Source organism: Schistosoma haematobium, chromosome 3 (genome assembly GCF_000699445.3).
Source record: "Schistosoma haematobium chromosome 3, whole genome shotgun sequence".
Classification (NCBI taxonomy): Eukaryota; Metazoa; Platyhelminthes; class Trematoda; order Strigeidida; family Schistosomatidae; genus Schistosoma; species Schistosoma haematobium.
Window position 1 is genome coordinate 3,634,203 of NC_067198.1, and position 72,089 is coordinate 3,706,291.

General features: G+C 37.1%; 5 protein-coding genes across 6 annotated transcripts in view; 4 read left to right on the top strand and 1 right to left on the bottom strand.

Annotated features, from left to right (window-relative positions):
* Positions 1-2,554, bottom strand: part of METTL5_1 (Methyltransferase-like protein 5) — a 10,361-nt gene extending 7,807 nt beyond the window's left edge. Inside the window, exon 1 of one of the 2 annotated variants that reach the window (XM_051212799.1) lies at positions 2,466-2,554. In XM_051212799.1, coding sequence (XP_051068715.1) covers positions 2,466-2,490 — 25 coding nt within the window. In that variant the 5' untranslated portion in view covers positions 2,491-2,554. Of the gene's footprint in view, positions 1-2,259 lie in introns of both variants that reach the window. The other variant, XM_051212798.1, reaches the window with a different exon arrangement.
* Positions 2,555-11,030: 8,476 nt separating this feature from the next.
* LIN7C_3 (Protein lin-7 C) lies at positions 11,031-20,900 on the top strand (the record flags this gene model as incomplete). The annotated part of the gene is made up of 4 exons (XM_051212800.1): positions 11,031-11,058; positions 11,092-11,258; positions 16,861-17,149; positions 17,393-20,900. 4 exons carry the CDS (start codon positions 11,031-11,033, stop codon positions 17,488-17,490), a joined length of 582 nt encoding a protein of 193 aa, XP_051068716.1. The 3' UTR covers positions 17,491-20,900.
* An 11,398-nt stretch (positions 20,901-32,298) lies between these two features.
* MS3_00004832 (uncharacterized protein) lies at positions 32,299-40,732 on the top strand. The gene is made up of 9 exons (XM_051212801.1): positions 32,299-32,623; positions 32,664-32,733; positions 32,772-32,907; positions 34,530-34,660; positions 36,078-36,181; positions 36,223-36,318; positions 36,848-37,123; positions 38,670-38,858; positions 40,506-40,732. Exons 1-9 carry the CDS (start codon positions 32,609-32,611, stop codon positions 40,578-40,580), a joined length of 1,092 nt encoding a protein of 363 aa, XP_051068717.1. The 5' UTR covers positions 32,299-32,608; the 3' UTR covers positions 40,581-40,732.
* A 4,264-nt stretch (positions 40,733-44,996) lies between these two features.
* MS3_00010558 (uncharacterized protein) lies at positions 44,997-45,545 on the top strand (the record flags this gene model as incomplete). The annotated part of the gene is made up of 1 exon (XM_051218933.1): positions 44,997-45,545. The coding sequence occupies one exon, from the start codon at positions 44,997-44,999 to the stop codon at positions 45,543-45,545; it is 549 nt and encodes a 182-aa protein (XP_051068718.1).
* A 23,889-nt stretch (positions 45,546-69,434) lies between these two features.
* Positions 69,435-72,089, top strand: part of MS3_00010559 (uncharacterized protein) — a gene marked incomplete at both ends in the record, with an annotated part of 5,509 nt that continues 2,854 nt past the window's right edge. The window contains 6 exons of the mRNA XM_051218934.1: positions 69,435-69,439; positions 69,529-69,673; positions 69,710-69,799; positions 69,858-69,927; positions 70,731-70,823; positions 71,769-71,819. Coding sequence (XP_051068719.1) covers positions 69,435-69,439; positions 69,529-69,673; positions 69,710-69,799; positions 69,858-69,927; positions 70,731-70,823; positions 71,769-71,819 — 454 coding nt within the window. The remainder of the gene's footprint in view (positions 69,440-69,528; positions 69,674-69,709; positions 69,800-69,857; positions 69,928-70,730; positions 70,824-71,768; positions 71,820-72,089) is intronic.

A 72,089-nucleotide genomic window follows, 5' to 3' on the forward strand; every position in this document is an offset into this window, starting at 1 on the left:
TTCCTGCTCGAAGGAATTTTCTGACGATTCAGTTCGCAGATTTTCCCAGTCTACCATAGGTGCATTAAAGTCCCCTAGGATTAGACATCGACCACTTTGGGACCAAGTATTGAGACTGCTTAACAGAACCTCATTTACTACACAGCTTGGACTGCGATAGACCAAACCAACCAGCAGCTCTTGTCCGTTGCATTTCAAGCGGCAACTAACTAATTCACACGTCCCACTCTCATGGGATACACTGTCGATGACGGCAAATGGGATAGCATTCCTAATGAATAGAGCTACTCCCTCTCCCTTACGCTTTTGTATTGTCGGCCCTTACTAACGTAAAACCCTTGAAATCAAGTTCCATACTATCTATAGCCTGTGTCAGCCAGGTCTCTGTAACTGCGATTATGTCTGGCTTTGTAGAGTCAATCTGTACACCTAGTTCCGATCGCTTATTAAGTAAGCTTCGGGCATTGGTGTAACAGATCCGAAGCCTATTTAAATGACTTCCTGCTTCACCCAGAGTGGCTTCGGCATCATTCTCTGTCGAAGTCTTACAACCCGAAAATTTACAATTTTCAGGTCCTTTTCGCCAGCGTCTAACCTATGTTGTAGTTCTTTCTCGGCTTCCCGTCTTTTAACACGGTCTGCCAACGGTAGGTCCTTTCGGATAAAGACTCCTGAACCCTTTAATTTGTGTCCATTTTGTAAAATTAGGTCACGTTCGTTCGAAGAGCTGAATACTACGTTAAGCAGTCTGGAATGATTTGGTTTCAAGTCCGCTAGACTCCCTAGTCTGTACACCTTTAGCAAGGTAACCCCGGTGATATTTTGAGGCATGAGTTGACTAAGCAGCTGCCTAATCAGTAAAATGTCATGCTCAAAACGAGCTTTAGGTTCAGAGCTATCGCTCTCCTTAATTCTATGAAAAATAGCTGATCTGTCGCTATGATCAGCTTTCGATTTTACGACTAATTTCGCGGGGGTAGGATTGCCTTTTATATCCCTACTTTTCTTCCTTACAACCTGTACCCATTCGTCAACGATGTTGATAGAAGCAACAACAGTTGCGTCGAACCTAGTATTGGATTCTGGGGGGGGGGTTTTCGACGACCTGAGAGGTCGGGTTATGTTTACCACTTGAAACCGATCGAGCCTTGCGATTGCGGCTTCTAGGCGTTTCCTGTTGGATCCCATCTGGGAGACGGAGAACAGAAGAACCTACTTTTCTTGAGATTTTGTTTAAAGCAGGCCCCTTTGGAGACTGCTTTTCCTTCTTTGACCGGCGTGAGTCATCCATTATCGAACTAACCCTAGTTTCCTTCATATCGATTTGCGTGTCGACAGATCGAGTGCTGTTTGACGTGTTCCGACTATGCTTGCTAAAACACTTCTTTGCAGCATCAACCAGTGAGATGGCCTCGGTTAACAAGCTGTTTGCATCCGAACAGCACTGTTGACAAAGCCATACGCAACCCTTTTTACTGAACCGTTTGAAAGCCGCAGGCGTTAAGTTCGTGCAAGCTTCGTGGTACCAGCCTTTGCACTCGTCGCACTGCATGCCGCTTTCAACAGGATAACGACAACCCGGACGTTGACAACTGCTTTTTTTTACACTGTCCGGTCAAATGCTTAGAAACAAAAAAAAATAATCAAGGACCAAAAAGTGAAGAGCTGTAGATTGCTAGGACCAAAAGTACCAACAGGTACAGTTGAAAATGAGGTACTCGAGAGTACCAACGGCAAAACTAATTCAGAGAAGACTAAAAACGGTACTCTAGTCGAATACTTTAAATGAAATAAATTCAATTAAAGTGAAAACAGTAGTCTTGATACGTAATAAACGATCAAAACAATGAAATTTACTCAGCAAGGAAAAATACCAGTCCTTTCTATGGATTTTCTGGAAAAAAAATCGGACATGGAGGAATTCGGGGAGCTTGGCTCTGGTCAGTAGATGTACACTTTCAAGGTCAATTTACATCGCTCAAAGGTCGTTCGTAAAATATAGTCTTACTGAAAGCTTTAGTCGCATTTCTCTCAAATCGACAAACCTTTTTTTAAGGAAACATTTATTAAGGCTTGGTAAGGCTGTGGTCGGTCTAGAATTAAGCAGAAGAGCTTAATACTTAAATCTTATTCCCTGCTATGAACGCTGACGACTCATCAAGACAAAGTGAAATCAGTTCATTTCCAACATCCACCGTTAACAACAATGACACGGATGTCTTTTGTTTAGATTCGTGATTAAATCCATGTTTCGCTTACCCGAATGATCAAAAAAAGAGTTTGGCATTCGAAAGTACGTTCGTTCACGACAAAGAAAAAAAATGGACAATCCAAATGCATTTTCCAAGAAATAACCCCATTTTAACTGCATTACGCAAAACAATGACATTGTAATTCAATAAATCGAAAGAGAGACTCATGACTATATCTAATTTGTTTACAGTTCTTCAGTCCAGACTACCTACAAAGTAACGCTGCTTTCGTATTCATGCGGCCTGACAGAACAGTGTTTCGTTTATCAATAATCACTTGTTTATTTTATTCTCTCGTTTTGTTGCTTACGCCTGCATTTTAGCTTCTTTTAACGCTAAAATAACTGAATTCGACAGTTAATTAGAGGTTAATAAGCCTTTTTTATTAGTGAACGTGTTTGGATGATTTGACCATTTCTCAGTGTCTCCTCACGAATCCTGAAAATTAATCTCATTAGTTCTTCAGGAGGTGATATTCTCTTATTTCTTCTGTACCCGAACAATTATTACTATTTTTCAGACTGCAAACAACTTATTTCCTGCCTAATAACGTGATGGCTACTGCCTCGAGAAACCTTATTCTCATAAGCGCGCTCTGTCAGTTTGAAATAAAGTAAAATCAGAGGGTTTTGTCTTACTTCTTTTTTTCAAAATTTAATGTCTCTGAAGCAATACTGTTTTCGTTTTCCCTACTTGTGTCCATCAATCGCTCTTTATCGTTAACAGGGACTGGAGTATATATGGAGCATTCATTAATTTCGTCGTATACTCTTGAACCATTCCAAGTAGAAATGGAATAGGAGGTAACGGAGTACCGAGCTGCCCGCATTGCTGACAGATATTTGATAGAATCGTTACAAAAGCGATAATTATGTTGCACGCTCTTCGCAAACTAAAACCAGTGACTCAGCATTTCAGTGTGATTTCTGGAGTAACCATTTCCACCAGTACACCGAATTCGTCCAACACAAGTTCATCCAAACACGTAAATGAGGGAGTCTCAGCTTGAGCTCATACGCCATCGAGAAACGACTGTTCCTAGCATTTTAATGACGTCAGACAAAACCCCCCGATTTCATCTGACGTCCCAGTGTTGGAGTGTAGCACATTAGTAAGCAAGGTGGTATTTGATAAAGAACAGTAGGACAATTACTGTAAAATTCTGGGAAATGGTTGGATCTGAAGATCATAGTCATCCCTGAAACATGACAGTTGCCCGTCATCACTGGCACATGGCACTGTTCCCAAAAGATGGAGTACACAAAGTAGAAGGTTGGGTGGCAATATACGTTAACAACCACCTCAGTTCCGTAACACCCCACAGAACTGTAGTCATCAAAACTATAGAATCACTCTAATGTTGCTCCAATGAAACTAACACCAAGTTTCTAATTGAAGGAATATACTGACAAGACATTTTCAGAATACTAAATGATAAGATAATATAAGCGACACTGAAGTTACCACATCTCGATTTTGACCAAATACGTCCAGATAGAGAATTCAGTATTCCATCTTTTGACTTCAGAAAGCAGGACTCAACCTCTATACGAAGGTATCAAATGCAGCTTACGACAGAGAAGAAAAGTTTAGGACTAACTAAACATGTAGGTGACACCACTTAACGAAACAGGGATCAAAAGCGCAAAACTTAGATAACATACTGATTTACTATCAGCTTCTAGTGCATGAGTTCCATGTCCGTGCAACGATGGTATTCAGTGTTCATGGTACAGTGTTCTTTGACTTGATCACAAACGATATAGTTCGGCGGGAGAACACTGCTCCTCACATTAACTACGCTAGAAGAGACAACACGGCCATGAGAGCATCTTGAACACCCTCTATTGGCGCCATATTTGTGGAAGCTAACAATGGATTAGCACGAAAGGCTAATGAGTGATATCCCTCAAAACGATATCCAACACAATTAACCTCATGGAAAACATAAATCTGGATAGCAAAGTTCGCGGGCAAAGCGATAGGCGAAACGCTTGTCTATGAAAAAACGCATAGTCTGAGATAAGCGACAGATTGCGTGGATGACATCTGATGGAGTCGCCCCTCTCAAACCGATTTGAGACATAGCAACAATACCACGGTCCGCAGCAACAGGAAATGTTTTCAGGCCAGGTTGGTGGTAAAACCAAAGTAAACGAAAATATCTCTAAAGATTCATGACCAAGCGGAGGCATACAAACCAGAGGATCTGCACTTACAAACAGCCAAATGGCGTGGGTCTCAGTAGATTAGAGATGGCGGAGATCTTTATTGCCGAATTCATAGACCAACTAAATCAAGAGCTTGCAACTGCAGAACACCTCTCAATTCTGGTGACAGTTGACGCTGCGGGGGCCATCTAACCAACTGCCGGGTTGGTATTAATGAGACTAGAGCCCCTGCACTCTGGAAAGTAACTAGGGTATGACATCATGTATCCTATAATCCTGAAATAATTAGTGGAATCCATCAGCACACCTATATACACCTTCTTCAGGCGTTCACCACACATATGAACTTCAAAGAGAATAGAAACAGGTCACTCTCCCTCAAACCTTCAAAGTGGGAGGTGGAGAAGCCCATCTGGCTACTGTTGAATGTAATGTAAGGATTGGTTAATGGATAAACTAAGGATTAAAAGCGACATTCTCCATGAAACCCAACACAGGCTCAGGAAAGGCAGGTCATATACATACAGTCTTCCCATAGCATGGGAAAGCTGAACAACCTGCTGTGACCATAAGACACTGGTTCATGTGGTGTTCCCCAACTTGGCAAAAGCCTTTGACACAATGTAACATGTACGTCTCATGGAGAAGGTTTTAAAGATGGGTTCCACTGGCCCATTTTTATCCTGGCGCACGAAACACCCATAACAGTATTTTTCGTATCATCTTAAATAGAATGCACACTAGTTGATAGGTCTGAACATCTAGATTTTCACAAGAAATAATTTTAGGTCCACTCTTGTTTCTAATCTTTATAAACAATCTGTTAGAGAAAATTAGTACTGGTCCAAGCAAACGACGTAATGACCTAGAGATCCATGAAAGCGAGACGAGTTCACTTGAGCATGAAATCGATCCTACAACATCCGAGGAATGGAGAGTTGACGAGTTCAAATTCAACCTGTCATGTCATCAACGTTCTGCCTCATTTGAGACAAAGCACTAAAACCATCAATAGAAATTCACCGTCAATTATTGCCACACGGCGTGATCTCTGTCTTGTAACCACCGATAAACTAGACAATAGTTCAAAATAAGCACGAGTCGTTTTACTTATGAAGATTTTGTGCCTATTTAATGTGGTGTTATACCCTGTTCCTGTATACGTTCAGAAAGCCTCCAGAAAAGAATATCAACATCAATTGTTACTGACACAATTTTTCTCTGATATGTTACATAATAATATGTCAGTTCAGTACAAAACAATGCTACCTATAATGGATACAACTTTTTACGGCTAAATACAAACAAGTTATATAATGTTCATGATTAGGTTTACGCTTAATTGCCTCTACTTACATTTTATAAACAACTACGGACATCTATGCTCAACGTCACCATAATCAAGGAGGTGAACCATATGTAATGGCTTTTACGGCTTATTTTCATGAAAAGCCAATCTGTGATCTATTTTTTGGCTAGAAAAATGGAGAATTTTATTTGTTTGACTTTGTATCGTTACAAATAACCATATTACGCTAACTACAGATTTACTTAAGTGGTGAGCAAGAAATAAGTCAAACTGCTAATAAATTAGAACAAAAACTATACTGCAAGCACAGGTATTACGAAAATTCACGTGTGATGGAAAAAAGGCTATTAACAGCTGATAAATAACGACACAAAAAATCCACGACAATATGTTACATGTGCGCGAAAACCCGTGACTTAACGGGCATACTGTGCCTTCAAATTACATGGACGATGTAGCCATTGAAATACAATTCTTTACTTCACGCGTTTACAACTTAACGAAGTCACTTCGGGGTTCCTCCTAGCAATTTTTAAAACATACTCACGGTCCCACCTTGAAATACATAATACCTTTGCTTTCCATTGCTCTCTTGCACAAGGAAAAGAGACAGGGAACCGGGAGGGTTATATTGCTAGGAGATAAATCTCACGAGGACAGACTCCAGTACCTGGGATAAGTTTTTATGAGCTACAGGAAAATAAGAGGTGATCTGATAATGGCATACATGTTGAGAATGTCAAGTCACCCCAACACGAAGATCCTACCAGAACATCAACATCACGCTCATCAAGGCAACCGTCGAAAAGTTGCATGTCAAAAAGCTAACAAACAGATACGCTCTCATGTCCTCTCACTTATAGTCTTCTAAATTTGAAATGCTCTTCCAGCCGAAGCCACAACAGCTTTTTAATGTGGTTTTCTTCAAGAGGACACTTGACAAACGCGTGCTCACGCATGGAAAACCATACTTTACTGGACCAGCTGTGTCAGGTTCACGTTTCATGAATTACCAAAGTTGCCATTGTTGCATAACCGATGAATACTTCCTATGTCTCTTACTGTCCCATTTGTTCCCCTATTGAATTAACAAGTTAAACCAGAAGTCATACCAATATTAACATTTCTACAATATTGATCCCTTTTATTTTATGCTTGTGTGGTTCGGGTCCAATGCTACTACAGAATTAAAATGGATAACTGTAAGTATACATATATCTAGATGCCTGCTAATTTCCTCTTGTAAGAAAACTAGTCAGTTAAAACAGACTCATTATCATTCATGTGACTCATAAGTCTTTCACAAAAGGAAACGGAGTCTGAACATACAAACGAAGCTTTACGCATCATTAGTTGACCGGGTAAGGTTAGATTAGCCCCATAAACGAGTTGTGCAGTTGCGCATTGAAAGTCTTCTTTCATTTTAGGACGTATGCCCAATAAAATGAAAGATAAGAATTTACTCCGTCTGAGCTGTGCCATCAGCGAGCTTTTCAGTTGTTTATGAGGTCACTCCACTAGTCTATTTCCTGCTGAGTGGTTCGCTGTTGTAGTGGTGTAATGAATGCCCAAAGAATGCCACTGGAATGTCGCACAAGATCACTCTTAGAAAACACTTGCTCAAATTTGGCTGTACATCACCAACGTAGATAATCTACGTCGAATAATTGGTGGCCTACTGGAGTTACACGGGAACGGTGTGATTAAAAGCTAACTTGAGAGTCAGATCTCACGATCAGCACCTAACGTGAACTACCCCGTTCGTCGTACAAGGGTATTATGGCTGCTTTGAAGACTATCTAACACAAAGAATGTTATTGCGGAAATGTCTTGGTAGAAGTAGGTGCAAGGGAGAAGTTTCGACCACCACCACATGAGCCGGTCTGTGGCGAATGATTAGTTGCTACGAATTCGTTGTCCTTGAGCTCGACAAGGATCTGTGAACTGTTCGACATTCAGTGACCCAACTGCCAAATGATTTGGCCAGGGCTCAGTAAAATTTCACTGGCCCTACAATAATCACACATTGGATTCGACGGTCATTTGGATCGGTGCCAACACATTTTAGGATTAGTCGTGCACCAGAGGTTGCCGAATGATTAATATGAATCCTCCGGGTATTGCCAAGTTGTAAGGCAAATTGACAGGAGGCGAAAGAAACTGATCGAGAGATGGCGAACAATAATATGTTAATAAAGCGTTGGTTGAATGTACGGCGATTAACCATAGAAAAAATGAAAAAAGGAACACGACCTTTTTAAATTTCTGTCAAGTGGCGTTGGAATAGATAGCTCTGAGAATTGATCGAGTTCCTCAGATAAGAAACACATAGTTCACCGCAAGAGCAACGACACTACAGTGGCAGTACGATAGCGTATTATCAGTCGATGCCAATGCTTGTACTGCCGTTAGCTTAAAATAGAATTTCAGACGGTGTCGTTGACAATAATTCACAAAATACAGTACGATGTAATAGTCGGGTAGTCACAGTGGTTTGAATGTGTCATAATGTCATAGAAAAAAACACTGAACTTTTATACTCCAGGAGCTACGCTGAACGTTCGCTTGTATATTACTGGTATTTTAGGGGCACAGCTAGTAACAACACTAATACTACTGTCTAGTCAACGCGTTTCCCGACAAGGAAAATGACGCAAAACACTTATAGGATGTAACACACTTTCTGTGGTATCAACATATGTGGTCGTTATATTTGCTTGTTCTTATGGTGTGCCGATTCTTACACATCCGTGAATTAGATCAGGACCCTTGAGATAAAAGATGGGAGATTAATAATTGTAATGCATCTAGCTTGCTTATAACGCTAGCAACCGTGCGTGTATGATATGTACGTTGGTGGCTTTATTAGGCTGTTAACGATGCCAAGGTGAGGGTTTGCATACTACTCAGAGTGTGATGTAATCTGTACATAAGGTATCATACCACATGTTATCTCTAAAATCTTATCAGCCATGCGTGGTAGGTTCTCCAAACCCAAAGGTTGGCCGGAAGCGCAAAGAATTCGCCTTACTACATTTGGTAAGCATTGTAGCCAAATTTCGTCCAGAGAAGCATCATCAACTGTATAATGTTCATTCAACTTATTCATCTGGCATGATAATTGAAACCGTGACTTGTCATATAACTCACATTCTTATAACAATTGTTGAATCCATTTTCACCTGATACCGTGGTACGCTGAATAAAGGCCTGGTTTAACTAATCATAGGCTTCCAACAGAGGAACATCATTTATAAAATCCGATACCTTAAATACTATTTTGGTCGGCAGGATTCTATGCACGAAAGGGAATTTCGAAGCCCGTGAACATGCATTGCGACGATGAAACTGGACATCTACCTGTGAAAACCATGTACACGGGTCTCACCTACTGAATGGTGGCACATTTATGAGGTTTAGAGCGTGTAAGCCTGTTGAATTGCTACTTTGGTTGATATCTTCGGATTCGAATGAGTACATGATAAATAGGCAAAAAACAATCATTAACAAGAGGAAAAGAAAAGCCGAAATGTTTGTAAGGAAATGCAAGTGCTCATCAGATTAGTGATGTATCTCAGTAAAAGAACGCATTCCAAAAATAATAATGAACATAGTTCCAATGGTATACCGAAAAAGATCAACACTACAAACTGAAGTGTCTGTCTATGAGTAAAGTAAAACTGTAACAAATGGCGCTTAAAACAAGATGGCACATTAAGTGGCAAAATGATAATAATTGATATGAGATGAATGTTACTCGCAAGTTCTTTTTAAGAAAGCAACAATCAATAAGTTCATATGATTAACGAAGTTTCCTCTGCAAGTGGTGATACCAACGGTGGGATAGGTTAAATCCGATAGTACGATTCAATAATAAACTACAAAGTAGTTTATAGTACCAAAAAAGATGTTAAAACACTGTTATAATCTTCGATACCAGGCTCTGGGCCAATAAAGTAGAAGAACAGACGACAGACAGAGCCTTTATTTTCTTTAGTAAAAGTCATAGTGCATTAGTGTAACCAAAACTTTTTTAAAATCGGTGCGGAGAAACTATTGATATTGAATATATGTTTGATTACACATCCACTGTCAAAAATAAATAGAAATGTGGTGTTTATGTTATTGTTACAAAAATCATTGAATATAAATTTAATTATACTTTCAACTACTTATCCACTAGAGTTTTTGGTGAATCCCAAAAAGAAGAGCTTATAAACGGTATGTCGATACACTAGTTTAATAATAAAATACCAAGAAAATTAATAGTAAAAACTCTAAGTGTCTGTCTGTTAATAAAACCAAGGTAACAAAATATAGTTAGAAATACAAAGGGTATATTAAACAAACAAATAACAATTATTATGGACTGAATGTTACTTGAAAGCTGCCTCGTGAGAATAACAACCACAAATAAGTTCACTCGATTAACGAAGGTTCCTCTGCGAGTAATTGCACCAACGGCGTATTGAGAAAGATTGAGTCCAATAGTATTATAATATAATAATCCGTGCTAGAATTCCAACGTGGTGTCGGAAGGGCTAAAGAGATGTTATAACACCATTACAGTCTTCAATCAAAATCCGTGGTCAATAAAGCAGAAGAGCAAACGGTGTAGATAGCGGTTTATATTTTCAAATCACGCGGTAGTAAAATCGTATATTATTCATCGAAACAATTATCATCGTTATTAACAAGTAATACAGAAAAACAACAGATACTGAATAAAAATGTGGTTACATATAAAGTGTGACAAACTAGAGGGAAAATACGGTTTTTATTTTTTCTTTACAAAAACCATTGAATATACGTCACCATAAGTTTGTGGAGCTAGGCGTTCAGAATATCCGGAACGCCTGAAGCCATATATGTCTTCATCATCGAGTGAACTTTAAGGTGAAAAGTAGACAATTAAACGTATATGTAGGTGCGAATTAAACAATTCGGCGAATATTCAGGCAAAAAGTAGAAAATTCGGCCGATATTTAGGCGAAAATTCGAGAATTCAGCGGATACTTAGGCGAAAACTGGGCAATTCAGCGGATATTTGGGCGAAAACTCGATAATTTATCGACAAAGCGGCAAAAAGGGGGAAATTTGCATTATTTACCCCCGGACAGGCGACATTCTGTCGCGTTTTCCCCTTTCTCTTCCAACGCATTTTCCCACTTATTTCCTTTTTTCGCCTTTATTTCCCCTATATTGGTTGCTTGGGTATTGTAACATATAAAGCGTGCCTAAAAATCACTCGGTTTTTGTGCTTGTGCATTAAGAAGATATTGGACACTGGCAATTTTAATGGCGGAATCATTAAGTTTGCAGAGAGGTATAATGTGGATTGATTATATTCAGATTCTAGATATTAATAGAGTGTTGGAGTTGTTGGAAATACTTCAGAGATGCCCTGAAATACAGCCATCAAAGTTGGCAGCCTTACAGCGCATACTACAGTCAGACTTTTGTGACATGATTCGTGAAGTTTATGAGCATATATATACAACTGTTGATATTAATGGGTCAGAAGAAGTTAGTATTGTTTTGTTGTATTATGGGTTTCGCTCAAACATAATGTTCTAAGCCTCAATTATAACTCAATTTTGTTCTTTATGCCACTGAGTAATCCATTCATGTAAACTACTAGCAGAAACTGGTGACGTTTTTACTTGATTCATTCAATAAGGGATAGATGCTTTTGAAGGCCTACTAGGCACCCGCCGTTAAATGTTCCTGGCCTTCTGTTCTCAAGGCCCAAGTTAAAGTCCACAGAGATTAAGAAATGAGTTTGAAATAATCAAGGTGAAATAGTATATACACCCAGTGTACCCTTAAATCATGGGATTAAAATTGCTTCGTATCTTTCTTTCTACTAAATAATTTTTCCTGTAATGCGTGCAATCTTTTTATCTATAATAATATCATTGAAGTTTTGCTTCTATGAATTTGGTGTTCATCTTGTGCTTATGAGGTATGGCAACCTGGACCAATACATAAATGTGCCTGGTCACTGGGCGGCTGACTGCTATTTAACTGTGGTTTAATGAATTTCGCGTCGAATTCCAGGACTTGTGGTACAGTTTGCGTCTTTCTACTTTGCGGACGTGAAACATGCCCGTTAGAAATAGAGTTTCAGTTTGGGAAGGACAGGAGGCTCGATGGCCTATGTTAGTCCTGGCAATGGTGGTCTCTCAGTTGATCCAACTTTCTTTTGAAAGAGTCGACGGATGGGGCCTCAACCACGTGCTGAGGTAATGAATTCCACTCGTTGATGATTCGATGGGAAAGTCGATAGTCAGCTGACAAGTAATTTGTTCTCGGCTTGTGAACTTTATTCGAGTGTCCTCGTAAATTCTCTGTTTTGGAAGACAAGAAAAATGAGGGCATGTTAGGTGCAAATTTATCACTAAGCAATTTGTAGACTGTGATCAAGTCGCCTCTAGTTCTGCGATATGACAACGGGAAAAGGTTCAGCTTGGCCAGTCGAGATTCATACGGAAGCTTCGCTATTGCGGGAACCAGCTTAGTCGCTGTTCTCTGAACCTTTTCCAGAAGCTCACTGTCTTTTTTAAAGCAGGGGCTAGCCGCCTGTATGCAGTACTCAAGTTTAGGACGAACGAACACTGTATACAAAGTCAAAAACGTCTTAGTGTCGACATGACTAAAAGCCCTACGTATTGACCATAACGTTCTAAAACTTTTGGCGGCTATTGCACGGCAGTGTGCAGTAGTCTTTAAGTCTTGACTAACGATAACTCCTAAGTCATTATATGTCTGGACGACAGGTAGCTCAGTGTTATTCATCGTGTATGTATCTGTGCCTTGATGACCCATATGCATCACAACACACTTGGAAGTATTTATCGGCAACTGCCATGTTTGAGACCATTCAGATAACTTCTTCAGGTCATTTTGAAGTTCTAAGCTATCTCTTACATCGTATCGTTCTCCATATCTTGACATCGTCAGCATATAGCAAGACCGATGATGATAGGAGACAAGGAAGGTCATTTACATACAAGAGGAATAGCACTGGCCCCAAAACTGTACCCTGGGGCACTCCGCTAAGCACAGTTTCCCAGCTAGATAACTTTGAGTTCACCCTTACTCTTTGTTGACGCCCAACTAAGAAGTCTTTTATCCACATCAATAAATTGCCTCCAATTCCGAAATCCCTTAACTTATATAACAGCCGGTTGTGCGGAACTTTGTCAAAAGCTTTACTGAAATCAATGAAGGCTACGTCTACAGGTAACTTTTGGTCCTTAAGAGCACACCAGCTTTCACGAGCCACTAATAAGTTAGTGAGACAAGAATAACCTATTCTGAAGCCGTGTTGCTTCTCCGAGAGGATCCGGTTTTTATCGAGATACTTATCAGCTCCTTCCGAATAATCTTTTCTGAGATTTTAACAACCAGACTAGTTAGGCTAACGGGGCGGTAGTTCTCAGGTTTGTGTTTCGTGCCTGTTTTGAAGTCAGGACTTACTATGGCGTTTTTCCAATCTTTCGGTAAGCGACCCTGCGTAACGGATAGGTTAAAGCATGTACTTAAAGGGTTCGCAACGAAGTTAGATAATTCCTTCAGTAGCCTAGGATGTAATTCATCGGGCCCCGTGGATTTACCTATGTCAAGCTTATTTAGCAGACCAAAGACATCGAGTTCTTTAATGGTCACGCTATCCAGTGTATGTATGGGGGATCTGTATACGCTGACGAGAAGGGTGCTTCTATGGTATACACGTTGCTAAAGTAGTTCGAGAACGCTTGAGCCTTACCAAAGTCGTCCTCCACTGATGATGAAGCAGTTCTGTCTCCCCATAGAGCAGGAATATTTCCTTTCCTCCTTGTCCTTTGGTTTATATAGGAATACAAGCGTTTAGGACATTCTATGGATTCCTTAACAAGTTTTTCTTCGTACAATTTTCTAGACTTACGGAGGGTCGAGGCACAAGTGTTCCGAGCCTTTCGATACTGAGATTTTGACTCATCAGTCCCCAGTAACCTAAATCTATCCCACGTTTTCCTTTTCTTACGGAGAAGGATACGGACCTCCCTACTGAACCATGGTGGTGAGTTTTTCGGCCCCTTTGGTATAGTCCAAGGGATGTGAGGTGTGGTAACTTTTAAGTATGATTTTCGAAATGCGTCCCAGGCCGTTTCAATTGAGGACTCTGGGTCTATTGTCCAATCTATTAACGATGCTGAGTGCATGATATCTGGTATGTTTGCTTTCCAGACGTTGGGTCTGGACTGGACTGACGCGTCCTCATGACTGGCAGTTATATGGAAGTCGAGAGTTAAAACTGCGTGGTCACTTTTACCTAAGGGTGGCATATGGTGGAGGTTCGCAACATCATCCTCATAGTGAGTCAGTATAAGATCTAATAAGGATGATTCAGTGTCCGGGTCGTACCTAGTCGCTTCTTTCACATGTTGCACTAGGGCACATGTGATAACCGCATCAACTAGTTCCTGCTCGAAGGAATTTTCTGACGATTCAGTTCGCAGATTTTCCCAGTCTACCATAGGTGCATTAAAGTCCCCTAGGATTAGACATCGACCACTTTGGGACCAAGTATTGAGACTGCTTAACAGAACCTCATTTACTACACAGCTTGGACTGCGATAGACCAAACCAACCAGCAGCTCTTGTCCGTTGCATTTCAAGCGGCAACTAACTAATTCACACGTCCCACTCTCATGGGATACACTGTCGATGACGGCAAATGGGATAGCATTCCTAATGAATAGAGCTACTCCCTCTCCCTTACGCTTTTGTATTGTCGGCCCTTACTAACGTAAAACCCTTGAAATCAAGTTCCATACTATCTATAGCCTGTGTCAGCCAGGTCTCTGTAACTGCGATTATGTCTGGCTTTGTAGAGTCAATCTGTACACCTAGTTCCGATCGCTTATTAAGTAAGCTTCGGGCATTGGTGTAACAGATCCGAAGCCTATTTAAATGACTTCCTGCTTCACCCAGAGTGGCTTCGGCATCATTCTCTGTCGAAGTCTTACAACCCGAAAATTTACAATTTTCAGGTCCTTTTCGCCAGCGTCTAACCTATGTTGTAGTTCTTTCTCGGCTTCCCGTCTTTTAACACGGTCTGCCAACGGTAGGTCCTTTCGGATAAAGACTCCTGAACCCTTTAATTTGTGTCCATTTTGTAAAATTAGGTCACGTTCGTTCGAAGAGCTGAATACTACGTTAAGCAGTCTGGAATGATTTGGTTTCAAGTCCGCTAGACTCCCTAGTCTGTACACCTTTAGCAAGGTAACCCCGGTGATATTTTGAGGCATGAGTTGACTAAGCAGCTGCCTAATCAGTAAAATGTCATGCTCAAAACGAGCTTTAGGTTCAGAGCTATCGCTCTCCTTAATTCTATGAAAAATAGCTGATCTGTCGCTATGATCAGCTTTCGATTTTTCAACCACTTTTACGGGGGCAGGTTTCTTTTTTATATCAATACTTTTCTTCCTTACAACCTTTACCCATTCGTCAACGCTGCTGGTAGAAGCAATAGCAGTTGCGTCAAACCTAGTGTTGGTTTTTGGGGGGTTGTCGACGACCTGAGGGGTCGTGTTATGTTTACCATTTGAAACCGATCGAGCCTTGCGGTTGCGGCTCCTAGGTGTTTCCTGTTGGATCCCATCTGGGAGACGGGGAACAGAAGACCCTACTTTTCTTGAGCTTTTTTTAAGGCAGGCCCCTTTGGAGACTGCTTTTCCTTCTTTGACCGGCGTGAGTCATCTATCACCGGACTCACCTTAGTTTCCTTCACATTGATTTGCGTGTCGACAGATCGAGTGCTGTTTGACGCGTTCCGACTATGCTTGTTGAAACACTTCTTTGCAGCATCAACCAGTGAGATGGCCTCGGTTAACAAGTTTGCATCCGAGCAGCACTGTTGACAAAGCCACACACAAACCTTCTTACTGAACCGTTTGAAAGCAGCAGGCGTTAAGTTCGTGCAAACTTCGTGGTACCAGCCTTTGCACTCGTCGCACTGCATGCCGCTTTCAACAGGATAACGACAACCCGGACGTTGACAACTGCTTTTTTTACACTGTCTGGTCATTTAGGAGGGGTTTTTTCAATATGCGATGATACCCAGAAACAAAAAAATTATCAATGACCAAAAAAGTGAAGAGCTGTAGATTGCTAGGACCAAAAGTACTAACAGATACAGTTGAAAAAGAGGTTCTAAAGAGTACCAACGACAAAAACAGTAAAAACGATACTTTAGTCAAATACTTTAACTGAAATAAATTCAATTAAAGTGAAAAACAGTAGTCTTGATACGTAATAAACGATCAAAACAATGAAATTTACTCAGCGAGGAAAAATACCACTGTCCTTTTTAAATAGCGCGCAAGGATATTTGTTGGTTACTAGTATTCGATTGTAGGTGTCTTCAGAACATTGCTCGCGTGTTTTAAAGACCACAGAGTAGGCAATGTCAAGGTTAGTAATAGGGTACTAGGTAAAGATGGGAAATTGATTAGAGGTAATAACTCTTCAACTGAGGTAGTTGGGACGTGTGTTGGGTTCGCCAACCCAGCACTTTCCTCAACAGTATTTTATGGTATAGGGCTAGACTAGAAGAAAGCTATGTGCCAAATGCCCTGGTGCGACCAAATATGGTGAGAGTCCGCTCTCTCTCTCGAACTCCTCTCACAGGGTTATGGGTATATAGCCACTGACAGGAAAGTCCTACTCACTGCCTTCTCGTGGCGGGGATGTTGTTCACGAAATTTTGGAAGAGAAGCGAATGTTTGGCGCTTTAACCGTGTTGGTGGATGCGGAGGGTACACCCATGGGAGTTGCTAAACCCTGGCTTCACACTAATAGCGCAGGCAAATCCCTTTTTTATTTCCCCCAAGTTATTATTTTCTGAATTCTTCCTAGATTTTTGTTTCATTAATTTGTATTCTCAAATGATATCTTCGATGCTTAGTCTTTCGGATTATCAGTGATACTGTTACTACCTCTACTATTCTATGATATGACCTTACAGCTTCATGTTGGTGTGCTAATGAGATATGGCAATGTGAACCGATTTACATACATACTAGGTTACACATAGTAACTGACCGACTTGCATTCTTCATTTTACTTAAACTCTTACTAGGTGAAAGCAAGTGCAACAGCCAAAGCTACTGTTGCAGCTTTTGCTGCAAGTGAAGGACACGCTCATCCACGTGTCATAGAACTACCAAAGACTAATGAAGGTCTAGGTTTCAATGTTATGGGTGGTAAAGAACAAAATTCACCTATTTACATAAGTCGAATTATTCCTGGTGGTGTTGCAGATCGTCATGGTGGTTTAAAACGTGGTGATCAATTGCTATCAGTAAATGGGATTTCTGTGGAGAGTGAACATCATGAAAGAGCTGTTGAACTTTTGAAATTAGCACAAGGTGATGTACCGTAGAATTTAAGATGTTTTTCTCTCTATCAATACATGTGATATTTCATTATTACAGAGTTTCATGTTAATATCCTTATTATCACGTTCTCACAATGCTAGAATACTCGTCTATATATGCTTGTTTTAATCCACATTATGCGTAGTTTTAGTATATTCATAATTACTTGTTATACATTGTTTTTCCAGTTTAAATCATATCAAACAAGTTATAATAATCTCCTTTCCATTATAGGTACTGTGAAACTTGTGGTAAGATATACACCACGTATTCTTGAAGAGATGGAAGCACGTTTTGACAAGCAGAAAGCTCGACGTCGGCAACTTAATTAATACAAATTTGGAGGTGTGTATGCATAATGCTGTGCTGTATCACTCACTAGATTATTTAGACGAACACTGCAGGTTGAGTTGTCTAACAACTTTCTTCAAATAGTTTGTTTTTTTCAACTCTGTCTTTCTATTCTAACTTGTTACATTCTCATTAGGATCTGTATATAATTTGTTGTTTATATTAGTTTTTGATCATTTTGTTGATTTTCAATTTTTCATTATACTCTGTTTTAACATGCTGTAGTCATTTAGACAAAATATTTAATTCTTACGTAACAATGATTTCGATGACTTTAAAATAGAATATTTGTCAAACTATAATTCAGTCATTAATCATTTATTTATTTGTGAAATTACAACTTGATTTATTGAAGTAGGCTTGTAAGCATGATCACTTGGTTTTTGATGACTTATGTTGACTGGTTATTGCTTCTAAATGTCTCTTATTAAAATGTAATTATGCGAATTTCATGGGTTATGCTGAGACATGTACATGTATGATATATGGTCACTTCAGCTGTGAGGAAATAACAATGGTAGAAATTCCACTGAATATATGTTTGTAGTCTAACGACTATTGTCTGTGGAAGTAAGTACTAGATTTGAGACAATGGAGGTAATGAGATACGAATGATCCAGTAGACGTTAAAGTGGGAGTGTACGTAGTTGAGTATTGTTCTAGGTAAGGACACGTTATATAAGCGTACAAAGAGAGGAAATTAACAAAATAAGACTACATTCGAGGCGAAGGAAATGAGATCAAATGACACCTAACTCTAAATTTAAATTAAGGTAGAGAATAAATGCAACTATAAATTTATAGCATTTGAGCTCTTGGTGGTCTTGGAAAATGAAAAGGTGCCTTGGAGTCTAGATAGGCCTCCGGAAAATCAGAATTGCTCATTATTGGCTATCAATTCGCAAATTAGTTAAACATTTAAAGTATATGATTTCGTTGAATGGGCTTTTCCTTGGGCAGAGAAAGTAAGTGGTGAAATGTTAACTAATATTGAGTTTTAAGGCATCGAATGTTTGAATTTACTTATTGTAAATGATCTTTGATTTAGATGTTTACAATACATACGACCGATAAGCCCCCTAAACAAAACTGACGTCACGCCACATTATCTGTGCATTGCAACACCCATTCACAAGTAAAAGTGCTTTTTCTCGATACACCCAAACTATTCGGCTTTAAATCCGATCTTTATATTTTCCCTGGAGTCTATGACAAGGTACGCTCCCGACTCTTTATGAACGACCATATTTCCGTAGTTTTAATGACGTAACTTCTGAGTAATTCATTCCATTTGTATTTTTAATAGGAGTAACCCATTTAATAGAACTGTGCTTACTAATTCAGACACACCTTCATGTCAAATGACAACATAGATATTAAATTTTGTGAGAATCTTTGAACTATTGAGTAGTATAACCTCGAAAGAGTGAAGGACTTTCTTGCATACTTAAAAGAGTCTTTCTATTTTGAAAGTGTCAATCAAATTAACTGACTTTTAAGTTATGCTCAAAATATATTTTTTCTTTAGGTGTAGTTAGCGAGATTATAGCAATATATACAGAAAGAGATCCATACGGTATATGTAATTTTATAATTTTCATTTATTTCAAATACTCAAAAGGGAAGAATTGAATAAACCGGGGTTAGACATTCGTTAAAATCTTAAAGGATAGAATCAAATTATCCTAGTGAAGGATAATTTGTGATATCCGTCTTATAATTTGATTGTGACTGATCCATGGTTTCTTACAATTCTGAATTACTGAAAAATTCCCATTGTAAGTAGAACACAATTATATAAACAAAGAATATTCCATAGTGTCATTGAATAAGTAAAAGAGAATTCAACGATGAAATTTTTTTCCCGACGAAATAATGTTATGTAGTCCGCATAAAGCGATCACTTTCCAAATGCATTTGAGAACACTATCCGGCTTGGCTTTTAAATGGTGAATGTAAAACAATTACTGGTTCTATACAGGAACATTTAATCAACTGTGGATACATCACTCCAAAGAATTCTTCTTTTAAAGTAATCTACAGAGTCATAGGAATTGGATCGAGGGGATATCGAATCAATAATTTATGCACTGCTGAAACATTAGCAATCTACGAACTCAAGCCCAAACTTTGCGTGTAGAGACGATTCATTCAACCTCTCATCCTTCCTTGCCCCTAATTCCCTTAATGGTTATGTTTCGGGTTTTTTTTCCAGCATGTTTTTCTGCCTTTTTATTTGATTATCATTGAATCATCAGAAGGGGTTTTGTAGAGATTTTTGAAATTTTGCTGGTTGAAATTATGAGTCAATCGAAGCTAGACGATCATGGAAAACCTGGAAGCACTAGGCGGCCGTTTCGTCCTAGTATGGGATTCCTCAGCAGTGCACATCCAACATCCCGTTCGCAGGGCCTTGATCTACTGGACCACTGAGGAGTCCTACAATAGGACGAAACGGCCGTCCAGTGCTTCCAGGTTTTCAATGGTGATCTGACATCAATCAGTTCATGATCTCAATCAAAAACTTAATAATCTCCACAACCGTTATGCTGATAATAATTTTCTTCCTTATCCTTTGATTAGTACGTACCCTCATTTAATATTTAGTCTGGAATCCATTTTATGACACAATATTTTTTATTTTCCTATAGATATATATATACTTTCCATATAACTAAATATAAATCTGAATGTATAGTTTAAGTAAGTGATTTCGTCGAAAACAAAAAGAAATTACTTCACTGAATTCATTTCTGATTCGAAGAAATATTCATTTCAATAAACTTCTCATCAGGTTCTACAATTATCTCAGATCCAAATTAATAATCTATAAAATTGGTCAGATTTAAGGCAGAATAGATCATCTTAAAATTGTAATATGTGAATCAAGGATTTTGTTAATGTTAGAGTTGACTAATATGACTTCAGAAACAAATACAATCAAGTGACCCAATAGGAGCAGAGGATAAACATCCATCATCCTCTATTGCTAAACATATAATTGAAACAGGTCACAAGATTGATCTAAATTCAGCTTTTGTAGTGCTGTATAAAAGTGTAAAAGGGCGTATACTAAGGTTTATTGAAGCCTTAGCCATACGAAAATTCAAACTCCCTTTGTGTGTTCAAAAACAGTTTATCTTACCTTAAACCTACCCTGGTAATATTGACTTATTATCCAGAGTGATTAGGTTTCGGTTTGTGTTCATATTATTATTATTATTATTATTATTATTATTATTATTATTATTATTATTATTATTATTATTATTATTACTCTTATCATTATCCTTATTTCCTCTTACCCCTTTTCCTGTCTAGTTGACCTTTTATTTTTATATATCAATACTCTTAACAAGTATATGTGTGGTCAGATTGTTCGAAAAGTATTGCGCTAATATATCACATAGTTCTGATAATCTTCGTCTTCTAATATCATTATCGAAGTTTCAGTAGTTGAAATCGTAAGTCATTTGAAGCTAGACCACCTCCACTGCTGAGGAGTCCCACAGCAGGTTTTTCATGGTGGTCTAGCTCCAATTGACTCATAATCTTAACTAAGGTCAACATGGGGTGAGTGAAAGAATAATGTAATTACCAATGGAAAATTACATAATATGTAGAAAAATATGAATTAGGTAAAGTATAGTAGATAGGGGTGGGTGCTGAATAAATATCTCGAAACGGTTATCAAGTGGTATAATAATAACAATGATAATAATACTAATGACAATGGTAAGATGTGTGGATATAACAATGAAAACTAATCAAATTACGTCACCATATTGTTAAATTGATAATTGACTATTTGGGCCCGAAATTAGTCAGGGTAAAAGGAGAGGCTGAACATATTTCTTTTGAATACAAAGCTCTGGCTTTTCGATCTGAATAGCAATCGCTCCAGCTGTCTGATGGAATTAGGTAGACTGTTGTTAACACGGTATATTATTGTGAAAGATTTCTCAATGTTAGCTGTATGTCCCGTTTGAATGAAATGAGCTAAAATGGAGCTGTCGACATTGTTAACTACACCTTTGCTTAACCATACTGAGAGGTGCCCACGAGCCAGTATATACAAATTCCTAGAACATTTACCAATATAACTTGCTCCACAGGAGCAGTTGAATTGATAGATAAAGAAAGAAGTGGCTAGTCTAGGCAATGTATCTTCCAACCTCGAAGTGATCATTAGACGTGTGGAAAACATTGATTTTAGTCTACCTGCATTAGAAGTTCTTTGGATCAATCTGCGTAACTAGTCTTGGTATTTCACTAGATACATCGCCTCTGAATTGTATGCGTATATACAGAGGCTTTTTGCTCACGGTTAGGCATTCCTTATACTCTCTTTCATTGGTTATATGTTTATTTATAAATTTCTCCGGATATCCGTTTTCTTTCAGGGTCGTGTGCAATGCCCTTGTTCTGTCTTCCACTGCATCTAGAGAGTATATAGTCTTGATCCTGTGTTGAAGTGTTTTAATCAGGTTCCTTTAGTATTGTAGAGGAACAAAACTAAAAAAATTGTGTACTGGCCCGTCCTCGAGTTTTCTTGTTTATGTTTCCTCTTAATGACTCGTCTTTTCTCTTTGTAAGTAGGACGTTTAGAAATTCTATTTTACCTCCATTTTCTCATTCACATGTGAATTTAATGGACAGATGAATTCCATTGAATCGCTCGAGTGTTTTTATCAAGCCAGTATGGTCGTTACAAAGGATAAACGTATAGTCCATATATCGACAGTAAAATGAAAACTTATCAATCTGTTGTGTCAGTGGACTGTTTTCTAGTTTAACGAGAAAAATGTCGGCCAATATGGGACCTAGGTATGAAACCATCGCGACAACATCTATTTGTCGATACATCTGACCACTGAATTTGAAATGTACGTTCATAGTAAATTTTAGTAATAATTCCTTGATGATCTCCATAGGGATTGTTGTATCTACTTCTTGTTTTCCAAATTGTTCACAGATATATTTTTCAGTCTCTCTGAGTAGGACACTTGTGAGCAATTTTGTTACGTCAAAGGACATCATCGTTTGACCTTTAGTACGTACGTTTTTGAACTTGTCGACGGACTGAAATATATCCCTAATACTATGTTTCACTGGGTGTTTGTAGAGTGATTATAAAATGGTTACTAACCACTTTGCTACAGTATGATAAGGGGAATCGTACATGTGTAAAATTATCCTCAATGGGATTACCGAAAGTACACATACCAGATATCCCATTGAGACCAATTTCGGACATGTGCGAATCCTCCCATCATACCTAAACAAAGTATTTAGTAACCATTTTAAAACCACTCTACAAACACCAAGTGAAGCATAGTGTTAAGGATGTACTCCAGTCCGTTGACAAGGTCAAAAACATACACACTAAAGGTCAAATGATGATGTCTTTTGACGTAATGTCATTGTTAAATGTGGTAAAATTGGACACATAAAGGCAGGGTGTAATACTACTGTTCATTTCGCCGCAAGTAATGCTAAACTTTGTCATTCCGACACTATTAAGTTGAGTGATTTAAATGATCATTTACCTTTGTCCACGATTCCGAAAAGCAGTATCGAGTCTTGTAGCATTCCAGAATTAAATGGCATTCATAATCATTGTGAGATAAAGTATTCTAGTCAATCAACTTAACAAATTTCTGATGTAGTTGTACGAGATATCGTTTATCCTAATGAGTCACATACTTCCGATGAAATTCGTTATACGTCTGAGGGAAATATGTTGAATGAATCAAATAGTGATCGGAAATCTGATGCAGTTTTGAAGGATGTTGATTTTTTTAATGATCCGTTATTCTCCAATAATAATCTTACGTATGGCACTGGGATGACTGTTTAGGCTTTGGTGTTTGTGCAAATTAATAGTTTTTTTACTTGGTCACTCACTTATAACGAATTCTTAATATAACACGTCCAGTTGTACACCTCTGGTTCTACGTGCCTCAAATCACAATTTTTCGAGAATTCTTACCGAATGCACTAGTTCTTTAGTTCTTTAGGTACATAGTGTATCCGACAGACTGTGTATTGGATGTAAGCACTGTATCATCTGGAATGTACTCATTAGTATGATAGCTTTTATGGGATCTTTTTCGTGACAGAATGTTTAGCATTTCTATGTTGCAGTAGAAATGTATCTACTCCCTTCTCCAGTTCAATAAATGTTGAAGTAGATATAGATTCAATAGCAGTTTTTAATATTGTGACAGAATTTTCTGCCTGACCATTAGAACAAAGGTGTTTGGATGCAGTGAATAGATTTCTACACTTTATACTGTTCAACCAGGTAGTAAATGCATCTGCAGCAAAATGAGGACCGTTATCAGTCACAAGTACCATGGTGACCTTTTCTTAACGGAAAACGTTTCTTGGTGCTTGAATTTCAAAGTCAGAATATGGTGACGTTGTGAAAAAGCTTCAGGTTACTTAGAAAGAGAATCAATGACTACAGGTGCATAGTATTGTCAAGAAATGGATCACAATGTTCTACATAAAGTATCTGTTAGGTCTCAGATGATACTGGCCATTGAGTCAACTTCAAAGGATGATTTTCTCAATTATAACATTCCTCACTATTATTTTCTGTATGACATATATCTGCATTTACCTCCGATCAACAGTCAAATATGGAATATGAATATCTTCAAGGAAAGGACTGCGTATTCAAGGAAGGATAACAACATGATCGTTTAAACACAAAATACCTCGACGAGCAGTGGTTAACTCAGGAGATTTACATTTCAGTTTAGCATTCCATCATTTTCGTATGGCAATGAATATACATTCCAAGTATCAACGAGTTGTTTTATATAGATCTATAAGACACACCGGTAGACGTTGTACTGGTAAACAATCTGCAGTTTTGACAGGCTTTTTGAGGGTTTTTGAGATATACGATTGACATGTTGGATTTGTTTGACACTTTGGTGGATTGCATGATCATAATCAATCAGAATAATACTTCATCGTTAATCTGTAGTAGCTTGAAAACATGCTCAGAATTTTTTGGGATGATAAGTGAACTTCAAGGTTGGATAATCTGTAACAGTGAAGGATTTGATTATATATAAATATTTACGTAGGTGTTCAACAACCCGAATTGCAGCTTATGCTGCCCGTTCGGTTTCTAGATAACCTTTTTGATCAGTAGTAACTTAGTGTTTAACAGACTTCTTGCTTACCTTGTTTCTCCTGAGGTTCACAAATACCCATATGTGATGCATCTGTAATAAGTATAGAAATTGCAGTAAGAGAGTAAGTTTGAAGAACAGCGACACTTCAAAGAAACGTTAGTCAACTTCGTAGACATGACGCATGTTCACCACCCCATTTCTATGAATCGGATGTCAAAATGTGAAATGAACGACAAGCAAAAACTAGAAATAAAACAGCAAAGACATTAAAGAGCACCTACTCGTTAACTTAGTTCTATAAGACTTCTTGGAGAATGTATTTGTCAGTGAAGCTAATTGTTTCATATCTGGTTTAGAACCGTTAATGTCACTAAGCGTACCAAGACATTCGAAACTTGACACACAAAGTGAACACCTACTTGTACTTCCTGTAATCTTTTTCTGTGATCGCTAGTGCAGTAAAGCAATAAGTCTCTGGTGATGCGCTGGTATATCAGAACTATGAATGATATGATCATTCTGATAAATCTCAATTTTACGTTCACTGGCTACATTAGTCATGACTTCCTGAAATATAGCTGGAGAATAAGTTGAACCAAATGGAAGAAGGTTGTATTTAATAGACCAAAGTGGTGTTAATTGCTGTGAAAACAGATGAAGATTAATGTTGGGGAATCTACTGCGACATTTAGATTCAGTGATTCTGTAAAGACAACAATTTCTCCATTTGTCACACTTCATTTATATCCACATTTATAATTTATATCTAATGTTTCTCTGCATCAACGGTAAAGAAACCGATGAAATTGTTTGCTTATATACACATACATTACCGCGATTATTGAAAAATAAAATTGTAACAGTAGGAAAACTCATTACATGTGACGTTACTAACACGAGTCTGTTTTCCTTATTGCAGGACAACAAAGAGTAAGCGCACTGGAAGGAGAGGATCAAGCCCTACGGAAGCTGAACCTGCAGAACGATAGATAAAACTATGTTGTAATAAGTTTTCTCTTTTTGTAATATGACCGCGTCTTTCAATTTTAAAATATATCTCTGTTGTGCCAGTACGCCGTGTTCTCACTTCAGAGGCAGTTACCAGTTCTGACTGTTGTGTTGTTGTTTCAGATCGTTCCTGCTTCCGAATAAACACTAGTACAACGTGCTGCACTATAAATATACTGCTAGAACTGTAAACGCAATAATGGCAATCACAGACCCAATGTGGAACTCTAGTAAGAACAAGGGCAGCTTGGCTTTAAACTTTATCTGTTTCAGAACGTTAAAACAACTAGATTAGCACAATCAAAAAAGGAATTACGGTTTTTAAGTGAAATGCACAAACATACCAACCAGTATTGCGAATCCTATAGAAACGAATAAAGATTGCAAATCACACTAATATAACAGGATCATTTCGTCCTACACTTGTCAGGTTATTTGCAACAGGGATAGTCTACAGTCATATTAGTGCACATTGACGTGGCGGGCGCTTAGACAACGACCCAAATGGAACCATTTGAAATTCATATAGACCATTGGGTACTATAAATGCGGTTGTATTCCTATCTTGAGGTCGAACTTCCACATGCCAATAACCTGACGCTAAGTTTAGAGTCAAAAACTAACAAGCGCCTTTCATGGCATCTAATGTAGCGTCCATCAGCGGAAGTGGAAAAGTCACGTTCAGTTATAGCATTAAGACGTCTGTAATCTACGCACAGTTGTAGTAAGGAATGTTTCTTTTTCACTAAAACAATAGGCGATGCCAAGGGGGTTGATGAGAGAACTATAATATTTTTGCCTAGCATATCTTTTATCGTCGCATCTAGTTGTGGTCGATAGTGTGCCGGTACCCCGCGAGGCGGCTGCCGAAGGAGCATATGATCCCCTGTGAAAATGGAGTGTTGAACAATTGTCGTCCGGTTTCCGGATATACTCTCCTCGAACACAGCACTAAACTGTTGAAGCACAGCAATGGTTACTCGACAGTCGTTTTCGCTTATTATTTGAGTATCTTGTACCTGACGTACAATTTCAGAAATTCCCACATGGGCTACGGGTTCAGTTGGCATTTCATGGTGTTGTAGGTGCAGTGCAACCCCATCAATTTTCGCTCCTGACCTATCCATGTGTATATAAACCTGGTATTTTACCATGAAATCAACCCCGAGTATCATTTCCCAAGTCAGTGTGGGGCAAACCAATAATTCACGTTGAAAAGGATTCTTGCCTATCGTTAACTCTAACCCTATCTTAGAACACGCTATCAAGGGGTCTCCGCTTGTCGTGATTATAGCAGAAGAGCATTATTTCCTCTGAGTCTTGTAGTTGGGTTTCTGCAAGAAGTCTTCCTTGATAAGGCATACTGAACCTCCCGTATCTAATAGTATATCAATCTCAGTATTTTGCACTCCACCTTTAATAGTAACGGGGCATACATGATTAACATAACAAGAAGATAGACGATAACGATATGGCTTGCCTCTGTTCTACACGCGATTATGACCGCATTTCTTGGCATTTTTGCCAAACTGTATGCAGTAGAAGCATTCTGTTTGACGATGCCGATAGTTGTTCTCTGATGACCATCTGTTCCATATGGAAGTCGGCTGCCCCCGTCTGACATCCTGGCCAGGGGACTCTAATAGCCGCTGGACCTTGAAAACTATCCTGTCGACTAGATTCGGTAGCTTCCTCCACAGTCATCACTGTTGGTCGATAGGTCCCCGATGGAACTGACAGTTTTTCTGCAGTCAAAAACCGGAGCGCTGTTCGTTCCAAATAGGCTGTGTCAACCGGTGGCACTCGTAAAAGATGTTCCCTCAATGCGCCAGGCAGCAGTCCTTCGATAAAACGAGAGCGTATAATTTCTTCTGGCCCCGAGATGTCCAGACTAGGGAATGTTTGAGTTGCTATCTGCTGTAAAGAGTGGAGATAATCAATGGGGCCTTCATTCAGCTTCTGATGACGCGACAAAAACTGGAAGGCCATCTGCTGAGTGTCTACCGTCAAACAAAAACATTCGTCTAAACTTTTCCAGTTTTGGGAGGATGAACTGCATGCAGTAAAACCGTTGGCCGTCACTGGTTTCGCTGCTTCATCATCTAAGTAAGACAAGAGGTATTCTAAGTGTTCCGTCGTCGGGACTTTAAGTAGACATGTCAATACTCTGATTTTCCAGATGTCAAAATCTGATGAGACTCCTAACAGTGGCGGTTGACGGGGCGTTGTGCTGTCTGCTACCATTCCTCGGATGACCGGCGGTTCATAGTAGTTTTCGTCACGTTTTCCCATGGACACCTCCATCATTACTTGTAGCACGTTATATTAATGTTTATTCGGAAGCAGGAACGATCTGAAACAACAACACAACAGTCAGAACTGGTAACTGCCTCTGAAGTGAGAACACGGCGTACTGGCACAACAGAGATATATTTTAAAATTGAAAGACGCGGTCATATTACAAAAAGAGAAAACTTATTACAACATAGTTTTATCTATCGTTCTGCAGGTTCAGCTTCCGTAGGGCTTGATCCTCTCCTTCCAGTGCGCTTACTCTTTGTTGTCCTGCAATAAGAGAAATAGACCCGTGTTAGTAACATCACATGTAATGAGTTTTCCTACTGTTAAGAGAAGACAAATTAAATCCTTCCTAGAAAACGGATGTGGCTAATAGATCCGAATTTATTATGGATAAACAAATACTATTCTACGGGATCAACGAATTCTTTTGCTGTGTTTGATAATCAATGTTGCAATCCATCGTTATCAAAAAGCCGATTTAAGACCCGTGGTTGAAATTTTAGACTTTGCATTATGCGAAATGATTTCATGAGTCTATACATCAACATAAATTTTTGTGGAGTGCCTTCGAGGCTTCACGTGTGAAATATATTCACACAATCAATCGTAAGGCCAATAATACAATTGTACCTCAGCTTCATATAGAAACTGTTTAACCTATCAACATTGGGGAATCAATGTTTTCCACCAATTATTCCTGCTATTATGGGTAGACTGTTAGTTATTTAGTGTAAGATTGGTGTTGAAGCTTGCTATGAACCAAATATAACCGATTTCCGGGCGTAGGTTTCTTTAGAGCGATCCGTTATTAGACCCCACTATAATCTATGCTATCACCATACGCGATGAAATTTGTGTATTAGGTACTCTCACAAAATTCGACTGACTGCACACGTTCAATGATGGTACTAAATAGTCGAATACGTAGTGCAACGGGAAGATATAGTTTTATGCAGTTGATAACAGAAAGACAAATGTGAATCCGAATGATGATTATTTGTACCAGATCGTTTATTTAAGTGGCCATCAGCTTATAAGTAATGTAGACAATGAATGGGACACAGATAAGTGGGCAGGCATATGCAGGAAAGCCGAAAATTAAGGACGTATAAGTTTAAAGTGCTACAGTTATTAGTAGTGTAGAGTTATTGAGTAAATTAAAATGAGTCCGTTGTCACACATCATGAGATTAACAATGTCTGCACGATAGTAAACATAAGTTTTCGTAAGTGTATAAGGGAATTCTACTGTTCCTCTGTACATAGGAACGAACATAACTGCTTTCTATTCGGGAGCTTGTTTTTCCTCAGTAAATGAACACTCGAAGAAAATTTATAGCTTTCGGGATAAACTATATATTTTCTTAGAGGTTTTTCGTCTTACATATACTACTACATGACGCTTAGCCCTAACTCCATTTCTTCACAATCGATAAAAACCACGAGGAGCTAAGCGTTTTACCATTTCATTATGAGGTTGTGGGGATTGTCGAAATTTATTTACTCCATGAATCATTTGAATTTTGACGATCACTGAAAATTTTGAAGTACTAGACAGCTGTTCCTTAATAGTATGCGGCTTATCGGCTGAGCGAATTCAAGAATTTGGACCCAGTAATCAAATCCAAGGCTTGCAACCTTGGGATCGAACACAACCAGTTGACCACTTAGACGCATTGTTGAATAATCAATAATCTTGTGACGAAATATGACAGTGGTACTAAAACTTTAACAGTTTAACAGCTTAGTTGCTTAAATGTTGATGTCGATCCTCTGGATTTACCTAAGAATTCCGCCTTTATCAACAATAGAAACATGAGTCTGCCCAGCCTATGCTAACAGTCTACACGCTCTGGTGACCACAATTCATTCATTCTTTGTTTTGAAGAATGGTTCGATGATTCTGTTCCCATTAGACTCCCATCCTATAAGTGTTTTTCCCGACTCCTTGAACAGCAACGAATCAACTCACTGTGTGTGGAGCATTTTCATTTTCGGAACAGGGGTGCAGCAGCAGCTCTCTTGAATCCATTCTTTTCTGTCCAGCTGGTGTCTAATTGGTTTCTCTGATTACGAAAACCGCGAAGTTTTATCTACTCACTTCCATGTGATTTAATCGAATAAATTTTGGTTCGTCACTCCTAGGTTCAGAAAGAATATTGGCATTTTGGTAGTTACAACTGTTCTTCAATTCACTAGACGGAGTTTGGACGATCGAGTTTATTTACTGCGGTTAGCGCTAGTTTGGCAAAACCGTATTCTATGGGATGGGGATGCCGACACTTTGCACAACGCTCCATCTTTGCACGGGTTTTAGTCAGACAATAACAACAGAAGAGCTACAGGAGGAATTTAACTGGTGCCATACTTATGTTATTTCTGTGCGAATTGTATTTTGCCATGCACAACTTACTAACTCTTATAGACTTTCAGTATCCTTCAATTAAGTTACGTCAGTGAATCATTTCTCGATATATGTCGTTCGCAATAGCCAGAATTTTCAACTTTGCTGTGATGACCTTAAATGTTTTATCGTACTCAATTCTGTAATTTAAGAAACCATAATTTCTCAGACTCAAGTGGACGTTGCATTCAAGGGTTCGAAGATTCAAGTGTTGAAGCAGTAATAACTTTCTTTCTACAGTGAGAAGTTAGGACTCCTTGTCACCCAGTGACTTCATTGCGACCCCACAGAATGTCGTCTGGAAGTACTTCGGTATCACAAAATGTGGATAATGGCGAAAATCATTTGTTAATGCTGGTTTTATTTCGCGCTTCCATTTTCACATGTTGTACATGGTTTTATTTCCAGAGTTATCAATTACCTGCAAATCTGATAAAAAGTGGTACTTCTCCCACTTACAACTATTGAACTAATATTCTACATTGAACGGGATATTCATAGAGTCCTCGCGAGCTGGAATGTCTTAACATCAACAAATACATAGGGAACCATTCAAATTCCAACCCTCTCATTGGTTCGCACAAATAACGTCCTAGCCGGATTGAGCTCACTGACCCTCGATGCCGGAAGGTAAAGTTTCATAAGAAGCGAAAATGACTCACTTAGGTCTTAAAAAAAACATCAAATCAATGAGGAAACGATCAGTAGACGATGTATTACAACATCTGCCAGAATTTCGTCAACTCATTTGAAAATAAACAATCTACGTTATCTTTGAAAATTCGATCCAAAATATTTCCTCGGAGCGTCTTTTAGGACTAGCACTCACAGAGGCCTAGTAAACTGATTTAAACTAGATTGGGGATACAGCCAAATTAGATATACCTCTTCACTTCATGCGAAAACAACTTGGCACAGTCACATCCAAACTTGTTCTTATAATATTCAAGACGTATTGACAGTCTCACCTCGATCTCGCAAACGTTGATGAACCCAGTCTATACAAAAGAGATATCAGTCTCTTATATTCAGAACAAATATGAGTGACTAAGTGAATGTTGGAGTCAAGAAATCAAACCTACGGGGACAGATGTAGATATTTGGTGTTATTTTCGCCAAGCTGCAAGAGAATTAACGATTATCTAATAATGACGCACACAAGCCATATACTTCAAGTCATCAACGTTTTAATAGACCATCAACACAACAACGCTTAAGCTAAGACCCAAAAGAGTTTACATCAAAGGGCGAAAATCGAGGTATTCTCACACTTATTTCTCATTTGCAGTCCCTCCCATTCAGGATGCTCTCCCAGTCGAGATTATTACAGCTTCCTCAATGGATTCCCTTAAGAAGCGAATTGATAAACGCATAGTGTTTAGTCGTTTACCTTTAACCGCTTGGAATGGCTGTGCTTGATACATTTCTCGTAACTTACACAGTACAATAGTTAACACAAGTCAGTAACTCATTCCCATTTATCTTATTTTCACATTTCTTTGAATTATCTCTCACAATTCGGCTTGCTCACGCGGCCTGGATCACAATAAAGTAACTAATTTATTTAGTCAACCACAGTAATAACCGTCAGCTCTTAGTAAGTGTATTTTATTTTACAGTGTCACTAACTCACTTCGCGCCCGATAATTTAATGTTTGCTGGTTCCAGAAACCACAATGCTTTGATAAAAACGTGTTATCTCAGATTTCAAAATAAAAAAACCCACAAATAATCACGAAAATGGGTAGAATTAATGCAGTTGAGTGGTTAAACTACCCTCTACTGCACTTTGGTAAAGACATGAAGCGCTCTGATTCAACAAGAAGCAACTTCGAAGAAATCAATTAGTCGATAGCAGACAGACTTTTAAGTTATTTTATAGCGGATGTGTTTTAATTTACAATTTTCTAACAAGCACCATATAAACAGAGTGATGAAGATTCAAATTTCATGTCGAAATCCACAAGTCGAAACAAGCCAGAAAAGGGAAAGAACATCAATGCATCTTTCATCGTTCAAGACGTGATCCCTGGAAAAGCTTCAGAATCAGAATGGTCAGCATGAAATTATTCGTTATCTGTTCAGGAATGAGTTGATTGAAGATGATTTTGCTGAAAAGACATGTTTTGATATCACCAAAGATATAGTTGATGAAACACTCAGTGCTATATTCCAGATATATTTAAAGGACCAATTAATACCTTTTACAGTTCATCAAGCATCTCTGTGCCTCATGCAATACATTGACGTAAATAGCGCCATACAATTTTGTATATTAAAATGCGTAGTTGGAATTCATGTCCTGCGATCAAGGAGAGCCTTATATTAATCTTAATCCAGAGTGGTTCGAAGATGAACGTACGTGCTGGTTTTTATAAACGGACTATGTTTGTTAGTTGCTGAATCAAGTAGAATAGATTCATGGGCTCAAGGAGCGATTTCCAAGACTTCTTATGCAAAGATTTCAGACAATCTACAACCCCAAAATAATCATCAGGTTTTACAAAGGCTTCAAAATAGTCTTATCCTCAGGTGGGTGCTTCCGTGTTTCATTTGACGAACGTATTTTTTGTCATGAACATAATGCTACTTTAGTAGTTTTGAATACGCATAGTATGATAGTTGAACTCGTGAGTCATTTAAAGCTAGACCACCATGGTAAACCTGGATGCACTGCACGGCCGTTTCGTCCTGACACGGGACTCCCCAGCAGTGCGCACCCACGGTCATGCCCGTGAGATTTTAACTCAAGACCTATCACTATCGCACGCGAACGCTTAACCTCTAGACCACTGAGCTGGGATCCAATGGTACAGTTGTTGATCGGAAAGGGAGGCAAAACGAAATGATGCACAATGGAGTAGGCGAGTATGCCAATTCGATTTTACCAGTATTTATAGTCAGATAAAAATAAGCTACAGACATGTGATGAGTGAGCTAAGAAATGCACACACGCATGGTCATAATATGACTTAAGAAAGATAGATAAAGTAGCTTTTTCTAGAGCTTTATGGGCTTAACATGGCGACCGACACTAAATAGCTCCTTGTAGAAAACAGCACATCGTTTAAATTAAATGTTTGATTTCAAAATAACACTGAAATGATGTATGGTTAACGTTATCAATACTCAGCGGAAAAGTACTATATCCGATAAAGTATAGTGTCCCGTAAGGGGTGAGTATATTATATGAAAGTGTTATGCTTATATAAAAAGGTACGTGCGTATCGTAAAGATGCGAATAAAATGAAAGTGTTAGCATGTTATTATGAGTCAGTTAGTAGGCGTACAAAAACGTAACATGCATTTATGCCTTCTGAAATACTACAAGTACTCTCGAGTTTTGCACGTAAAATAGGCTTGGATTAAAGCTTCTCGCTACACCACACTTCTTCTATCATGTTGAAGTTGTCGTGTAGGTTTTGCCTAAAGTTATTAGAAGAGCTTAGAAAGCTGATTCAGGCGTTCAGTTAGAAGACTTATCAGATCGTCCTTAAAGAAGAAAACACTAATATTCTTGTCAATTTGAGGTTGACGCTAATGATGTTACCCACGACAGTAGTGCAGTCTTACAGTTAAACTATACAGTTGTGGAAACGTACGTACTTACAAAGTTCTACGTTGTCGCTAGCTGACTGACTGATCCTATTATTAATCATGTCTAATTTTTCTTTAACAAATCAGTCGATTAGATAGAATGATAAAGTGAATGGATAACTGAATTAATCATAAACTTTTAGGTCTAAACTGAAAGTTCGAAACGATTAGATTTCAGAAGAGAGAGTCATGTGAGAATATATATAAACATGCCTTATGTAATCAAAACATTGGCAGATTTTTCGGCTAAAGTAGCACGACTTTAAGTTATCTATCTCTGGATGACGAGCAAGGTCAAAGAGTAGCCAGTGATCCCTCACTTTCATTTGTTGCAAAATATTAGTGATTTCAAGGATATTGTTGAGGCCCGAAACCAGACAAATACCTTGTTACTACATAGAACTCCTTAATACACTGTTGAATTTGTGATGTCATATGGAAATGATCCCAGGTTCGTTAGATCTTTTAATGTTCAAAAAGAATCATTTGTATAATTTAAACAAGCAAATTCAAGGTTTAAAACGTTCCAATTTATATATTTTATTTTATTATTTCAGAAATGAAGATGTCAGTGACAATAAAGCTATTCGTAAGGAGCATATTGTTGATATGTCCCATAGTGAAAATCTCCACCAAATATCTATTCGACAGAAGAAGCCTAAAAAGCTGAAAAACGATTTTAAAGACGGTAAACAAATTCCTTAAACATCTAATACTATTCATGCAAAAAATAATCACTGAAAATCGGAGATCACTGGTGTTACAAATAAATACTTCGTCCTATCTGTTGCATCACTTCGTCTGAGCTTCCGAAATTCATTTCACACTTATTCAGTATTTATTGGACGGTTTACACACCACTGAATCCCTAGTTATTAAGGTTACTTAACTTTGAAAATATTCATTGGAAAACAAGGTGAACTGATAAACATCTTTTTCACATGGTATCAAAATGAATCAAATTTACCTGCTACCAGGTCACTTGTTATTTAAGTCCATCCTAAACGAAAATGTGTGGGTCAGTATTGCTTGTTTCAATGAAAACTGTACACTAGTACTAAAAGCTGGAAGATGCTGATAATTAAAAGTTCTACTTTCTTACTTGGAATACTCATTATATGTTCTTAAAACAATGACATTCTTTGAAAGTTCTAAATTTACAGTTCCCCTTGTTCATTTTTATGACAAGATGTGATATACTTTTGTTTATTTGTGTCAGATAGTATTGATAAAGTCTTTAGTTTCAATATGCACACATTGTTATGGAGGAAACGTTATTGCGAAGAGCATCAACGTTTTTGGGATGATTGTTGTTAATAAGTGAATTGAGAACCGTTGAGAATCAAGACGTATTATCCGAACTTGAGGATATGAGCACCAATGACCATGCAGAAGATTGCATTCAGTACTATTACACCTCAAAACTACCATGATAGCTTAAGGGCATTCAGTTAAACTCCAGTGTTTCTCACCTTGACTTCTGTTGATCTGTAACATAACACAGTTTTCATTCAATGATTTATATAAGCTCATTCTTAATGTTTTTATTTGCAATAGCATCATCTACCATCGTAAAATAAGCCACTTGCCAGTATGATTTCCCGTCTCCACTACTCAGATCGCCAATCGACCAGCTTATGTTGGCACATTTGCATCTTGACTAGATAGTCATTATACCTGGCATACAGATAGAGGTGAAATCAAGGATTCACATATCGTACTTATCAATGAGTCATATCAAGGCAATCTAATTAGGGTGCACACATGGGATCCGGGACAGATCAATCCCAGTCCTGAATATCAACAACCAGGAATTACAAACCTTGTTTAATGACTTCATACCTTTTAAAGAAGTTACCGGCTATATGCCCTTGGTAGCTTAATGGATAATGACTTTGTATTTATAACGAGGTTCTAGTCTCACTGTAAATATCAAAAATGTGATGCAGGCATATCTAATTGACAAGTTTCAAATAAGATGAAACTCATGTCCGTAACATCGCTCCTAGCCATATACTAAATGTAATAAAACAATAAGATAAATCATATGGTTATTTCGCTTTTAGATGATATTGGCATCTAATAAACTTTCTTTCCAATTATAGATCACACCCGTATGCCTACCGATCGAGGAGATTCCATCCCTCAACTAACTAAACAGTTGAAAGATTCTACATGGAAAACATCTATAGAAAATGTTTCAATGGAAGTGAGATAATTTACTAATTCTTTTTTCAATTTCTTCAAAAGAATATCTCAGTTAAAAACGACAATACCAGTAAAGAATATAGTCTAACTAGAAAGAAACCAATGAAACCACTCATCAAACCACTGCCTGAAACTATGGTAATTATGGTCATTTTTGAGAGTATATACTAAAATATTCTGTCAGTTTTGTTTATTGTTAGATGTGTGATGGCAAACAACAGAAAGGTTTGTTTGATTTCTGACTGGACACCATTTTATGGGTCGTAGATAACCGTTGATGATAAGGCTCACACTAAAGCGAACCGATTACCTAGTGATTCCAGGTTCTCAATGGCTGTCTAACTTTGGTCGGTCTTGTCTTTTTTGCTACGTACATTAAAATTTGAACACTTAATTTCACCGTTTCGAACATTGTATTGATCATCTCTCAATATCATTCGTTCTGTCTCGTAGTACCAGCAAATTTTGGATATGTTACATCAGATTACACGATAAAGAAAACTAACTTTGATATTTCAGTTCAGTCCAGTTGTAAAAGACAAAGAATGCGATCATTCATAATTTTTAGATAAAAGCGCAAACTACTTTTTTATTTGATAGTAGTTAAACAGAACTAGTAAAATACTGTCTCAGGCTGAATTGGAGCATTTTCTAAAATTATATTTAGCTACAAAACAAACGAATCAATGGATCTGGAAAACTAGTTTTCGACGATGAAGGAAATCTACTCAGTGTACCTAAATTATATCCAGTCAATAAGAGGCAAGATGAATCATTCACGACTGATTCACATTCAAATGAAAGTGATAATAATATTTTGGGAAATAAAATTCCAATTCAATGGCGTTTTGTATCAGAGTCATACTGTAACAGTGCAAATAACAATCAGTTTGGCATAAAAATGAATAGTAAATTAAGAACAGCCAGATCGTCCATATTGAATGTAAGTTTTGTCTTTTCTGTATGTATTTTCTTTCTATCCGATATTGTGTTCTAATAGAATTAATGTTGGTGGTGATCGACTTGACCTCAGAGGCTTGATGCTAACTGGGACTTGTCAATAACACCAGCCTGTACTCTTGAGAAAGACAGTCCTGACAGTTGGACATGAATACATATCAACTAGATATGTAAACGTAAAACTCACCGAGAAACAATTGATATCCTGAAGGATGAAGAAATGTTTGGATTCTGTATCCCTTCCTCTTCTTTCACAAAAAGATGGCTTATGAAGGTGATATATCAGTTTCAGTTGAGAGCGTTTGATAGCAGACTACTCTGTAACAATACTTTGATGTGGTAGAAATATCATGTGAGAAATCATAGGATTCACAGTCAGCTTCTGTGTAGGAATAGTTACAAGGTTGGTGAAACTATAGACCTCTGGTAATTGAGATGTCTGAGTTATGTTTTACTCAAATCTAGATAATAGTAGGATTGATGAAGCCGGGAAACCATGATAATTTATGACTTTGATGATTGTTGCTTCTAGTAAGATGATATTTTGTTATAAATATTGAGCGATCTGACTTCAGACGATCGATAATGGAGCAGTCGTGATTATTTCTAAGGTTTCATCTGAATCACAAGTCGGGTTTTATCTTATAATTCTCGATCTTTGATCTCATTAATTTCTGTCAAAAGTGCCATTCATTTAGAGTTTCCTCTGAACGGTGACATTAACATTATTCCACCTCGTCTTCTCTTTAGTTCATTTTAATTCGAACATGGAAATAGAAAACAATGTTATCAGTAAGGTGAATATGAACTGGTGAAACTTGATTCTCCAAATGTGACTTGTATCCACATTGACTAATATCACAATTAAGGAAATTATTATTGATCTGTTTGAACCGCAATCGGCTTAATATTCGACTGAAATCTTTCCACTATTCAATCATGTTCTCCTGCATTTCTAACGACTCACTAATTGTGGAAAGAACTAAACTTACGTTTAACTAATACAAATTTAGTTTAGATTGATTGTCCGTATTTAATCTACACATACTCCATGTCCTTGTTCAGTCAATCAGTGATGATCAAAATAGGATCCGACACAAATATGTTTGTTTTGTCACACCTCAATGATAAACGCACTAAGAGTAAACTGACAAGATATAAATGAAAGTAGTTGAAATAACATTAATAACGGCATGTTAACTGGTTGGAGGTAGTCGGTAGTTAATCGTCGGAGTAGAACTTCATGTAGGCTATCACTTGTTAGTATGAATAGAGAGGGTAGTTTCATTCTTCGTGGAACTAGTACCTCGTGTAGGATCCAAACTTGTATCAATCAGTTTCAAGATCTAAGATGCTACCAGTAAGCTATTCGGGTCACCGTTCTACTTCATTGGCCATAATTCAGGAACCATATTTTTAAATAAGAAATGCAGAGTGTGTGAATGCCTGAAGGTTTCTCATTTTGTCGTTAGTGTTTAACTTACTTAATTGGTTACATTAACTTATTCATGGATTCTTTCTAAATATAGTTTTCAAATAAAGTGAGAACAAGAAATCGTAGTTTAGATTTAACTGGTGCCACAGTTACACCTGATGTAATACGTCTACAAAAAATTAAGAATGCGTGTATCAATTTGCCAAATACCATTGATCTGGTTGATTTAGTGGCTGGAGTGACAATATCTGATGGGGAACATTTAAAAATTGGTCAGTTAACGGTAAGTCGTTTTTACTGATTTATGTACGTTTTCTTGTATCTTGATTGAACTGACGCTTAGTGTAAATAGTTCTCACAAATGAACACAGTGTTGCACAAAGCTGACTACATAAATATCTACTTAGTAAATGAGTGTTACATCCACACTTGTTTAGTATTCCTTTAACCATTGCATTTCACTAGACTTGAACTAATACAGAATGAGGACAGGAAAAGGCGTAGATGACATTCCAAACGAATGAAATTACAAAAGGTACGGTAGCAAAAAGACAACACTATTGCCTCGAAAAGGCAGTGAGTAGGAGTTCCCTGACAGTGGTTGTAAACACGTGTCCACAAAAGAACATTTCGTGCGGGAGAGAGGACATTCCTTACCACCGGTCGAATCACAGCATTTCTCCTGTTAAATAAATCAGTTACACATATTCTCCATGTGAACGTTTTTCAAACGTCTATCATGATACCTAATCGTCAATTCAAATACTTTTATGAAATCAATTTCTTCAAAGTTTTCCGATACTTTCTCTAATCATAACGGATTTGATTAGTGAAGGATTTCAACAACGATCAGTGATCACAATGATTAACATGATCTTAGTTATTGTCAAGATGATAATCGATTTTAGTTTTCAGGAGGAAATAGATTGTACGTATCGATTTCTAATAAATCAAATTTTCAAATGAATCGATATTAAATCTAAAATAATTGTGTTGCATAAATATTTACGATTGGAGAAGTCACACCTTGAAACTATTGAATTAAGAGAAATACTACAACATAACTAGTTGTGGATAGCAGCAGTACACTAACGACCTCATATGGAACATTCAATTACACGACAGACTTACTTGATCAACCATGTTGAAGTCATAGTGTAACCTGTGGGTCCAGGATTCGATCCCACCATAAATGTGTATCAGTTCATGCTATAACATTTCAGGTCATCACAACTATAGGGAATCAAATGATCCAACTACAGTAATTTGTTGGACAAAGTGAACATTGTTATTTCATTTGACGAGCCAGTTGGACTGAATTGGTTAGGGTGATCGATATTCAAAACTCTACTTTTTCTGATGATGGAACATAATAAAACCAAAGTCAACAAAAAGAAATCGTTCCAGTTGATTACCTTTCATCATTTAAACATTTTATTTATGAATTTTAAAGCTGATTAATATTATTTTACATAATTAATATTTTAATACTTGAATGCATGATGTTGCGCACTAGTGACTAACTTCAATATGGATTTCATGGAGTTCTAGTAAAAAGCCAAGACCATTGGAGTTCGATTCGTGTCAGGTGGAGACAGTTGTCCACCTCAGACTATGGAGGAAGAGTTGTGCAATATCATGAATTGACGAAAGTTATACATGGACACCGTTGTAGGCCGGCTCAATGATCTAGAGGTCAAGCTCGATAAGGAAGGTTCTGCGTTGAAGTCTCCCATTAGGTAGGGATCGTTGATTCGCACTGCTGAGGAATCTAATACTAGAACAAAAGGGACATCCAATGCTTCAATGGTGGTTTCGTTTAGATCGATTCATGAATTCAACTATTAAAATTACTACACTCTCCACAAATTCTCATTCTGATAATAATTAATATTCTTATACCTTTATATTTCTATATTTCTAATCGTAGAATGAACAGTTCATGTCTATTCTGAATACAAACTGGAATAATCTCGACGAAATTCCACCAGTTAAAGCGAATTAATCTAATCAAACACAATGATTTATAATCTCAAAGTGTTTGTTCACATGGATCATTTACATTTAAGACAAAAATCGTCTCTTTTCTTTTTACATGAAACTGTGTTTTAAAACAAAAAAAATAATCACCATTACACATTGATATATTCAATTGAATTGGTCTTTTTGTTTTGTTTGAATTGTGGTGATGGGGATTGATGATCGGTGTAGGAGAAGGTTGAAAAGAAGGACAAAGTGATCAGACTGGAATGTATTTTGTCGACAGATCCCGATTATTGGTCTAGAGGTTAAGGATATTTGTATGGAACCGAAGATCTTAAGTTCGAGTCCCACGTGAGAGATCGTGCATGCACATTGGTAAAAAGTCTTATAATAGGATGAAATGAGCATCCACAACTCCCAGATTTTCAGTGGTTGTTCAACATCCATTGTTTCGTGATCTCATTCTAAAAACTCAACGACTTCCACAATCTTATACTGATGATTGTAAAGCGTTTGAAATATGAGACAACGAATATTCATTAGTATGATTATTTGATCGTTGGATAGATATTGTCATTTGATCAATATAATTCTATCAACATCATTAAGGTCTAGAGCAATATGATATCAGATACTACTTAGTGAATAATCAGCATACATTAAACTCTTATATGAAAGTGTGATACGTTCAGTCTTTATTACTTAGAATACAGATATATGAATTAAGTATATGCTTTTCAATAAATGCTATTCGCTTTCTATAATCATCTTATCCAAATGAATCATCCATGGAGGATTGTACGAGCATTAATCGAATTGGGTCACCGTATCACACACCTAATGATCATTCACCAATCAACCCAGAATTTGGTCAAACGAGCGGTTGAACATACTTCTTCTTCTTCTTCTTCTAAAGTATTCCTAGTCTGATGGATATAGACAGATTGCTGATAACACGTTGCATTACTGTAAAGTCAACACATCATATTAGTCATCCTCGCAACAAAGTTTCCATTTTATTTTCTATCACAAACAATCCTCAATTCACATACTGTCATTTATAAACGATGCATTCTGTCTTAAATCTGACCACATTTTGGATGATCCATTTGACAAAGATGGTTGTAGACACTGAAGAGAATTTATTGAAAAGTATATTCTTCATTCATTTATATTAAAAATCCCTTAGTGATTAAAATGTCTTGATTATATCCCAGTGATATCGTAACGAGCAAAGAAGTGAAATGAGGAAGACCGATTGATTGTTTAATGCAAAATAAATCATTTGCACATCTTCTTTGAATCGTCTCTTACAAGCTTCATTTTTCCTTCACTCGTGTTGTTATCTTGATTACTTTCGATTTTCTTCTGTCTTCTCTTCACTTTAATCCTCTCAACCTTCGGTTCGTAAACATTCCACTTCCGACTAGTGTTACATACTACTTATATGGACCTGCGTAAGTAGCATACAACACATCTCCGAATATTATGCATCAAAATCGAATACAGAATGTTCATAGAAGTCGGTAACTTTCTGAATTTGGAAGTAGTTTATAAAGTGATTATGTGAATATTGTTGTTTAAAAGAAAAACACTGTCATATACAGACAACAGAAACTTTATGTATGATCTTCATTGTTACTTCGATAAACTTAAGTTGAGTCAAATGAACCTTGATGAAAATCCAACTTACATTTTGTTTCTAACATTTATGTAATTACTCTGAATAGTTAATTACTTTAGATGAATTCCTCATTTGTTCTCTCGATTAATATTCTGTATTACATAACTGATTTCACAGTTTATTCTTCTATTCTACTAGATGTTTAACGTTAGTTTTCCCTCATTCACGGCCACTTCTGGCTAATTATTGTACAAATGTTATTTTCTATTTTATTGGTACGTTGTGGTCGAGTTGGTTGGTATATAAACAGATTATGTCTGAAATACAATGATTCATATCTCAGAGGCTGAAACTTGCGTTCTGGACTCAACTGGCTGGGCTAGACAGGAAATCAGGGCCAACCAAAACTCTAGGCCGTTCTTACGGGTTTTACGCGTTTCTGATCCGATCGATAAGACACTGATCTCTAATCTTTCAGTCAAAGACACAACAATTGGCACGGGTTAAAAATCGATCCAAGTTCAAGTCTCAACAGCATGTACCTCCATTCTAGTGTTGATTCCCACCCTGGAATTCAAAGCTATTAGTATTAGCTTCAAACGCCCTGGAGATAATGGACTAAGCTCTTGAAACAAAAATTATTAAATTCGATTTTGATGGAGTTTTGTTCTCTGAGCTGGATGGTTTGGTCATAGAGCTTTCATCGTTCTTCTGAACAACGTCATCAGCACAAACTTCAGATAGAAGTGAAGCGTTTGAATCTCTCCATATGTGGTTCACAGCTAGTCCTCTACACCTCGATGTTGATTGCATTTTGTTGACCTTATATTTGAACATTGTTTACTTCGTTGTTTTCGTTGTATGATCCATCGGTTTGATTTTCGTTCTCATATTTGTGCATAATTTTCCTGATTGGTTGATTATTTAGGTCGATTTCAATGTGCTTGTTGATTGCTGATTGATCTGACTGCCAAGCTCATAAAAATTCTCTGATGTTTTTGAAATTTCTTCTATCCAAGATTTCCACACTTTTCCAGTGAAATAAGTGTCAGCACTTGTCCACATGTATTGATATAAGTGAGGACATTTCCTCACAAACATAGGAACAAAAATCAAACCAATGGGAGACACAACCAAAACAAGGAAGTAAACAATGACGAATTTAAGGTCAATAAGAACCAATCAACATCGAGGTGTACAGGATAAGCTTTGAACTGCATATGGAGAGATTCGAACGCTTCACTTCTATCTGAAGTTTGTGCTGATGATGTCGTTCAGAAGAACGATGAAAGCTCTATGACCAAACCATCCAGCTCAGAGAACAAAACTCCATCAACATCATCCACCTGAGCTACAAATCCTCTCCACCATCCTAATAAATTCCAGTCCCGACGTGAACACCAACACCAGGATAGAGGTAGATCCAACTGACGAATCCCAAAGTGTATTAAACTCGCATCTTGGATTCCGCTCCTAACTATTATCCATCTTTACTTAACCACTGATCTGTGTATCGGAAAATAGTGTTTTTTTGTTTCAAAATGACAATTACAAACAACCGAAAATTAAGAAGCATTGTACAGTAGTTTCGTCCAAGTTTAGTGCTATTCAAAATTGCATCACAGTGATAGAACATTGGATCGAACCCAATATCTTTATTTTACGTAGTGGTCACATTGTTCATGATTCACACCGATAATTTTCGGTCAGTGTGATAGACAGAACAACCATCGTTCACCTTCATAAGAAGTAATTTGTTTCACTTCCGACAACTCGCTAAAATATCTCTAAGATTTTTGTGGGAATTAGTCAGCAGTGAATACGCGTCTGTTGGTATGAGGGAACGTTTATGATTGCGTATAATGTAGGTAGTAGAATACGACCCAGTGATTCGGAGATATTGTAATTCCCAGGTATCCGGATATCTCAGGTTCCTTAGCTGTAATGTATCTTGAGCGCCTATTGCTAAAGGATCTCATACTTGGATGAAACAACCAGTTTTTGGTAACTGAGTTTGTTGGACTATGAACATTTAAAAAATGAACTACTCTGAACTTGATTAGATAATGATGAAAGTGATGGAGCGACAAGTAACATATGCAAATGTAAATTCAACTGTCGAATAGATCCTCCTGAGTTCTGTCTAAAAATATTTACCATTACAAACTTTCTTCAGCTAAACACCATACGAACGAGTGAGTACTGTTGAGCTATTTCATATCTAACACGCTATTACTCAGTGACGCGTACACACGACCTTTCTGGGGGTCAAATCCACCATTGTGAAGTTATTAAACTCCACTGATCTATTATTCATTTACCCCGCTTATACAACGCCGTTTCTTTACCTATAAATTTCGATCAATATATTTGAGTGACTCTAATCCGCAATAGATCTATCTAGGCTTAAATAATTACTTGACAGTTTCCCTAAGGTTATGACATTGGATAATCTCGGTCGGAATACCTCAAACAATACTAATTTCACTTTATCATTGCAGCTGTGCCTTGCAGAAGTACTTCGCACGGTCACTCGTTAGTATCAGAGTAGTTGTCATAAGTGATTTGTGCTAATGAATAATGTTAGTTACAGTGATTTATTGGCCAATCTCATAAAGAAATCAATTCTCTTGCAAATTGTTGTTAATCTACTTTGTCAAAATCAGTGATTATATTCATTTGGCATGTGCATAACTCTTCTTTTTCTTCTGATAGATGAATGAAATCTCTACAGCATCCATTGAGGAGACACAGATTATCCAAAAAACAATCAATAACATGATAAATACTAGAAACCAACAGCACCAAATCACCATGATGGATGAACAGTCACTGAATTGTCTTCTGATTGGTATGAATCCGTCACAAGAAATCCTTAAACTGATCCTGGCTTTATACACTCTGAAACTACCAATTCATTCACTACCCAAAGAGAATAAAGCTACTCAAACTGAAGATCCAACAAATACGTCACTTATCTCAGGTTATACAGGACTGTCATCACGATGTGTGAGTATTTCACAAGTGGCTTCCAGTATATTCAGTTCAAACAGAGAAAATTCAATGAACGACAGTCAAGAAAAGAATTCATGTCCATTTATTCGAGTTGTAACGCATAAAAATGGTATACTCGTTCATTTGGGCCAACTGGTCAGTTTATCTGAGGATCAGAAATCATTTATCATGCGCAATGTGATTAGTTTCGACCCGTTAAGAGTACATGAACGAACAATTTCAACATTAGAACCAGCGGAAATTCTTGCACTCACTGAATCCAAACTTCAAAGTCAACATGGTAAAAGGGGAAATTTATTGTCTGATTATTTACAAAATCAAATGATGTTCAATGCTTCAGAGAAGTAAGCTTGCTTTTCAAGTATGTTTAATTCTGTCTTGATGTCTGATAATTTGGTAAATTTTTGTTTCATTTATATTAACTTTCACTCACTGCATCTGTGTGAATTGACTGTATAACCAACTCCATTCGATGTAACCCGAAACAGACTAAATCCGTGTTCTCATTCTCACTTGATGTCACTGTTAAACAAAACTCATATCAAAAACACAGACCAATGAGTTCTGACCCATCAATATACCAACTATGTATTTCTTCACACAGTTGGTAGGCCGTCCAAATTCCCACGAGTGAAAGATATCAGGTCTTTCGCCAAACGCTTATCTTTTACATTGTTGAATCGTCATCCGATAATCCCCACTCCTAGTCTTAGTCTATTCGACATTAAGCTAGGCGACTACACAAAGTGCTGACTGTTGAGAAATTCCATACCATGGCAACATGACTACCTAGTGCCTTCTAGTTTACACTGGTACTGCAACCAACATCCATCCATAATGAAAATCAACCCACATAAAACAATTCGAATTGTTAGTTAGTGTATTTGCGTCTAAACCGAATGCCTGGTTCTGTACTTTGTAACTTTCTTTTATGACAATAGTTTTGTTCTTTTAATACGCGGTGCCTTAATTTGTCTAAGTTTATGGAAACTTAAGTTGTGGATGCGGTTTATTCAAACACTTCTAATTGTCGACAAATTTCCCCAAATACATGACGTAAGGGGGAAAAAGCGACATTTCCCCTTTATTTACGCTGTCGTCCGCTTTATTTCCCCTTTATTCGCCTTTATTTTCCCTGTATTGGTTGCTTGGGTCTGTCATACTTGATGAGTAAGATTGAACAGTGTCACATAAAGTTCAAAACGTAGTCTGGTGTCAACTTTAAAACTAATGTCAGCCCGAGAATATTGATCGTTTGTGTGATGTTAGCTTGAAACTCCTTGGAATTATTTACCGTGGACCGACAGCATGAAACTAAAGTTTAATTTCGAATAATATTGTATAATACTGATGAATAAATCTGGTTGAGACGTTCTAGTTAGGTATCTTTACGATATCATTGATTATCATTAGAGTTGTATACAGCATCCAGACAAGGATATGACTGCAAGTATATGTTATACATAGGGTTGGGAAGAAGCAATGTATTACGCTATCATAGAGTACAAATTATAAATACTGAATGCATAATGCCCCCTAATCATAATGCCAATACCCATCAGAGTTATTTCACATTGAATTCATTAATAAATTAAACTACCATGTGTCAGTTTGATGATGGACACACGTATGCTACAAAACGATTTAATCGTTTTCATATGTACATCATTTGGTTCATTCACTGTCAAAAGTCCATTTAAACATAGTGAAAGTCTTGTGAAAGTGTTTTAAAATGCATTTGAAGCTGTGTGAAGAATGTGGAAGTCAAACAGGCCATGCCATCACGTGAACACGTATTTCTGTTGATTTACCTAACTAATTGAAAATGTGATTATTATCCTTTGATAAACTAATCAATACTGACGTTCAAATCTTTGTCCTCTTTATTGAACAAGATTCGTTGTCACAAATCAATACCACTTGAAGTATACTTGAAATGGTGTTAGTTTTTACATTCTGGACCCTACAATGTAACTGATACTATTGTGTAATATTTGAATTTACAAAGAATTTGAACTTCTTCAGTAGCCTCCAGGTGATTATAACGATCTTTAATGAGGGATATTTGACATGCGTAACCGGTATCCTGTTAGTTTGTTGGAATTTCAGTATTCAGAATGATAAAATACTTTCTTTCCACTTCATCTAACACAGTGAGGAATGGTCAGGTTAGATGCAGGCCACTAGATAAAAACTGAAAATTCATTGATGAATTTATGTTATCTCACCTACTTAGGCTTCTATGGTATACGTTCAAAGTACAAGATTCACCACATACCTTGATATTAATTCCTGAGTGGCGTGGAAATCAGTCGGAAGCGAGCTAGAGGCGATTAAACAAAGTTACTGACTGCTGATCTGAGTCATGTTGGTTGATGCTGGAGTTCAAGCAACAACCGTGATCAGTAGTCGAAAACATGCAGCTGGCAAGTCCCAAAAAGATTGGGCATGACTCCTGGATTCCACTGCTAGCAACATCACATGTATTCTATTAAACAGGTTGACGATGTTAGGTGTCATAGGTATCAGTGCTGTCTTATCATTAGTACGTCACTTTCTAGGTTATGAGTCTCGGTATTATCTCATACTTATTCTACAAACCCATTACGTTTCTCGAAGCTAGTTCTCCGTTTTATTGTGATTATTTACTACAATCATTCCGATTCGTTTGCTATTCATTATTTCTAATTTCATCTTTGATATACCAACGTGATACGATATAATAATCTGTGCCCAACCACGTTTCTGTTACGCGACACACCAACCGTGACTGATTCATTGACCGATCCACTTTGTCCTGAGGACTTACCTGGCACAAATAACCGTCAGGTGACAATTAGTTTCCTTCACGATAAAACAAAGTCATATTTAGCGTTATCAGTGCCAAAGACGAGGTTTTCGCTAGCATAAACTATAAACATTTCTTATAGATAGATTTTTACTGATTGCTTGTCTATAATGTTGACAAATTATAGGGTGGCGGTAAAACGCAAGCCAAATCTGTCAATATCTCTAGTTCATCATTCCCAAAATGCCCAACATCTACACCACATTTGACAAATGGTCGATATTATCAAATAAGTTTCATCTATCTGATTTTCAACAATACAAGAGTCCGATTTTACTGTTTCTCATTCATGCTGTAGATTCAGTCAAGCTTATTAATGAAAATAAATATGCACTCATCTTTCTTATCATATCATAGTCTGAAAATTTCAGTCGATCAACATAAAACTGTATTTGATGTTAGGTGGCTGTAACTAGTCGTTTCGATGCTCACATTGGCCCAGACTTTCATGTCACTTGGCTTTCATTAATGAAATGTGCACATGATCCTGAATCAAGTGTTAATTCAACCCAGTAAGCTTCAACCTGGCTTTCCTAAATATCTACTGACATTAAGGGGTTCTAGGCGCCAGTTTAGAGAAATTTTGAATTATAAGAAAACAGTTAAGCGAAAAATATAGTTCCGACTAACAGACAAGATTTAAGTTGGAGTGCCATGGAGTTCTGAGCAAATCTCAAGCAGAAGTGTTGTACAGCTTATTTCATACGAAAAGCTAAGTAAAAAAGAGCTAGAACCTACCATTACTTAGTCAGTAAGACGTTTTAAGTTAATTAATTAACTTGAACGATTCTTAAAATAACAATGAGAAAGTGAATAATTTGCGATGTAAAAGGGAACACAAACAAATACATTTAAGGTTTTCACAAACCAGGAATATAGTAGGTGAATTTGTGAGGACAACTTAAAGGTTTCTAGTATGTGAAATCATGCAGAAGCTGTACATGTATTTATCATCATGGCTACCAAGTATTATTCCGTACTCGATTCCTAAATATCGCTACTAACTTCATAACTTAACCTTCACTCCTAATCCGACCCCTTCTCGAGTTGTCTAAAGAATAGTGCTTTCACTCTCATGGTCATTTGAAAACCACGGTCAAACACAGCTCTGTCAACAATTATTCTGCAAACTAATATCATTATTAAAATGATTCGCAACCTCGGTGAATAGCTTAATGTAATTGGGTCTTCATCTGAATGAAGTAGTCTATCAACATCGTTGTATGAAAAACACGGAAAAACAACGACAAGTTCGCTTTCAAAATATCCGTCTGTAATCAAACGTTCACTGTTATTTGGTTTTTATTTGGATTAAAGTGTCTACATCCATAGAGATAGAAACAACAGAAATAGTAAGATATTACGAAATAGAAAGACGAAATGAGAATACCCCCGTTATTCATATAAAAGCATAATTAAATAAATTTACTTGTGAGCGCTTGTCCATGTACACAAAAATGAAATGAAGAAATAAAATTGAAACACCAAAGTTTAAGAATCAAATCAATTTATTTAAACATTGAACTAGTTTCCCCATGTTCTTCAGGAAATACAAATGTTCGTTAAATACGCAGAGAAGTAAGGAGCATAAGGATAATTGAACATTGAGTCTAAATTGTTTGTTTTATCATCCATTTAACAAGTTGCCTAAATCACCACGCATCCGCCTTTTTCTTGCAATGGATTATCTTTCTTACTCGCAAATCCTGAAACAAGACAATCTTTTTCTCGATTCTGCTCCATATACACAATCATTTCTTGCACACATTCAGAAACAGGACGACGATTTAAATTTGCTTCTTGACGTAGTTGTTCAACTAGTTTACGTTATTGGCTCAAAGTTGAGATGGTTTGTATTTTGACTGGACTGTTACTTTTGTCTGATGAGAATCCTGGAAGACGAAGGAGCAAAACAGATCAACATGTAGGATAGATGAATATTGTAGTGTTTTGAACATAAACATTTAAAGGTTATGACTTTCATTTCGGATAGACAGAAGTCAGTGAATGGATCACTAGAATGAACACTGTTCTGCGTACCTGATCGGACCAGTGTAGCAGTATCATCCGATGGCTGTCAACTGTTTATTGTGAATATTTATCCGTACTTGGAGGAGAGTGTATTTATCAATAACTGTCAACACTAGCTTAACTGTACTTGGTGAAATCGGTAACATAAATCAATCTGAGGAGCTTCATTGAAGCACTCTGTGGCACTTAATACACAGATTCTGATTACGTTGTGTTGTAGAAGTTGATAAATACACTCGTGGTCTATCAAAGATACTTACATAACTAGTGAACATTTACATGCGGTGTACTAATAAATTTTAACAGATTGGCATATTGAGGTTAAATTGTTTAGTTTGTACTTTATATTATGGACTTTCGTTGATCGGATAATTCTGTTAACCGTCTAAGCTTAATCTCAATAAGTGCTATGGATATCCAATGTTAAGTAATATTCCAAGACGAAGCAGTTGTTCACTGCTCCCTGGTTTCAATGATTATTTCATTTAAACTGGAAATTCAGGTCAGATTATTATCGGATAATTCCTTCTACGATGCACTACACAATAATCCTTTCGCTTAGTTATTCTCCTAGTTGAATACTTTAGTAATTCAAGCAGTTGATTATAATTTTCTGGATCAGGATTTCAACACTGTTCCGTGTAATCCGCTTCGAATAGCTCAGCTATCATTGTGATTAAGTTTTATTGTAGAAATCTTATTGTCTATAAGTAATCCATAACTATGAATATCACAGTTCTACAGTAGTTTACGCATGGTAACATCTCAAATGATGATACTTTGTCATATTCCATTCAAACAATGGAGAGTGCCAGAGATTTTCTCTTAAACACAATAAAATAATGCTAATAACCATTCGAATCACAGAACACATTGGTCAAATCATTATTCAACTTACTGAATGTAATTTAATCACAAGTTTCCAAATTATGAAAATGAATAAATAAATCGTCAAACTAACTTTTCATTATTATTTATTCAACGGATTTATATTCCTTCTTCCTATCGATCAATACCCTTGAGAGTGGGAACAAGGACAACTGATTCATCCAATCAAAATACAGAAGATGAAATCAATAATCCAATTTTGATTGGTCGAATTTCATTTTAGAAAATCGATCAGTCATTGGATGACTGTCTACATGTGTATGTATTATATTCTCATTCACAGGCAGCTGCAGGCATACTGTGTTCTGTACTATTGATGTGGACTGATATAAGTAGTGTGTATCAACGGTCGAACGAGGAAAGCCTGGCAGCAGAATCTTAATAAGATCGAAAGGAAGAAAACGAGAACAGAGTGATTGGTATGTAAATGAAGTGACAATAAATTTTGAGAGAATCAGTGGATAGTTTGTAAATGAAATGTTTACTGTATTGTTCTCAGATTTTACCATGATATTCTGTAATGTCACATTGAGACGCATTTGGCTGACCCCATAGAAACGAGAGTCTTTCGATATTTTTCAGTCAACACTCGTTTTCATTCTCATCAAGGCAAATGCATAACAACACATTTTATGTATTGTATAACAATATATTATTCACATACCAATGAATAGAAACTCGAGTTTTCGACGCTTAATGGCCTGGAGTAAGCGGCTTCCTCGAATAGTAAATAATATTGTTCAGGTTAACTTAAGTTTGACTAATACAATTATTAAGTCTCTTTCTTCGGCCTTGTATTCTGGGACGCTTTATTTCTCTAGGCTAACTATTATTAAATCAAAACACGATATGGACAAAAACGTCGATATATTTCGTTCGCAAACAGAGAATTAATTCAGTGAAGTAAAAAATGTCATTTTATACACGAATTTCACACAGGAAAATTTTTATAGTTTTTTTTAATTTACCTACCAGTGTCGATCAGTTGAAAATGGACCTACTGCTGAGCCCCAACGGCATCTTCTCTAAAATGTGCTTTGATCAGGCCTCTGTCCTGTTAACAACAATTCCTGAATAGAAAAGAATATTTCTTACATACGACCGATTCTTATGAATGTTTCTGTCATGTCAATGGTTGTATATCTTCGACCAGTCCGTGATCTACGTAACATTCAGCAATCCTCACGTACTCAAAACCGATAATCTTCATGTGACCACCTTTGAGAAGAGATTTCAAGAAAGACAAGCTAATTTCATCTGTGACGAGTATGTGGAAGGCACCTACGAAAAACAAAGAAAGATGGTCGCGCAATGTCATGAATTGATTGAATCTAGATATTCACATCTTTGAATGTTCGTTCATTGATCCAAAGGCTAAGCATTCACTCACGCGACCGAAACTCCTGTGTTCGACTCTCGTTTATGGGGTTTTATTTACCTATTATCTGATTCCAGTTATATCGCAGGATGATTTTTACTGAAATATACATGTTGCCCATCCTCATATGTAGTTATTGACTTAGTGAATAATGGAATAAATTAGGTTAAATACGAGAATGGATGTTGAGTGCGTGTATTTCGTTGAGCGGAAAGCGAAGCGAACCCAAATGACGCTCAATGGAGAAGATGAGTGAGCCAAATCTATTTAAACAAGCGTGAATTGATATTTGTAGTCAGACAAAAATAAGTACAGACATGTGATGAGTAAGAAGTGAGCACACATACGCTTAAATAAAACAGTCAAGGTAGATAAGTGAATAAGTGACAAGGCTGGAGAAGAATGGATAAACTTGTTCGTTCAGAAGCTAGAATAACATATGTGTACTTGACATAGGGCCAGCCATTACAAAGTCACTCATAGGAATCGAAGTTGAGGACTATTGAGTCTATCGAAACGTTCGAATTAGCCAATTAAGATACTCTCAAAATCGAAGTTCGCAAAACAAGTATTTCTCTAAAACAGCGGTTTTTTATTTAATAATATACAAAAATTAGTTACAAATCTCAACTTGTGTGGTACCTGCGACTTTTCATGCATGTTTTTGTTGAAATAAATAAGGCTTTCTGTGATAGTAACAAAGAATAATAATAGCATGCGATAGTGCAAAAGACAGCTGTAAGCTGTGTCTAAACTTGGTAACAGTTTTTCAACAAGCGAAAACCGAACCAAGAGCCAACAATATGGGAACCGTTGCGTTTATTCATGAGTTAAATAAATACGCGAAATTGTAAATAACTGCGTACTCTCAACTTCAAGACTAGTGGAATTGAACCGAGTCTGTTGTGAGGCAGTTAATCACAGAAAATAATGGTGCACGGTCGCCAAATATCGTGGGTTCAGTGTTTTAGAGGTTAAGCGCTTGAGCGCAAGATCGAAGGTCCTGGATTCGAGTATCTTATACGCGGTCGTGGATGCGCACAGCTCACCAGTCTCATACTAAGACGAGACATTCATTTGTAGCGTGGTGTCGAGTCGCGGTTGACTATGAACATCGCTACCAAAAAACACGTGCCAAATAAATCAGAAGGCGAAAGTAGAACGTAACCAAATAAATCCATAAAATCCCCGAGAAGCCGAATCCCAGAAGGCAATTAATGAACCAAATCGAGATATATATTTGCTGGCGATCTCGTGGTATCGAAAGGATACCGAGATCGTGGCAGGATACAACCTTGGTTACAGAACGTAACCGAATTCGCGCGAAGTCACAATCAAAGTGTGTGTATCAGAATGGAAGCACAATATAGCTGTCATTAGCACAGTCAAACAAAAGCACATTAAAACAAGCACTGGTACAGTTGGTTATAATAACAATTGTTTTTATTAAACCAGTCGTGTTCTCGTGATAAATGCGAGTCACTACACATTCATTTACGTTATCGATCTATCAGAAAAATGTAGTGACAAATAGAATATTACAGATAGTCTGTACTATTGAAGAATTTGAACTTATTTACGCACACAGGTGAACTCGATAAAATAGATCAATGGACAGAGTCGTGGCAAAAGTATGTGTACAAAGATTTCCGATCACTGATTGTAATAAGGAACAAGCAGTTTTACGGATAACTAAAGTTATGTTAATGAATTCGTCATTTTTGTAGTGAAACTGTTGGTTTGATTACAGTTTTGTTTCTTCTATTCAGAAGCGAAACCTTGCTACTGTTTAACTTTGTATCAAATTTCATATATATACCAACTTCATCAACTATCGTATACGTTCCTATGTGGGTACTAACAGTACATAAATGTGAGTCACTACAAGTCTAACCTCAGTCAACTGCCTAAGTTGCCTGGTGAGGTCATCTTTATTATCCAGTAGCACCGCGAAGAGGCCTCGGGCTGTATTTTGCTGCACCGACAGGCAATAATAACCCACACTCTAGAATAACACTCATTATAGATTTTGAATTAACCTTTCAATGTTCAAAAGATCGGACTCTTATTTTCATCTACGTATATAAGTGATCAAATTATCACTCGCTATTGAATGATTCTGAATGGTTTAAACGGTGATTAGGAGACGACAACATACAACAATGTCACACACAGACTAACTTAATTTTTTCTTTCTACTTTCTATAGTGTTACGGTTACTCTGAATTACCACAAAGTGAAGTAAAAGTCACTTTTATTTTCCATTTAATTGACGGTTATTGTCCGTGTTTGGGAGTCGAGTACTGTTAGTACCCACATAGGAACGTATACGATAGTTGATGAAGTTGGTATATATATGAAATTTGATACAAAGTTAAACAGTAGCAAGGTTTCGCTTCTGAATAGAAGAAACAAAACTGTAATCAAACCAACAGTTTCACTACAAAAATGACGAATTCATTAACATAACTTTAGTTATCCGTAAAACTGCTTGTTCCTTATTACAATCAGTGATCGGAAATCTTTGTACACATACTTTTGCCACGACTCTGTCCATTGATCTATTTTATCGAGTTCACCTGTGTGCGTAAATAAGTTCAAATTCTTCAATAGTACAGACTATCTGTAATATTCTATTTGTCACTACATTTTTCTGATAGATCGATAACGTAAATGAATGTGTAGTGACTCGCATTTATCACGAGAACACGACTGGTTTAATAAAAACAATTGTTATTATAACCAACTGTACCAGTGCTTGTTTTAATGTGCTTTTGTTTGACTGTGCTAATGACAGCTATATTGTGCTTCCATTCTGATACACACACTTTGATTGTGACTTCGCGCGAATTCGGTTACGTTCTGTAACCAAGGTTGTATCCTGCCACGATCTCGGTATCCTTTCGATACCACGAGATCGCCAGCAAATATATATCTCGATTTGGTTCATTAATTGCCTTCTGGGATTCGGCTTCTCGGGGATTTTATGGATTTATTTGGTTACGTTCTACTTTCGCCTTCTGATTTATTTGGCACGTGTTTTTTGGTAGCGGTGTTCATAGGTAATCCGATTACGACGCCACGCTACGGACTAATAACCCACTGTCGTATCGTTGAACAACTCGTGTTACAACTCGACGCTCACTAGGACAGTAGCATTAGTTGATAGACATAAGAACTGATATATATATACATGCTTTAGTCACTTTCCTTCATAATGTCACTGTGTTATTGCTGTGATTCGAGATGAGAGGCAACAAGCGTGTTCGGTGTTAATTTTTAACTGCATAACTTGATAACACCTAACAACTTCATTAGCTGACCTAACATCTCTTCCTTTTTCACTTTGGTTCGTTCCTCTTCAACTCAATCCTTAGCAACGAAAGATCAGGAAAACGTTCTCCGGTCGTGGTTACCACACTAAATCAGCACAGCTAGAAGCCGTAATTGCCGGATTGTTAAAACTATCCGTATTAGAGGGGAGGATTAGATGCAGACGATATTATTCTAGTAATAACGATGAACGTGAGGAAAAAACAATTCAATGACCGCACAATCCAAGGTGTTTATGAATGTACCTGTGTCAATGTGATCAATTCTAAGTCATTTTTTCCCAAGATTTCCAATCACTAGTCGCGATGACCCTTTGAACTCTAACACAGTAGACTGTGTCCTCCAGCAGGTCACATTCAAAGAATCAGTAAATTTATGTACTGATCGTACGTCATCATTCGAAACCATAGCTCTCGTCCAACACACTTCAACAACATTGCACGTCCATGTAGGCTGCAGTTGAGCCTATCCACTAATCAAAGTGGGCCAAGAATAATTCCTCTTCATCCGTTTTTTTCACTTTTGCATGGTTTCCGGTGCCCAACCTGGATATTGATACATAGATTATCGTAACATGTGTGAACAATGATTCAGTGGAATTTCTGATCAGATACTGAAGACTTGCGAATATCCTCATTCCAAGGACATAAAGTAGAATGGCATGGACTTCTACTTGTTAAACTCGTCCTTTGCTTGAGACACAGGTATCTCGCCCGAGACACCAGTGATATGAGCTCGTAAATACCAGCCAAGATCCAACTCTTTGCCAAAATTTTCACGGGCATCAACCAGCTTAAGCTGACTAGGCTTGATCCTCTTACTGAGAAACGTTGCTCTTTATTATCAGTCAAAGAGTTATCACAAACCGAGTTTAAAGTACGGTTTAACATTTGTATGTAGATAAACGCCTGCCAAGCATTGCGCTTTTGTAAGAGTGGGTTGCAAGAACCTATGTTATAATTGGGCCCATAAGTTTGTCTATGGAGTTTAAAAATTCGCCAAGCAATGATGTTATACATTAACTGGTCGAATCTATCCGTATGCAACTAATTACTGTCCCAATTATTTAAAAACTCAAGCTAACGTATCCTTTTACTTGCCAAGTTCTGCCCATTGAGTGCACTCAAAGAGACATTCATCGGTCACGACGTCAAGAATAATTACCAGCCTACTTCTGATTTTGGACAAGCTGACGATTTATCTAAATTGATTGACTCATCACTGAAACGTAAAGAACGTACGTTAACAACAATTAGCACGAAAACAGAAGTACAACTAGTATAATGATCAGCCTGTTACTTTCAAAGCCATCAAAGCAGTTTTAATGTAGGGGATAAAGTGGTTATCAAGTCATACCTTGAAAAATTTATGCCCACCTGGAGTCATTGAAAACAGAATAGAAAGTGCCTTGTACAAAGTGCGTTTGAAGTGTGGATTAGATTCATCAAACAGATTCACAGATAAATAAGTACGTTGAACAAGGCAATTAAATAGGTGCGCTCTGAAGTGAAGATAATTACACATCCTCTAATGACAAAAACTCTAATGGATACTCAGTCGTTTGAGAATAAGAAAGTCCGGAAACGAGTGCTGAAAATTCAAATAGACCTCAAGAAGAAGTACTATATTCGAAAGGGGGAAGCCAAGAAGAAAATCAGGAAAATGAGCTGGAATTGTTAACACACATTGAGGAAATCACCAAACTGCATCACTGAGGAAGCGCTAACTTGAAATCCTGAATGAAGACGGAAAAGCGGAAAACTAAAGAGGGCACTGTGAGCAGATATGCATATGATGAATAGCAACTAGAAAGAACTGGAAAGGATTGCTCACGGTAGAGTTTGATATAGAATCCTGGTTGGCGGCATATGCTCCATCACGAGAAATGACTGGACTAATAAAGTAGGGTTAAAGTCTTCATTCATAGCTGAAGCAAACATTTCTGTGAACAGAAAAAATAATTAGTTTCACTTCATTTTGTTTTTATTAAAAACGTGGCAGTCTTTTGTTAAATGAAAGTTTCATTCATCGGTGTTTTGTGAGCGTATGTGATTGTCAGTCACATCAACACATTATCATTAGAAAGCGACATTGTTTATTCTAACTGACATCCATATAAGGGTTACTACACAATAGATAATACCACATAGCTTCATTGATTAGATAGAATATGGTGAACGACAACACGTAATTATAATCACTGGTATTTCTGTAAACAATTGAGGTCAACATACAGATATTTGCAGTTCACGCTATCAGATAATTCACACTATTTTTATTACCATTAATTTAAAATAATATTTCTTTAATGAGAATGTATATTAGATTAGAAGAAATCTGATAGATATGGTGAATATATGTAATATTCAAACACACAATCCTGATTGAATCGTCAAGTTATAGTCTTCAATGTAAACAGTTATAAGAGGACGAATGAAGCACATGTTAGGTTCAGGTTAGATAGACACAGTGCATCGAGGATATAATGTTTCTGTCGGACAGTGTTATTTTCTAAATCACTTCAACCGTACTTTCAAGATCCTATACACATTATGGCGTTTAATAAATTAGAGATGTAAAACATGAGTGCCTACTCAACCAAAATGATGAAGACGAAATGCAAAGAGGTAAAACCACGAACACTCAATGATAATCATTATGGAACTGAAATTGCGCATCACTATCTCTCTGACTATCACCATCAAACATTAAAACGAATGAAGACGTTTTTGTGAAGGAGATTTTCTTCTCGACGATATTGATTTGTCGAGATGTACAATTGTATTTATGAGTGATTTATTAGGCACGCAATAGACTGTGTTAGAATGGGGTAGTTTTACACAATTATCAATGATAATGAAGCATATTGAAGTGGAGGTCAGTCAGAAGAATAGTCAAAAATCCTCGAGTATGTCAAGTAATAATATTTAAATGGAAGGGTGATATTCCAACTTAATGGAAGTCTTCAAGTGCTGAATAAAATAGGTTGCATTAGGCGTCAAATTAGTGAACAGTCATCAAAAGCCTACGTGATGTAATCGTTCTGGAAGTAATTGAAAACAATAATGTATGGATGGAGAGATAAAGAAACCTGTCCACTTAAAAGATCAGGAGGAGAAGAATGTAATCGTTATCATTTTTAACTTGTAAAATTCGATGGTGAGCTTAGACCATTGGAGAATTATGGATATACGTGACTCCTTTGCACAGAGTTCGGATTTGGAATGGTGAATTGCCATAGCATTGCCTATGCATAAACTCCTCAAGCAAACTTATTTTGAGCCATTCCGATCTACTTTGTGAGCAATTTCAAACAGTATTTTGCACTATGGGTGTGACCCGAATTCACTCTGTGTTAGAGAACTCTGTTGTGGATAGATTTTTCGTGTTCTTCTTGATAAGCGTACAAGGCATTGCCACGATGTTCTTGCACCAAACGTGCGCCACGTCTGGTTAATCTAGCCTGTTCCACAATGGTATGTTTACTTATAGTTTAAAGCTTAGTTGATCCAACGTGCCAGTTAATCCTTGGGTGTTCCTTGAGTGAGTTTCTTGTTGGAGTAAACAGTCCTGAACACCGTAGAAGGAAAAATGTTTTCAAGTATCTGGATAGTCTGATCTTTAATGTTCCAGTTGTCGAGTCTCTCTTAAATTCCGTGTTTAATCTTAAGCAAATTGTTTTGATTATCACTTTTTTCGAATTTTTTTGGCCTTGTGCTTGTAACGATTATTGTCGTCACCACGTTTCTATGAATTTGCGAGTGCATCTTCATATTTGATTATTTAAACAAACGTTAACTTCACTATGTCCAACTTCATATATTCGCCACTCGTCCACCAATCTGCCACACGTCACGTGGACTACTCCGGACAGGTTGAGGAATTCAAAGATCGAATTCAAACACACGATGCAACTGAGTATCAAATGGTAATCTAGCAGTCCTTAGACTTCACTTTTACATATGGTTCTCAGGAAAGGCTGAGACTGACGTTCGTATTTAGATTATCGTCTTTTCAATTACTAGACTGCCCCAGACAACTCCCCATTGCTCATTTACATGATTTTGCTTTGAACCTACATAGCAAAACAGGTTTTTCGAAACTACATCTCGAATGAACAAACAATCAAATTCGAATGGCACTGGAGGATGTTGAAAAAAGTCATCTTCACACCCTCTGCTTTGTTTGGATTCTTGAGGATGGCATTCGGTGTGCGAAATGCCGCCCGGACATTTCAATGACTCGTGGACGTGGTCATAATTGGCTTAGACTTTGAGTTTTGTTTATATCGACGAGATTTTGATCACCGGCTCATCTACAGAATAACGTTTGCAGCATTCACACTTCCTCTTTGATCGTTTCAAAAGTTATTGCGTTGTGGTTAATAAAAATCTGTTCAAATCTCTGCGTCGATTTCTCAGCACGTGTAACTTTTATCATCTGCTGGAATTTTAACAATCTTTATTGGAACTAATAATCACTTGTAATTTTGGATTATGATGCCAGACGAAACTCGAACACACCAAGTCCTGATAATTCGAGTAACGTACAGTAAATTTTAATTGTGTTCACAGACTAACTTTAATACGTTTATACATTAATTTTTGAACGTAATAACTTCATGATTATTTGTCATGTTGGAATATTTTCGTCCACCGTAAATTCAACAACCGTCATCCTTGTTATTTTGACAGAAATGATTCGAGCTGTTGTGTAGAAATAATAATATTGTTGTTTTGGCATTATGTAGTAAATTCCATCGACAATGAATCCCAAGATCCACTTTCAGTGAAATTGACTCCACCAAACAATATGTCCACTGATTTATTCACTCAATCACAGTACGATAGTTACAATTGTGGTCCTCAGTCTCATCACTGAAATAATCATGTGTTGTGGAAGGATAAAACAGAGTTTAGAGACAAGCATTGAGTGTATGTGATTAGGTGGAATATAATTTTTTATGATTTAATGTGAGAAAATGCGCTAAATGTTTGGTCAAGCGGTATATGATGATCGGTTGAAATGTATTATTGAATCTTTAGACAGTAAAGATAATTTTCATGTTTGTATTGCTTGATTGAATCGTGGCACTGGTGGGTTGGACTGCGATTGATCAGTTTCTTATCGATATATGTGCATCTTGAGAGGATTGTCTCGAAGTTGCCTTGAATCACAAGCATTGTGGGCGAAGATGAACGGTGGCCAGCAGTGGAATAAATTGCAATCTGTATGAGTTTAACTTCGTTAAAATCTTCAATTCACCAACTTCTCAGACAGTGTCATATGATCAACGGTATTGATTCATGAAGATAATGAATAAACTAAAGTCACATTACAATGAGCTACTGAACTAGTGATCTGTGTATCTTGACAATAATTGCCTATGGACAATACTTCGCTCCTTAATTTTGAAACTTTCAATATGAACTTACTTCTATGCAAACTAAACTGACATAAAATCATCGTAAAAACATTGGGAAGAAATCAAGAAATCGAAATGAACACTGTCTTTGACTTTCTTCCCTTTGTTTCTCTGATCGTTTGTCTGGATCAATGACTGTATGAAATATATGTATGCCAGATCCATTCTCGTGTTTGTATATAAGGATGGCCATGAATGTATATTTTGACAACAAATATTCATACGATCTAATGTGAGTCAGATAATTGGCCACTAAATCAATCAACCGACAGCTGAATGAATATTTGAGTTTGAATAGAGCAACAAGAACACACCTAGAATAGTAGTACGGATACAGATCCAAAAACAAAATCAATATCAAGAATAAAATTAATCATAGAAGAATTTTCAATCATTTTCGAAAGGTTGAATATTTACACGTATAACAGTAAGAAATGTTTCACTTCTGTTAATTCACGAAACTGCATTTGAACACCAAACAACAGACAACTTAAATAATGTTTAATTTCTTGAACAATTCGGTCTACTTTACTCAACTGTTCTTATCAACCTCATTTAATATTCAGTGAAAACATGCATTTGGTCGGCGGTTAATTATATCTATTGACAATAGCGCATAACGATGTGTTTACTTACAATAGCCCTATGACTATTGTCAAAAAAGGAATGAGTTGACAACGATAAGGCCATACTGCCATTTAAATCTTTGTGGAGGGATGATATTGGTTTGAGCTATTTTATGCTAGCTATTCCGGGAAACCGTAGTGGATTTAACGTTTTTTGTTAACTGTTGCATGAAACCTGTGAATATTGCCAAATTGAAACATCTATCAGAAGTTGTTCGAACATGTAATGAATATTAAGTACCGTAGGTGGAACACGTGGTTGACAAAATTTTATAAGTACTCAATTATCAGGCCAATATGACATAAATTACAGTGATTTGACCAGAAAATATGAACATCTCTGTCCTATTAGAGTTCAGGTGTGATTCGCTCAACGTAGTAGTTGATTGTCACTGTGTACAGTTCAGTGATATGAGTAACATCAGTTAAATATATGAAATTAAAATTGTCGGGACAGACATTGCTGTTGGGTGATCTGAATATTCAACTACGAATGCTTTCATAGAGTGAAGTTCATATCAATTCAGCCCTAAAATTAAGAGAAATTTCAATACCAAATGATATTTTAAAATGCATTTATTATCCTGTAAAATCTGATTACTTTAACATGATGATGATATCCAACTTCAATCAAAATTCAACTCAAACATACATTTGGTCAACAGTGAAGTTTATCTATCCAGAATATTGGGTTTATATCAATTTATCTGTCTCAGTGATTGGCATAAAACGATGCACAAAACATGAGGTGGATTTTGTGTTCAAGATAATTGACCAAAGTCTTATGAAAATCATGCATGAGACGTAGTAATCAGTCGAATCAAAAAGCGTCGGGATTATTGATGGGAGTTCTATAGAATAATAAAATGGGAACGTAAACACTAGATGATTCTGTAGGAAAACGACCACTTAACTGATTTAGAACTGGATGGTTGGTTGTGCAACGCTTTTTCTAGCCGAAGCGAGACCTTCTTTGAACAACCAGGCAAAATATTTGTTTTCACTTCATTTTGTTGTTAGAGACGTAGCAATCTTTTGTAAAATGAAAGTTCCCTTCATCTTTGCTCTGCTTGTATAGGTGATTGTCAGTCAAATAATCGCATTATTAGAACGCAACATTGTTCGTAGTAAGATCCATATATATAATGCAATCCACTTTGGTTAATGACATTGAATATGGTGATCGGCAACAAGAAAATTTATAATCATCGGTATTTCTTCAGACAAATGAGGTCAAATCGTTTGAATCGTCAGCGATGGTTTATGAGATGTAAGATTTCATGTGTGTAGGTCGTCCAGAGATAAACAGCACACAGTGTGGAAATGATTCCAATACTTCTTTTCGGATTCCTACCGAAATTTAGCAAATTAATGTTGTTTTTATTCTGATGAACAGTAATCTGAGCCAACGGTCTTCTGTTAACGTCTTGTTACTTTCTGTTTGTATTCGTTTATCAATATATCAACACAGAAGATCCCTGTATTCTTACAAAGTGATGTAATTCAGCTTTCTTGGTGTCAACATTAATCAAGTGTTTCGTGTACGAACTAAATTGATTGGAATGTAGATAAAGAGTTGTTGTTCATTCGTGAAATCAGTTAACATCAATAGAAAATAAGCCTTTGCAAATACAAAAGATCCCAATGGATCTTTGGTTCTCCAGAATTCTCTTACGTCAAAAATGAAACACTTTGGTTTAAATCACCGTCAACATAACTCGTTGTATAATATCCCGACCAGTTTTTATACATTTTATCTACATTGAGAACTTTTGACGTTCAATTTTATACACTCCTTATAATACTGCGATCATCATCAAAAGAAGTCCAAGTATTTATAAATAATCGCCTATGCAAGATACTCAATGATTATTGGTTGGATAAATTCAGCACAAGCCTACTGTGGTAGAGAGCAAACCAACCTATAGCTTAGGAGAAAATTAAGAAAATACACTGGAAGTGAGTAGGACATATATCGCGAAAATCATCAAACTACATCACGAGGCAAGCGCAAACCTGGAATCCTAGAAGGAAACTAAAAAGTGGAAAGTCAAAGAACATACTTCGTTGTGAATTGGAACGGACATAAAAAGGATTAATATCTACCAGGACAGAGTTGGATGGAGAATGCTGATGGGCGACCTATACTTCTTAACGTGGTGTAACAGGCGGATGTAGGTTGTTACGTGAGTAATACATGTAAACTTATAGAAAACTTTTTATTCTTGTTCAGCTTCTTCATCTGGTCAATTCAAGTATTTCATGATAAAATTAAGTACGGCTAAATTTGAAATTATACAAGTCGACCTCAGTAGGGCTTATCAGTAGTTAATACAATGAATACAATTCGTCAGATCAACTCCCACTTATCAATACTTAATACTCTCTAGATTTCCATTAGTTGTAGAAACTGATTATCATTGGAACGTGGAACTATTTTGGGTTTGATGTTAAAATATTCACATATTCATAATAAGTAAAAAGAATTTGTTGGCCTTCATTGAAGATGTACTAGGGCTGGATGGAATCACTTAACATGGAATAATCTCTTTCTTGATTAATATAAATCACTAAAGTATACCACATGTAACCGTTAAGTTGTTTCAATGACTTTTTGTGAAACTGCATAGCATTAAGTAGACAGTAATGTATCCGCACACGGTAGTGTTTCACATTTAAAATATGACAATCGTTTGCTCTGTCATCGTGGAATTATATTGAAAAGTTAAGATGATGATTTAATATCGTGATTAATGGCTTAATTCAATAGCATGTGTTTGGTAAAATGTAGAAGTCCCAGCACAAGTTATTTCAATAAGTCTCTCTTACATAATATGGAATAGAAATGAAAGAAACTGATAATTGCATATATAAGATGTGTAGATAAACTACTTGGAATTGAATGAGATGTCATTTTGAGAAGATTAAGATACTGTAAATTATTTTAGTTAGAAAAATATGTGTGAATACAAGATATTGACTTGGTCAACTCAAACAACCTGATTGCCACAGAGTATATTTTCTAGGTAAGGTATTGTAGAGCACATTTTACCATTGCCTGCATATATGGATTCTAATGTATTAACGTATCGTTCTATTAGAAGATATACAAAGAGAAAGAGATTAATTAAACGGATGGTTGGTATCTAATACAATAACACATGTTGGGCTTTGGCAAGATATTAGATATGTATTAATGACCTAAAAAGAGTCGCCACATACCTAGACAACTGTTTTCAACACTTTTCACAATACAACAAATTCTTGTTTTCAAAAGCCCGTCACAGGATAATAGAAAGCAGTAAAGAACAATAATTTATATACAAGAATTATCAAACTGTGAGATGTGATGTTACCCAACCCCAAAAGTATGTGGTTTCCTTATGTAATTAGTCACATTACGTACTGACATCTGCTATCAACAACATATAAAATACACAAGTAGCTGCAAGGGGACACTATACTGAATAGTTCACAATTTACATCACACTTTTCCTGAACACAATAACTGATTTACGTTGTTATATATGCATATAAAACTCCGCCTGGAGTCCCTCCGGGGGCTACTGCCGGTCCCAAGCCCGGATAAAGGAGGAGGGTTGGGCATGGGGTTAGCGTCCCCATCCCGTAGAATACTAACTCGCTAAAAAAACGCTAACCAGAAAAAATTATTCAAATCTTTTAAACTCTGCCCTGGGAGTCAGAAGGTCTTTATTTAGAAAAGTTATGCCGCCTCATAATGAAAGCCGAATTCCTTCGGAAGTTAAGAGGCCGATGCCCCTTCTGACAACCAGAGCGACCATTTATTTAGGTACAATGAATGTTCGTACAATGTGGGACACAGGAAGAGCCTTCCAAATTGCTGCAGAAATGAGAAGATACAACCTAGAGGTACTTGGGAGCAGTGAAACACATTGGACGCAAGTTGGACAACAACGACTAATTTCAGGAGAACTCCTGTTATACTCCGGCCATGAAGAAGAAAATGCTACACATACACAAGGAGTTGCATTGATGCTGTCCAAACAAGCACAAAAGGCACTTATAGGATGGGAATCTCATGGACCAAGGATCATCAAAGCTTCCTTCAAAACAAAGAAAGAGGGCATTTCAATGAACATCATCCAATGCTATGCGTCTACCAACGACTACAATGAAGACGCTAAAGATCAATTCTACAATAGACTGCAGTCAATCGTCGAGAAGTGCCCAACAAAGGACCTGATCATTCTGATGGGAGATTTCAATGCCAAGGTTGGAACGGACAACACTGGATATGAAGACATAATGGGACGACACGGAGTGGGAGAAAGAAACGAAAATGGTGAGAGATTTGCAGATCTATGTGCCTTCAATAAGCTGGTCATAGGCGGCACCATATTCCCACATAAACGCATACACAAAACCACATGGACTTCACCGGATCACTCTACACAAAACCAAATCGACCATATTTGCATCAACAAAACGTTCAGGAGGACTATAGAGGACGTGAGAATCAAGAGAGGAGCTGATATAGCATCAGATCATCACTTACTGGTCGCCAAGATGAAATTGAAACTCAAGAAGCACTGGACAACGGAGCGGACAATATCACAAAAGTTCAATACGGCCTTTCTCCAGGATACTAACAAACTCAACAAATTCAAGATAGTCCTCAGCAACAAGTTCCAGGCCTTTCATGATCTACTCAATGGAAAAGGAACTACTGTGGAGAGCAACTGGAAGGGGATCAAAGAGGCAATCACTTCAACATGTCATGAGGTCCTGGGTCACAAGAAGCACCACCACAAGGAATGGATCACTGTTGATACACTGGATAAGATTCAAGAAAGAAGGAACAAGAAGGCAGCGATCAACACCAGCCGAACAAGAGCAGAAAAAGCCAAGGCACAAGCTGAATACACAGAAGTAAACAAACAAGTGAAGAGAAGCATCAGAACCGACAAACATAAATATGTGGAAGATTTAGCAACGACGGTGGAAAAGGCTGCAAGAGAAGGAAACATGAGACAATTGTATGACACGACAAAGAAACTCTGGAAATCGCCTCAAAGCAGAACGACCAGTGAAAAGCAAGGAAGGCAAGGTAATCACCAACATGGAAGAGCAACAAAACAGGTGGGTAGAACACTTCAAAGAACTCTTGAATCGACCAGCTCCACTGAACCCACCCAACATCGAAGCAGCACCCACGGACCTCCCAATCAATGTTGGCCCACCAACAATTGAAGAAATCAGCATGGCCATCAGACGAATCAAGAGTGGCAAAGCAGCAGGACCAGACAACATCCTAGCAGAGGCACTAAAAGCAGACGTAGCGGCAACTGCAAGGATACTCCACATTCTCTTCAATAAGATTTGGGATGAGGAAGAAGTACCAACAGACTGGAAAGAAGGACTTCTGGTCAAAATACCGAAGAAAGGCGAACTCAGCAAGTGTGATAACTACAGGGGCATCACTCTTCTCTCAATACCGGGAAAAGTCTTCAACAGGGTATTGTTAAACAGGATGAAGGACTGCGTAGACGCCCAACTTCGTGACCAACAGGCAGGATTCCGTAAGGATTGATCGTGTACAGACCAAATCGCAACTCTACGGATCATTGTGGAACAATCAATTGAATGGAATTCACCACTCTACATCAACTTCATTGACTACGAAAAGGCATTTGATAGCGTGGACAGAACAACACTATGGAAACTTCTTCGACACTACGGCGTGCCTCAGAAGATAGTCAATATCATACAGAACTCATATGATGGATTACACTGCAAAATCGTGCATGGAGGACAGCTGACAAAGTCGTCCAAAGTGAAGACCGGTGTTAGGCAAGGTTGCTTACTCTCACCCTTTCTCTTTCTCCTGGTGATCGACTGGATCATGAAGACGTCAACGTCTGAAGGGAAGCGCGGGATACAATGGACATCTAAGATGCAGTTGGATGATCTAGACTTCGCAGACGATCTGGCCCTTCTATCCCAAACGCAACAACAGATGCAGGAGAAGACGAACAGTGTGGCAGCAGCCTCAGCAGCAATAGGTCTCAATATACACAAAGGGAAAAGCAGGATTCTCCGATACAACACAGGATGCACCAATCCAATCACAATTGACGGAGAAGATTTGGAAGATGTAAAAACCTTTACGTATTTGGGCAGCATCATTGATGAACAGGGTGGATCTGATGCAGATGTGAAGGCGCGGATCGGCAAAGCAAGAGCAGCATATTTACAACTGAGGAACATCTGGAGCTCAAAGCAACTGTCAACCAACACCAAGGTCAGGATTTTCAATACAAATGTCAAGACAGTTCTACTGTATGGGGCAGAAACCTGGAGAACTACAAAAGCCATCATCCAGAAAATACAGGTGTTTATCAACAATTGTCTACGAAAAATACTTCATATCCATTGGCCGGACACTATTAGCAACAACGTACTGTGGGAGAGAACAAACCAGATCCCAGCGGAGGAAGAAATCAGGAAGAGGTGCTGGAAGTGGATAGGACACACATTGAGGAAAGCACCCAACTGCGTCACAAGACAAGCCCTTACATGGAATCCTGAAGGTCAAAGGAAAAGAGGAAGACCAAAGAACACATTACGCCGAGAAATGGAAATACACATGAGAAAAATGAACAAGAATTGGATGGAACTAGAAAAGAAGGCCCAGGACAGAGAGGGTTGGAGAATGCTGGTCAGCGGCCTATGCTCCATTGGGAGTAACAGGCGTAAGTAAGTAAGTAAGTAATATGCATATAAGTTTACTTCTTATAATAAAATACAGGTCAGCGACATTGAATGGACTGTGCATAAATAAAAACCACTTTGATGTTGATGAATTCGGAAAATTACGCAACAGTTATTTATGGAACTACACACTGTGATACTTGAGGAAACAACATTATGATCATTGCCGACATCTTTTTAATGTGAAACAATAAACCTGTTTTGTATTGAGAATTACTATTCTCAAATATCACCCAGACACAAATATTCCTGACTAGTTTCGCTGAAATTGTGATTCATCTACAAAGTGTCCAATTTTATTCATTAAACAATCTTCTACGGTTAGTGTGAATACAATATACCTTTGGCAAAATCTTATCACACTAATTCACTGATATCTTTTAACACAAATGACAATTAATACAAGCGTACTTAGTAGGTGGAGACAATCCAAGGAAATACTGAGATAAAAATCACTATTGTAACTACAAATCTGTGTCTCGATCAAGAAATCGTTCTCGACTTCCTACAGCTTACTTTCAATGAAATTCATTGTCTTTCTTTTATTACAATCATTGGCGACTTCAGTCTACATAATTGAATACATTCAGTTTCATTTCTACATGATAAATTTGGAAACTATTATGTGCACACAATTTGAACAACAAATTGGCCAATCACTCATTTTCGTGTAATGTTAATCACATCTAAGTGTGGTTTCATCACTGGGGGTCAGGAATGTCAACCAATGGTGGTTAAATGTTAGCCTATGTTCTCAATAGCAAGAAGAATATTGGATAACGATGAGTTCATCCACCACCGTGATTGGTTAATAATGAACATATGATTTTTCAAATGCGTTATTCTTAATGGTTGCTTTAAATCATGGAATCAGATAAAAACAAGCAAACACTCAAAATGTCTATATAATCCTGACAAGTTCTATTAAAATATAGCTTATTATTTGAATGAGAAGATGAGGTGAGTGTTAGATGAACACATGAAGTAAATGGGTGTATCATATGAACTAAAATGAGATCACGTTCTCTTCTCCATTTGAACCATTTTAGATACAAATTTTCTGCCGAACTTTCGTTATCATTTTGCCTGATTGTCGTCTTTCTTTATGAATTCTTCAACTGTCAAAACATATGTGAAAAACGTGAATTGGCGACATATAAAAGCGAAATTATCAAAAATAATTCATATCTATATGTAAGTAATCAGTTAGATTCTAATTCACATATTCAGTCTCATCACTATAATTACTCAATGCGAGTTAGACTTGATCAGTCTCACCCTGTTGTGAAAGGCATTTTCAATACATTTCAAAGTGATAGAGTGAGTTGACTATATTTTTTAAGTGAGGTTGCTTATGCATATGTTTGCATCTTTTTAGACAGTTACACCAAAATTCCCATTTGAATATTTCGAGCGTCCCGTCAAATATTTGAGGGTTCTGTATGATCGTAAGTCAATAATTTTCTTCGAACTAAAATTGTTAATGAGTTTTCATGCAATTGGTTCCCTTTATGAATTTAAATAAACCAAGAACAAATATTGATGCAGTTTATCGAGAGAAATAAAAAGATTAAAGTTTCCGTCACGTTGCCTTAATGATGGCTGTTTTCCTCGTCATATTATTAAAGCTGTCCATGCTTGTCAAATACTTCCTTCCTTAAAAAAATCTTCGACATGTCACGAAATCCCCAATTGAATGCCCCAAGGAACTTATCTCTAAACTTAAAATAGAATCCCTTGGGTATGACAAAATTGTTATGGATTTTAATATTGCATTAAGTATTAAACTCAATAAATTCATTCACGATGTTCAGTCTAAAATCAGTCATAAATTCTTGGAGAAATTAACTAAAACACTTGTGAAAGAACAAAACCATGTGGCATTTCCTATAAATCCAGGAAAATACATACAGAATTGATCGAATAAAAAACCTAAGTCGAATTGAAACTGATATGCTCTCCTTTCTGCATCAATTTTTGTTCTTGTTTTATTGAATGCGTTTTCTTGATCACATTTCATTTCATGAATCAAAGTTGATTCGATTTCCTCAGTGAATCAATTTTATGCTTTTTTGACTTGCGAACTTCTTTGAATATCGTTTCTTGGCCAAATTGTCAATAGTTTGACGTCGTACGCCAAACCAAATTCAGTTTATGCAAATCATTTAAATCTATAGTTTGTTTCAAAATCTTTAATTCATTCAATGAAAAATTATCAACCAAGTTGCATATTTTCATTTATCAAATACAGGTCGAATAATTGTGGAAGGGGAAACACAACTCGGACAGATTAGATTTACTGGTATAGACCATGATATTTATGAATTTAAGGTCTTGGATACGCGTGAGTTCTTATATTATTCAGTTATAGTTTGCTTTGTTTCTTTTTATCACATTTATTTTGCATAAATGATTCTGTATTTAACTGGATTATTACACAAGAGCTGACCAGTACACAGTGATGGTTTTCTTTGTGTGATTTTCGTACGAAAACGTGTGTTTACAATAGGTGTTGATTATTGTCAAGTAAAAATGTCTTACAAAACAAAAATTCATTTCAAAATAAATAAACATTAATTGAATGGAAATGATGAACGAAGTGATGTAATTGCTAGAGTATAAATTACCTACTCTATAATCTATCAAAACTATGATGTAGTATATATCTCATCTACACGATGCTTCTTTATAGACTAAATGAATCACATTGATCACATGTGTAACGATAAACGATGTTGCGAGGGAAAGCAGTTTAGATTATTGACGTCTATGAACTGTTAAATTATATTGTATGCCCTCCAACACTTTTCTGGCACTTATCGGATACACAAAATTTTAAGATCTCTGAGTTTCTGTTTGTTGATCATCGAGTTTTCAACTCTATCCAAAAGTACACTCAGAAAATCAAGGTTACATACATTCATTTCTGTCAGTTTACAGAACTGATGAATTGCAAAATCTCACAAAATAATTCTGTATTGGTACTGTCGAATAGATGTTAAAGGTCTCTCACTCAGTCGAAAGCTCCTAGAACAAATTTGATGGAAGTGAAATATTCCTCTCAGTTGATTTAATTGAAACGTTCATCATATCGTTGAGATCATAATATTCCCTAAAACCTCCTCATAACAGATTCTTGAACATTTGACTACATCGGCTCATTTTAATCTCGGAATGAAGATGATAACTTATATGCAAAGGCAGTTCATGTTAAAAAAATATATATTGAAAGAGACAGATATTCATTAGGCAGACGTTTCAACAACCATTTTGATTTGCATTAATGTAGAGGAATTAATCGCTGCCAAATGGTCTATCATTGCAAGTGAAGATGATACATGTAAGTCAACATTGAATTATCGTTTGATCACAAGGGGAATTTATACACTTACATCTTCATTCATTGTTATTACTCACAGTTTGTGCGACTTGACTCTTCCTAGAACCTGACAATGTAATAATTTGTTACTTTTCTGGGAAATGGAAGTAGAATTAGGTGTGAAATCCAATCACAGATTGATTACATTGGTTGAGACCAGAAGAACAGTTGACAAGAACAGAGAGAGACTAAATTTGACGAGTAATCAATTGATTGCTATGAATGAATCAG

Coding starts and splice junctions, on each gene's coding strand:
- MS3_00004832 (XM_051212801.1), top strand. Junction 36,182..36,222: donor TAGAAAATGTTTCAATGGAA/GTGAGATAATTT, acceptor TTTCTTCAAAAG/AATATCTCAGTTAAAAACGA. Junction 36,319..36,847: donor AACCACTGCCTGAAACTATG/GTAATTATGGTC, acceptor AATTATATTTAG/CTACAAAACAAACGAATCAA.